At 39.1% G+C, this 72,089-nt stretch overlaps 1 protein-coding gene across 1 annotated transcript; it reads right to left on the bottom strand.

Moving 5' to 3' along the window:
• Positions 1-19,920: 19,920 nt before the first annotated feature.
• On the bottom strand, positions 19,921-52,107 carry TRHR (thyrotropin releasing hormone receptor; the record flags this gene model as incomplete). Its single annotated transcript, XM_080909300.1, has 2 exons — positions 51,313-52,107; positions 19,921-20,328 (listed from the first exon to the last, which is right to left on the bottom strand). Exons 1-2 carry the CDS (start codon positions 52,099-52,101, stop codon positions 19,921-19,923), a joined length of 1,197 nt encoding a protein of 398 aa, XP_080765426.1. The 5' UTR covers positions 52,102-52,107.
• Between the last annotated feature and the right edge of the window lie 19,982 nt (positions 52,108-72,089).

Here is a 72,089-nt window from a genome sequence, read left to right as displayed (position 1 = left end):
TCCTGACTGGAAATCAAAGAAAGCTACCCGATTCTGTCTTCTGAGACCTGGGATTAAAGTCACTTAAGAACCATGCCCTACTGTGTCTGGCCAAACATTTTTATTTTCTAAGAAATGTGTAGATTTTTTTTTTTTTTTGTTGCTAAAAATTAAGGTCCTTCCCCAATGGTTGAGAAGTGCTGCAAATAAAACTTCAGTTAAATAACTTATCACAATGATTAATAGTGTTAATTTACTTAATTATTTATACTCTGCAACATCTTCCTCCTAGATCTTGTCCTCAGACATAAATCTCCAGACAAAAAAATGCAGGTGAGTGTTTTTTTGGGGGTTCACATCTAATATTGAAAACATAAACACATCTGTGTAATATAAATGTGTGTGTGTGTTTTTTCCTTCTTATTTATACTGATATTACTGAGCTCATTAACTATTCTCTCTAAGCAAGGAAAAGAATATCTTGTGCATTCTGTTGATTTTTCTATTGTAGAGGGTACAATATTTTAAAGTTACGTTTATTTATTCTCTCTTTTACCTCTTCATGGCTTTCAGGGATCACACTTGATCCTCACCTTTGTTCATTATGTTTTTTTCCACTGAGCAATCATGGTGGCTTTCTAATCTCATCTTCAAATAAATGGAAGTTGCATTTTCTGTATTTGACATCTAACAGACTATTGATGTGTGTGTGTGTGTGTGTGTGTGTGTGTGTGTGTGTGTGTGTGTGTGTGTTTACGTGCATGTTCTTGTTATGATTGGTATAAGACATTACCAGTAGCATAAAGAGGATTATTTGTAATACTTACTCTATCTGACATCATTTAATTGGCTCTCCAGGTAATAATTGTCTGAAAGGTAAGTGTGTAATCAAACACAAATAAACAAATGTCTAGAGCCAAAACATTAAATAAAACAGAGGTATTTTCCCAACACAAAAAGAAACATTTTTAAAATAATATCCCAATTTCATAACTTTATATCAGTTCACTTAATTATTATACTGGCCAGCTTTATGTTAATTTAATGCAAGCTACCGTCCTCAGAGGGGAAGGATCGTTAGTTAAGGAAATGCCTCCATATGATTGTGCTATAAGGCATTTTATTAATTAGTGATTAATGGAAGAGGTCCTGGGATGATGGTTCTTGGTTCTGTAAGAAAGCAGGCTGAGCAAGCCATGAGGAGCAAGCCAGTAAACCCTCCATGGCCTCTGCATCAGCTCCTGCCCCAGGTTCCTGTTCTGCCTGAGTTCCTGTCCTCACTGCTTTTGATGATGAACAGCAACATGGAAGTATAACCTGATTAAATTCTTTCTGCCACAAGTTGCCTTTGTTTATGGTGTTTCATCACAGTGATAGTAACTCTATACAAGACTATTTTTTTTCATAAAGAAAAACAACCTTTTTCTTTTTTTAAAAGTCTCAGCACCAAAGAAGTTTTCTATTTTTGTTGGAGTTTATTTCATTGCAGTGAGATGAAAGATATTCCCCATTCATTCTTTTCCATTATTCAATTCTCTCTATCTTTGGTTTGATCTAGAAACCCATGGCTTTATCCAAATATCCAAGTTCACTTTCCAGCTGTTTATGAAGTATGTCCCAAACAGTAAAATGGCTTTTCAAGTGTTTCCAAATACCAGAAAATTATATAAAATGTGCTAACTATTCGACTGAACACAGGGACCACAATGAAGGAGCTAGAGAAGGAATTGAAGAAGATGAAAGGGTCTGCAATCCAACAGGAAGAACATTATTATCCAACCAAACCCTGCAGAGTTCCCATGGACAAAACACCAATCATTAGGCATACATGGAGAGACACATGACTTCAATTGCATATGTAGCAGAGGATAGCAGTCTCTGGCACCAATGGAAGGAGAGGCCTTTGGTCCAGTGAAGGCTCCTTTTCCAAGTGTAGGGGAACGCCAAGGCACTGAGGTGGGAGAGGATGGTTGGGGAACAGAGCACCTTCATGGAACCATGGGGAGGAGGAGGGGGATGGGAGTGGGGGGAAAGGGGATGACAATTGAAATGTAAATACAGAGAATATCTAATAAAAATGAGAGAGACAGAGAGAGACAGAGACAGAGAGAGACAGAGACAGAGAGAGAGACAGAGAGAGAGAGAGAGAGAGAGAGAGAGAGAGAAGGAGCAAGGAACTTCTTTCATTTACAAGTAACACATATAAATCCGTAGGGCTTTTAACGCTTTCTATGACATATACATGTTCCAACCATGGAAGAGACATGAATAAGCTCTATTTCCAGCAAGCTGAGTAGCTCAGAGATACACTTCCCAGCTTTATGGGTTGAAGGGCAACGGGTACAGTTTGTAACGAATAGGTGAGACTGGGAAGGAGCCTTGTTCTTGGCATCACTTCACTCTCTTCTCATTGTTCCTCCTCAAAGCTCTATCACTCTATTCAGGCCTTCAACTGGTCACCTACCACAGACTTCCACGCAGCTTCGTTCTACAACTCCATTACCCATTGCTTCTCTCTCTGGATGAGTACACAGAATACTAACTTTCTCAGGCTGATAATCTGAAGCGCCAAGATCACGTCTGCTCTTGGATACTTAGTCTGGAATGTCATGAAGAAATTTAATGAATGTCCATGAACCTAGTATTTCACATTCTATCCCCTTCTAAATAAACGAGAGTTACTCCCTATACCGTAGAGTCAAGCTTTCTGGTCATTGTTGATCTCCCAAGAGAATTCAACTACACCTCAGCACAAAGAAGTAATGGCTTAAATAATTAAGTGATCTCACTGATGTCCCATAAATAAAAAGCAGGGAACTACCTGCTTTTTCTTCTAATATGCCAAGTGCTGAATATAACCAGGAACATTTGTTTATACCATATAGAACTGTCATAGTTTTGAAACTGTCCTTATCTGGAATGGTGTACTTCAACATCCGTAAGATTGTATTTCTGGAGCTTTATATACATACATACATACATACATACATACATACATACACACACACATATATATTCATGCTTGTACATGTATATTTAATATTCAGTAGACTAGCCTGACAAAAAAAGAGGAAGGCTTAGATAAAAGAAAAGCTTTGTTCCTAATTCTTGAGAGACAGAGGTAGGAAGACTAAGAGGTAAAGGCTAGTCCTGGTTATGTAGCGAGTTGGATGATGCCATACTGAAATAAAAAGGATCTTGCCTCTAAAACATTAAAAAAATGCAAGATGAGTCTGGATAATGTAGACATAGATTTTAAACACTTTTATTTAATTTTAAATCTACTTTATTGAGATATGGAGGAAGACCAAAATCTATAGGTATTAACAAAACCAATTTTAAGTACCAAATGGCAATACCTAGGCATTAAAAAGAAACAGAAATGAATAAAAGATTAGGAATGATTATACCAGTAATACCATCACTTGCCAGGCCAAGGGAGAAAGGTCTCAAGTTCCAGATTATCTTAAATGGTAGACTAAAACACACTCTTAAAGGAAACTGTGTATCAGTTCATAAGACAGACATAATTGGAGTTATTTTATATGGAAGGCTATATTCATCCTAGAAGCTGTAAGTCACCAAATACAATTCCCAATGTTAAGTGTGTACTCTCTCCCCTCAAAGTTGTTGATCACAGGTGTCTCAGAGACTGCTCAAATAATACAGGCCATTGCAATTGTTCACGGTTGCCCCAGAACTTAATGGTACTTACTGGCAGGAACCAGATAGAGATGCCTCCTCAGGGACTATGTCAGAGTCAAGTAGATATAGCTAAAAATGCCTGCAGCTAACCATAGGACTAAACATGTCCTAAAAAAAAGACTGAAGGAGCTGAAAGGGGTTACAACCTCATGGGAAGAACAACATTATCAACTAACCAAACCCTCCAAAACTTTCATGGACAAAACCACCAACCTTTGAGCACACATTGAGAGACCTATTTATTTAGTTGCACATGTAGCTGATGATAGCATTGTCTGGCATCAATGTGAGCAGAGGTCTTTGGTCCAGTGAGGGCATGTTTTTCCAATGTAGGGGAATGACAAAACAATGGGGTGGAGAGGGTGATTAGGAAAGGGTGCACCTTTGTGAAGGCAAATAGACGGGGAGGGGAGAGGTATAACATCTCAAACGTAAATACAGAGTATCTAATAAAAAAAATAGTGAGAAAAAAAGTTGCCTTGGTCATGGTGTCTGTTCACAGCAGTAAAACCTTAACTAGGGCACCCTATAACCTGTAGTGAATGACTCTTGAGATAAGATATGCTAATGAGTGCAATAGTGGCATAAATAGTATGGGGACAACCAACCAACTCCTTTCTGTTTTTATTTAAAGCCTACCATACACAAGGAATTCCTGCTTTTACCGTAAATAGCTCATGGTTTGGAGCTCACTGGGCCTGGAGGTTATACCTATTACTATTGTTTTACCAAATGGACATGGTATCAAACTGCCCTCTAAACGTATGGCATTCTACCAATAGATTAGTGCAGTGCTTAGACCTCATTCAGAAAGTTCCACTGTACAATGCACAGTGACTAATCCACCTACTGTGAGAAACTCACAGCTGGTCAAAGCATAGAGATATGTATAGAGAGTAAGTGGAATGCTCAGCCTTAGATGGACAACTATATCACATTTCCACCTAAGGCACAGGGACCATTATAGAAGAGGCGGCATAAAGACAGAAAGAGCCAAGTGTCAAGGAAAGACCGCAGTAAACAGCATCTTCTGGACTTGATGGGACTGGTGCACTCTTGAACCTACTGCTGCTGTGGTTGCCTGAACAAAACCTGTATGAAATTAAGCAAACCAACATCCAAGCATACAATGACCTGTAGATCATGAGTCCTAAAACTCTAACTGAGGAGCTGTGGGAGTCTATAGCTCCACATCCAGGAGTATATTGACAGCACACACTTGAGCTGATGGATTATTAAAAGAAAAGAGAGGACATGAGGTAGGGGGTGGTAAATATATAGGAGCAGATTTGGGAGAAGGGAAGGAGGAGTTAGGGTAAATATGACCACAGTACCTTGTAAGAAATTCTCAAAATTATTTTAAAAAATGTAAAAACCTAGACTGCTTTTAGAGTAAATTTTGTTCAGGTGCTCCATTGTATTTCTTGCTGCTAAAACCTGATTATAGTAATCCCAGAAGTCTTCCTGTGGTGTCCTTAAATTCTAATTTCAGGAAATAGTGTAGAGCTTGGATTTCCTTGTATGCCAGAAATACTCTGGATTCCTGATACCGTCTGAGATCATGACTTAGTTACATCACAAATAGTTTTTGTGTTGTAACCTAGAAGTACTTATATTTCCACAGCAGAATAGTCTAAATGGCTCCTCAATTCATTGCTTAATGAAGATAAAGAATCTAAATTTGCATGTAAATTACTAAACGCATAAACAGATATACAATTACACATTGTACAAATTTTATCTGTTTATATTATATAAGACTATCACTATATGGGTTTTGTAATCAGATCTTGGTATTAGATCCATAAGTTTGTTGTAGTCACCTTTCCCATTTGAACTTTTAAGTTCTTTAAATGTTCTTAGTGGTATTTATGAAGACCTTCCCAAGCTGAGAGATTATACTCAAGAGACTTTGAGAGCATGAAGAAGGTGATTTGGGCATTGATTTCGAATACATCACTAAGTATCTCAGAGAACTAGAACTGGAGGCCTGTCCTTTTCAGTGCACTCGATATCCAAGCAATAGGCTCTTTTCTTCTTTTGCTGTTCATCTTGCTCCTGACATGTTAGCTGGCATTTACCACCTAAGTCTATCCATTGTGCCTAGCATTTCCCCATCGCTTTGTCAACGATGCCCACTGAAGAAGGCCTTTTTCTGTTTTTGACAAGTAGAACCTTCTGAAAGCCGTGCTTGGTGCATCTCTGCCTTGTTTATCGTTGTTCTAGAACCTGCATTCCACAACATCACCAGCTCTTTGGTAAAGCCCAGAGAGATGAGAACAAAAATGTCTCACAGTTCTCAGAGAATAGATACTGGGAAAGACGAAGCTCCTTGTTTCCCTAAGGAAACTGGCAACTTTCAAAATGTCATGCTGACAGCATAGTTCACACACTTCCCCAGCTACCTCGGACTGTAATATTCTGCCCTGTTTTCTCTCTTGACCCTGGATAACGTGTGAGCAGCTGCATCTGAGCTGCATGCATGGGTATCCTCTATTTTGCAAACAGCCAGGTCTCTCTCCTTCACTGAGAGAAATTGGTACCTGACCCCATTTCTCCCGCTAAGTCATCTTGCATCTTCTGAAGAACATAACACGGAAGATGCTTTTTCCTCCATCTGCCTGCTAAGTAATGAAGCGGCCACACCGCTGGGTCATTTATTTACTCATTAGGATTCATAGGGAATCATATAGATAATTTTCTTAATTACAATTCGTGATGCTGCCACGTACCTCCCAGATTCTTCTGTGCAGATTTTCTGTGTGTAGCAGGCCCTCTGTGTTCACTCAACACCTTTAGTTGCTGAGGAACTTTCTCTAGGAGAGATAATAAGCAAACACGCAAATGGGCTTCTAGGATTCTATTGAAAAAAAAATGCTTATTTGCCTATGGGTTTGGGGCATCAGACTGAGAAATGCTCTGTGATTTGCATTTATAAACCACCGTGAAGCTTCTTTGGGGCACTGATTATTCACTAAGAAAATTGCAGGAGGAGGTCTGGTTCTCATTCTTATAGTCCTGTGAAAGGACAGTCTCCAGAGCACAGAGAGAGCGAGAGAGTGACGCTGCAGCCTTTGACGGTGAGATCAAACTGCAGGAGCGCAGACTCCCTGGTCTCCTTCCAACTGACACAGTTCAGCAGTTGTAGGCTCTTTGGGCAGAATGTTGTATAATCTCAGCCTAGTCTCTACATACAAAATGGCTGAAAAGCAGGATAAATTCTTTAAAGAGTGAGCAGTTAACGATCTCCCCGGAATTCCACCTTAGCACTCTGACGTCGGTTAGTTACAATGCATGGATTTGTGTGTTCATTCATTTGTTTGGCTTCCCCCTCCCCTAGGCTTATGACAGTCAAATACGAATTGTTCTGAATTCTTCCTCCTCAACCCCCAACCCATACACACTAGTTGATGCTTTTGGTGGGCCTGTTTTCATAGACACGATTGTTCTACACAGAATATATTACAGGGCTGTCAACAGCTGAAGATACCTGCTGAGGTTTCCAGGTTTTTGTGACCCAGGACAAAGAATTGGTCGGGGACACTCAGTTACAACAAAAACAGAGTTTTTCAAGAAACAGGATACTTCTGGGAAGCAGACTAGAACAATGGGAAAGGTTAGGAACTTTAGAACAGTATTATAAAAAGGATGGAAGAACCTGTACTACATAGGATGGGCATTTTGAAATCATTTATATAGTGAAGGCTTTCTTACACGCGGTGTCTGTGACGTATAGTTCATAATGTCACAGGCCACTTTCTGGCTTCTAGGACCACCAAGACTGTCCTGGAACTCAGGGTCTACATTTTTACTCTTTTCTTTTCGCATCTGCTAATACCTTGCCTCATGTGTATACGAACAAGATCATGACACAAAATGTAGGTCTGTGACATAGAGGGCAGAGAAATGCATGCAATTCTTTTAGCAATGGGAAGCATGGTATCTTTTCAGGTCAGAAAAGATGGCTACCTGCTCAACAGAACAGTTAGCTGTCTGGGGATGGAACCTAAAGCCAGGCAGCTGGGAAGACCACTTATTGCTGATCAATTTTGAATAAGGTTTTGTTGTTGTTGTTGTTGTTTTGTTTTAGTTTTTCTCCTAGGTCATGGAAGGGACAGATGAAGGAGAAGTCAAAGCACCTTGGCTGGGAAGGTTATTGGCTTATTAGCATACCTATTCATTAATATTAATGTGACTTAATTAGTATCACTAGGCTGTTGAAGGGCAAAGGAAACCAAGGTATCTGCTTCTATCTCAGACAATTCAAATGCATAATTTAGACCTTAGGTTTCATTCAGTTGAAAACAAAAGCATCCCCCTGTTGGGATTCTGTAAACTCCACCCCTCAATTACCTAGCAACAGCCAGGTATACTCCACCCCTCAGTTACCTGGCAACAGCCAGGTATATCCCACCCCTCAATTACCTGGCAATATCCAGGTATGCTCCTCTCCCCTTTCCCTTCCTCCTATCTCTCCATGTGCTCATGGTCAGCCTTTATTCCTCTACCTCTCTATTTCTCTCTTCTCTTTCTCTCTTTGCCTCTACCTTCTTAACTCCCCCATGACCTGAATAAACTCTATTCTGTACCATGCTGTATTGTGGCTGGTCCCTTAGGGGGCTTCCAGGCCTAGCTGCACCTCCATGGGCCATATCCCTCCCCCCACACACTCTCTTCATCCTTTTCCTAACTTCCCTATTTTGTCTGAAGACCAGTGAGTTAATATTAACTTATTGACAAATAAGACCTTATTCCTTTCTACTATTTCGTATTTGCATCTGACAACTTTCCTAAAGGCTGTTGAAAAAACTGTTTTAGATTGTTTCAGGAATGAAAACTTCCAAAACAAATGTTTTCCCCTCCTGTCGGATAATAAGCTAAGGCGAAACCTAGTTCTTAGAAGGGCAGTACCCTGAAAAAACTGGTTTATGCAGAGAGAGGGGAGATGATAAAGGATGCTAGAAAGGGAACCATTGGTGACAGCAGCAGGAAGAAGTATTTCAGGAGTCACCCTACACACAATAATGGAACATGGTGATCAATTATGCAGATACTCACCTGATTGCTGTCTGTCTATCTGGTGCATTGTAACTCAATCGGAGGATGAAAACTGATTAAAGGATGCATTGTTTTCCATTACCAAGTGAGTATTTAAGATATACATCCTCACCTTTACTGGGAATTGCACATGTCAAGTACTAGGCATGAGGATGGGATTATGGTGTTCGGATGTGGAAGTTAAGGATGACAAGAACAAAGAGGCCAGGCACCAAGCACCATGGAGACAAAGCACAGGAACCAGGAGAGAAGGTAATACGCTACTCTCAGTTCAGTCAGTTGCTCCAAGCAAAGATAATGGTTCGCTCTTACAGAGATGATGTTGACTCTCAAAACAAGAAAATGTTGTTTTGTCAGGCAGTAGATGGTCTGGTAGCTGGACTTGAATGAGTGGCTTTATTACTCACATGATGAGGGAAATAAAAGAATAAGCAGAGACGTATGCACAGCAAAGCACCAGATAGATAATAGAATGTCATCAAATCAAGTGTTCATAACATCTCTTAGAGATTGATAAAGGTCAGCATTAGCAATCAAACATTCATCAGAAACTAGCTGGGAAAGCCCTGATGAAACAGCCGTGCTGGGGCTTTTAATCAAGAGATCCAGCCAGATGAGAGCATTCTTCCCACAGATGGGTTCCCACGCTGTTTTCCCCATTGTAGGCATTTTTCTATTATGAGACTAGAAATAGGAACTCTGGTTGGAAAATATACCTTTTTGGCTATTATGAACATAATTTTTACTCGACCTGTTTTTAATTTTTATTGTTATTCTGTGTGTTTACATGCCTGTAACATACATGCATGTTTATATGTATAGTACCCTTGAAGGGATCTGATCACCTGGAACTGAAATTACACACAGTTGGGACAGGCTGTGTGGTGCTGGGCCTCGAACCTTGGTCCTTTTAAAGAGCAGAAAGTGCTCTTACCTACTGAGCCATTCTTCTAGCCCCATCTTGTGCTATTTTTTTTTTTTTTGTCCTTCTTTCTCCCTGCTACAGTGCCAGGAGGCAGTCAATTTTCAGACAAGGGGAATTATAGAACACTTGAAACAAATGTTCTAGAGTCTGGAATAAGAGAACCTCCCTTACTCCCAACAGTTGCTTTCAACAAATGTAATAAACACAGACCCATTTGCCAATATAATGTACATAACAAAGCTTTGGCTTTTGCTGGATTTCCCATCAGCTTCGAAATGTAAGTGATTTCTCATCTCATCTTCCTTCACAGGACTTCTGCAGTGGCTCTCAATGTCTTCATTGCATTACTCCATTTGACTACGCAATGCCAATCTAAAGACACAGAAGTATTAACTTCTAAAAATCTTCCAAGCTTATGTAACTGATACAGCAAAATAAGGTACAGCGTTTCATCGTAAGCATCTTCATGGCTATGTCATGTCAGTAAATAGCAACAATTCTGAGCTATAGCCAGATAAGCAGTAGGTAAGAAAGCTTCTCAGCTTCCACATTGTAGCAAACCTTTTTCTTTACATCTTTACATAAAAAATGTATTTGGCATTCTAAATGAAGGTACTGATTTTTTTCAGTCATCTTAAATATTTCTGATGATTGGCCAATGAGTTTGTCCCGGAGAAAAGGATTGATCTTGAGTAACATGTTACTCATATAAAATAGTTTAATATTAAATATTAAAATGCCTTCTTTTTATTTAATAAATCCAGGACAGAATATGTGATTAGGAAGAATTTTATTGATCTTTGTTTTTAATATAATTGTATTATTGCCTTCATCTACCTGGTTAGGGATAACATTTTCTAGGTATTTCTATGCAGCTCTGTTCAATGATAGGAAAAAGACTTAAATATTGTGTTTTTTGCTATTGCCAACTGCTTTCAGTTTTTTTCTCAGTAGGTAGAGTTAGTGTTCCATAAAACTGGAAAAGTCCTACAATTAATCGACCTATGATCACCAGGGTGTAACTTACGGTCTGCGGTATGTGGTAAAAATTGAAACATTCTTTTCAGTCACCAGTGAGAAGTTTTCTACGGATAACATGACAAAATCAGAGCCTTTATAAACTCATTCTAGGTTATTCCCAGCTTCTGATAACATGGGATTTCAAAGGTCGTACAGAGAGGACACATTATGTATGCTGATTGATGAGTCGTAAATGAGTGGAGTAAAGAAAAAAAAACTAATTTCTTTTTACTTCATCTTGTTTTATACTTCTGCAAGTTCTTTGAGAGAAGAGGGCCATTTCTACTGTGGGCTCTTTGCTGGTTTCTGCTCTTATGCAAGAAAACCCAAAGCCAGCTGACGGAAGTGCAATTCATTCACCAAGATCCTACATTTCTGCATTTAAGTTGTGTTTGGCAGTTGGGAACATTGTTAGTCATTTTGAAAAGAAGGTTGACACAATTTTTCCATTTGGCTAATGTTTCTTAAAAAAATGTACCTAGATGGTAAAATAACTTTGGACTTTATAGAGGAAAGATTTCAGACAGAACCATATGTACACCATTACTAAAATTTCTGTTTTCTTGATTGTCATTTAGCAAGCATATTTTTGGATCATTTTCAATATACAGAATACAGAATAGTTCTCACTATTACCATTACTCCAAACCAGAAAATGTTTAAGTAAAATAATGTTCTTGTCATTTATTATTATTATTATTATTATTATTATTATTATTATTATTATTATTATTATTATTATTATTATTATTATTATTACCATGCTTTATATTTTCAAGAAAATTTTTTAGGAAGTGAGACACTGTCCAACTAAGTAACTCATTAATGAAAGTAGCCTGACTTTAGAGTGTTCCCTCATTCTTGACATTTCACTGAAACCAAACCAAACCATACATACTATGGCCAGGTGTCTTAAAACCACCTTTAAATGTGATTTAGCGTGTTTAGATATATAGATCCATAAACTATGTTTTTCTGTTTTCGTTTTCTGTGTAATAATTGTGGTCTCTGAGAGCCAAATATTCATAGGCTACATTATAGACAATGAAAACAGCAAAGTTACAGTTAACACTTAAATGTGTTATAACAGTGATGGTTGACTGTGCCATCAAGCGGACCATGAAAGGATTTGGAAACAGATGGTGAATGTTGGCAGTTCTTTAGAAAGAAGAGGAGCAGAGAGAACATCTTGTGTATTGTATGGATGCATCTCCAGTCAAGTAAAAAGCCTATGACCTATGGCTTAGGCAGGACATAGAGGTGGGATACCCAGGAATTATACTGGGAGAGAGAGGTCAGGGGTGTCGCTGAAAAGATGAGACCAGACAGACACATGGTACCCAAGCACAGGTAACCAGCCACATGGCAGGTCGTAGGCTAGAGTAAAGGGGATATTCTAACTCTTATGTAGTCAGAAAGCAGCCTAGCTACATGACCAAAGAATTGGTAAATATGTTTGAGTCTGAGTCTTATTTCTGGGAGCATAAGGCTGGGAGGAAGAACCAGAGTTTAACTTCTCCAAGGAAGTTAATGAGTTTGGGCAGTAAGATAAAGAAGAAGAGCAAGTGTTTGGAGGTTCTTCCCCATACGGACAGTGGAGGCTCAGCCATGCACAGACACCTCAGAAGCATTCCACCAGGAATTGGAAACAGTTTTACCACTGGGTAGAATTTGTCCCTGTATGATTGCTTTTCCCAAGTGTCTTAATTCCCTTGAAATTCTTGGTTATCTGTTCATTCAGAAGTCTTTCCATAGCTTGGCGAGATGTGCTGGACAAAGAGGTTGTGGCTTCACTTTTCAGGATAGGAAAGAAGTGTACCCTGTGGTCTTGTCTACCACAGCTGTGATGACATCACAAAGAATCATGACGTAGTTGGGAGCAAGGTGCCACAAGGTACTGCCACCACTGAAAGGCAAACGACTTTCATGTTGGAGGACATATTATTAAATTATGAAGCTTAAGTTATTTTAAGGTTATTATGAATAAGTGAATGTTTGAATCCTACGAGTCCTAAGATTTCTTGGCTTCTGTGGGGAGTCTGCATGCAGTTAGCATGTGTCACATGCACTGGGTCATCTTACTGTGTTTGTCTGACCTGTGTGAGGGAGCATGGGTGTTTATTACTTCATTGCCATTTCAGGAGATCTAAGAGAGAAAGATGCATAAGTTGGTAAAAATCCATTTTAGAGAATTGAGGACTTACTGAAAACCTAAAAAAAGTATTCTTTGGACGGTGAATAGTATTAAAGATTGATAATCTTGAGGCACTTAAATGAATCTGCTCTTGCCCTCAGAAAGTAATAGTACTTCAAGTACACACACATACACATACACACATACACACGGACACACACACACACATGCACACATACACACTATACACACACACTAAACCTCTGTGTTCAGGAACAATGAGGTCATTTAACAAATCTGAGATTTACTGAAGCATGAAGTTTCTTTCCTATGCCAATGCATTTAAATCTGTTTTCTGGCACTATGACCCAGACACTGGAAAAACCTGTCTCACCAGTTACAGACATGTCTCAGATTATTTTTAATTGAAGAAGTATCAGGGTCCTCTGCTTTCCACACAGATATTTGACTATACTTTGCTATTATTAAAAAAGTGACAATAAGAACTATTTGAAGCATTTACTCCTGATTCCTAAATTTCAACTATTTATTAATAACTGTGATTTTGGTCTCATCGTAATATTAGCATTAAACAAACTGATTAGTGTCAGTGTAGCCATGGGTAACATGACAAATTAGTAATTTTTGTACCAACACACATTAAATGTCTTATTAAAGATAAAAGATATTTAGTTGTGTATTTTTTGTGATTATCTGGGAATAGTATCAGTGGTATGTGCCTGGTAACAAGGTATCAAAATAAAATGTTTGCAGCATACGGTTTAGAGTCAAGGTATATCAAAGTAGGATAATTTCAAAGAAAAGAACCAAAGGAACTGAATCTTTCAGTTTGATACTTTATTGCACATACACACACATACAGAAATAGTTTTCCTCTGGGGAGAGAACACATAATACTGCACTTTCTTCAAGAAGATTCTTTGTCCACATGGGCACAATGGTTAGTCTCCGAGCAATGAGAAGAGTGAGTGTCCATCTCTCTACAACCGATAGAAGGAAACCAAGCATTGAGAGGCATGTTGTAAGAAACCAGTCATTCAGGAGCACGATACAAGCAACATGCAAGTCAATGGGTTGAGGGCGTTAGAAGCTAGTCACTGCTTATCACTTTCATATTGAATACGGATGCTTAGGCTTATGAAGAAACCATGAGCTAGCTTGAATCTCTACGGTTAGCATAACTGTATAGCTTCATGGCTCTTAAGGACCTCTGAATCATATATACATAGATAAATATACCCCATATCTGATGATGATGCAATATAGAAAGTATATACACAGATACAATGTAGTTTTTACTTGGAAAATTGTGACTTTAGGATACTTACAGAATTACAACACTTAGGAGACAAGTAGCATACTACATTTTTATAGACAATAAGTGAAATTCACAATGTTTAGAAACTACATGACAGCTACTAAGATACATATGTACCTTCTGTGTCTGGGTGAATATGTCCTCGTCAAATACAAGCATCCGGAAATACTTTATCTCCCTTCCTTTCCTTTCTACTAGTTGTTTGCCTTAATCAATTCATGATGACACACACTGGACACATCTGAAACACGCAGAGTTTGTTTTTTTTTCACCTTGCACTTACTTATCTCTTTTCTTACATCAATTGTCTTTTCCTATCTAAGCTAACTGGATCCTTAAAAGAAATCCAAGCTTCCCTACAAGGTTGTTCTAATTACTCAACCCCTGCCCCCCCCCAAATTCTTTTACCTATGAGAAATTCTAATGTCTGTAGTCTGAGATCATATGACTTCTTTTTCTACCATGTTCTCTGTACATTGTATGTTGTTAACATGTCAGTGATAATATGCTGTCATTCTCTGAATGTACATATAACAATCTTGATATTTAGTAAGTTAGGTGAGTTATTTGAGAGTACTATTGGACTTTGTACTCATAATACACACAGAGAGATGGTTCTGACCATGACCTCACATTATATAGTACATTCCAATGAGCCAAAAGAGTGGTTTAAAATGATGAAAACAAACAATAAACAAGTTTTATAATTGTAAAATAATCTATGGGAAAATCAGGCGTCATGAAAATTTTAGGTTATATTTCTTAGTTGGCGATTCATCAATTTACGTTTTCATTCATTCATTAATTCATTCATTCAAGAGAAAGTCAGTGTGCAGCTAACCGTCTTAGTTTAATTTGTGGGTTACAAACATAAAATGAACTTGTCCTCCATGGGGTTTTCTGTTTCTTTGGCTATTCAGAATTATTTGGTATTCAAGGGTCTTGAAGGATATATGTGGAGGTTCAGAGCAAATTAGTTTTAAGGATGTGGTCAGAGTCATCTGGCAAAAGACAATTTTTTTGAGACAGAGAGACAGATTAAGAAAAAAACATGCCAGTAATTTATATATATATATATATATATCAAAACAGGAGTGGCTTGTCCTCATGGCTAGGGCCTAAATGTTTGCTTCGTTGGCGTGCCGCTCTGTACCATTTCAGTATCGTGATGTTCCTTCTGACTTCTGAATAAAGACCTTTAGTCAGCTGGATCTTATTCTGAGTCATACTTAATTTTTTGAAGGGTTTTACTTTATTAACACCAGTCCAAGATGTTCTTGAGGAAGTTCATATTTGCTCCTGTTTGGCAGTCAAAGAATATCCATACACACACGAACTGGGTCCATTCTTCTGTAAAGAAAGAGAGAGTCACTCACAGGCTCGCAATAATGCTAGTTAACAGCACTGGTTAACCCATGCTCTTAGCATAACTTTAAACACACTTTTATTTCCATTATTCCAGTTGAGAGTTTACAGTGTGGGCCTCCATCAAGATGTGTAATCATTACACAACTGTGTGGTTCATTGGCCACTAAATTCTTTTATTCTCTTGTTCCATTCAGAATTGTTAGTTTAAGACAATGTACCATCTTAATTGGTATTACATGGTCCAACCTTTTTCACTTTTCTAGACATAATTCTTAAATTATGAACCAAACATATTCTATTTGGTTAGCATGAATTTGCTTGGTATAAAATAATGCTGTTTACATATTTTTTGACATGGCCTTGAATACAAACATTCATGATCACTCTTATCAAAGAAGATTATGTGAGTTTTGAATTAAGAATGCAATGGAGTAAACTTGTCACTTAATATAGTCTATTAGTAGCTGAAAATCTTAATAGTGAACTGATTCCAAGTGTGTATCTTTCCTGTTGACATCTGTTGCTGAATTATTGGAGATCATAATTATGAAATAAGCATACATGAAGACCAATACAGGGTCTTTTGTGGTCATTTTTAGTTCTGTGGTAAGTAAAAATAAGAATTGAAATAGTTATTTCTAATCATAGTCCATTAAAATAGACTATGTAAATAAGCCTTTTATTAAGTCATCTTAGATATTTTCAGGTAGACTGTTAAAAACTGCTTTATGCTCTATTTCTCTTAACGGTAACTTGTATTCTAAACATTGCCTAATAGTTCAAGAGTGTAACATCTTGAAGTAATATCATGTATGTTTGCTTTCTTTCATTTGGTTGAGTTTTATAAGAATAGAAAAAGACACATTTGTCTCATAACATTTTTGCAATAGTTTTATATGTATTTAATCTCCTCTTCTAGTTTCTGACTAGTTTGTGAAATGCCAAGCCTCTGTCCTGTGAGAAAATAGCCTTATTAAGCAACTCATCTCAGTATGATCCCTACTGCATAAATCATGACAAAACTAAGTACGAATTTTAGAAGCAACAGACCAATTTTTTTAAACAGGGACTTTTATAAAAATTAAATTTTGTGTAATAATTTTCTGTGCATAGTGCATTCAACAGAACATTTGACCTTTCACTTAAGATACTTCGGGTCCATATTTACTCTTTGGGGATGTTAGGAGAGTTTTCTTGCTCTGAGCAAAGTGATACTTGTGGAAGGGTAAGAATTTGAGAGGAGGGAAAGGTGAGACAACGTGGTCAATAGAGAGACAACATTATCTATAGAAAGTTCTACCAGATTCCTTTGTGCCTGCTAGGGCAACACTTTGTATTTGCTTAGTTCAATGTTTGTTCGTGGATACTCAGCAGAAGAAATTCAAAATGAATTGCTTCAGAGTCTCATTTTTGTGTCTTGGAGGCCAAAGAATGATCCCACAAATATTTGGGATGTGTTTCTACAACTTGGAGCTAATTAGAGTCTCCTGAACGTTTTCTCACTCACATATGGTTTTCTGATTTCATATAGAAAATCCATCTTGTCTAGGAGTTTAATTGATGTGAAAATAGTATGAAATATTTTATTTGTAAATTGTATAGAATTATGTGTTAATAATTTATTTTCCTCAAAAGCTAATTTTTCCCATCCTATAATTTTTACAGATGTAAAGTACTTCAGTAAAATATCACTAGGGGTTGACTTTTATGAAGAAGGGAGCAGGACAGGGTAGCTCTTGCTTTCCTAAGACATGTACTCTGTGTAAAGCAACTCCACTGTCTATTTAAAGTCTAGTTAGATTTTACTAGTCGTTTACATAGATTTACCAAACTTTTAGCACAAATTACCCATTACTTTTGGTAGATTGTAAAGGTATATGCAGATTCTGTGCATTTCATCTCCTTAGGAATGTTTATAGAATTTGGGTTTTTTTCTATTTATCTTCAGGATGTAGACTACTTGAGAGGTACGTCAAACTTTAAAAGCATATTACCCAGACTGAAGAAGAAACCCTAGGCAGGGATCTATGTTTGCATTTGTCATTCATTCTCTTCTGCCCACTTTCCTGCCTGAAGTCCTTCAGCAATAAATAGAATCAGCGGTAATATAACAATTCTAAGAGCATTATTAAGGGAGTTATTAATATTATTTCACTTTGCCAGCAAATTTTAATTGACTCTTTTAGTTTCCATTTGATGATATAGGGTTTTGATTATCAATGGAAATATTTTATGAGTTACTGTAGCATGTTATTGAATACATTTATACCTCCTTTGTGGAAATTCAGCTACCTGTTGGATAGTACATAGGGATATTTGATTTTTATAATGGCATTTTCTTTAAAGTTGAAACTTTTTGAACTGTATTCTTTTGAATTTAGCATGGGGTCAAAAAGCAAAACTAGCAAACAATGTTTTAAAAATCAAAAGGGGAAAACTGAAGCTATATTCTAAACTTCCAACGGTCAGAAAAGTGATTTTGTCTTGTGTATATTATGTAAAACATGCTGTTTTTGTTATCTGATTGTCATTCCTCTGTGTGTGTGTGTGTGTGTGTGTGTGTGTGTGTGTGTGTGTGTGTGTGTAGTCATTAGGTCATAAGAATTTAACTGTCAACTTTACAAAAGGAAAAAGAAACAAAGAAACATCTTTGTGGTCACCACACTGTTTAGGAAAATATCATGGGTACTTGTCAAGACAGGGTAGATCATGGTGATTCAGTATCCACCAGTATATTGACGACACAACAGATGTTCAGTGGTATCATTTCCTTTTCCTAATATAAGAGTTCTAGTATATTTCAATTCTCTTTGTATATAAATTTGTACACCTGTGGGTAAGTATTTGTATGTACCAAAACACACACTTATGCCATTTGAGGTTAGGTCTTACTGGTGCCCTATAATGGTGATAATAATGATAATGATAATAATAATAATAATAATAATAATAATAATAATAAATCTTATCTAGATTATAATAAGCTTATCTAGAGTGGGTCCAGTTTGACAGGTTTTCCTTGAAGAATATTCTTTATTGAGGAAGTGTGATGAATCAATTATCATTATCAACTGCATTTCAAAGAAAATCCATGAGCTAGAGATATAGGCTGGAAAGAAGAAAATGCCATCTTTGTGAGGTACTTTAAAATATGACATTTTGACCCAACAATTAAAATTAATGACAATGAAGCTATCACCGCAGCCAACTTCTATTCTTTAATATCTGATTTTCTGGATCCCGGTATGTGAGATATTTGAAGAGGACCTATAAGCCTTCTGGGTAGATACACATTCACACCTGTCTACTAATAACTGAGACACTAGGTCAAAGTTCAACCGGTGAAGATAAGGTAGTGATAATAGTATGAAATCAGTTTTAAAATAAAGTCAGCGGATTTGTAGTGCGATGCACTAGGACTCAATAAGCAAAATATTCTAAGTACTTGAAATAAAATGAATCTGAAAAATGACCAGGGGGAGCAACGAAAGATAAATGCAGACAAGTCCAAATTGGAGTCGAGCATCTTTGCCTTGAGGCAGAACATCCAGAATTTGGCTGATTTTAAGTAACAACAGTACCTCAGAAACTGTCTCATACTTTGAAGCTGGATTCCGCTGGAAGGATTTATTTGATTTGGCTCAGGAGTTAAGAACAAGAGTGTTCAAAGGGAATTTTAACCTTAAAGGTTTTGAGAAAAGGGTAAAACCACGTTGTAAACAATCGGTCCAGTACTTGTTATACATGTGAATATTCACTGTGTATTAGCTGGCATCTTCACTGCTATCTGAACTGGATACATCTCTACCCAATTCATTATTTAGGAAACATGAACAGGTGGTAAAATTTAGGTTGGCTTTGCAATCAAATCCACATGTCTCTAAAATTTGGGGGATATTTTGACTTTCTAGTGTGGTTTGTTTTTTTTCTTTTTTAATGTACTTCATTTAGTTATTCATGAAATAGCACTGTCCTTGGTTAAATGAAATATGAAAGCAAAACATTTAAAAGTTGCATGTTGCCAGGTTACAGGTATTTGGAATGAGTGTGTGAAATCACATTTGGTTAGGTTGTTAGCTATTTAAACTGATATCTAGTCTTCACGAAAATGTCTTTACCCCACAATAGAGAATGACTTCCCAAACGAAATGAAAGCTAACGGCCTTTTAGTTTCCATCATGTATCTCATGCGGAGTTAGATTCTCTTTTCTGATTCTGGTTTGGAAAGAAGGAAAGGGAAAAATCAGTGTCATGGATTAATAAAGTATGCAGGGCGCAGCTTTGTAAGAGCAAAGCCGAGCCTCCCTTGCAATGTCTCCAGTGCAAGTATTGTCTTGGACAACAACACAGATTCAACATTTGACCATGATTCATTTTGGTCTCATTCTTGAATCAGCTCTGACTAAAGGTTACCTCAGAAGCCAAGCAGGTGTCATCAAATGACACTTTTGTGGTTGACACATACGTGTCGGTGACGGTGATGTCATCTAGCTCTGTGCTGAAGCGGTCTGACTCCTTGATGACACTGTAATTTAGGGCCACACTGTAGTTAGCAGCTTTTTCCGTGGCCTTCTGCTTGCAGTTGCAGAGCTTCCTGAAGGCTGCACGAAATTTCTGAGACATGAGGTTGTAAATCACTGGGTTGATAGCACTATTGAGATAAATGCAAATTCTGCAAAAGAGCAAGAACCAATTTTCCTGGAAAGGGCTGGAGAGAAAGGAGTTGACGACCACAAGAGTCCTGTAGGGCATCCATAAAAGGGCAAACAGAATTACAACCACAGCGAGCATCTTGGTGACCTGTGGAGAAACAGAGAGGAATGAAGTGCAAACACCAAAGGAAGATAACCCTTCTGTTCCCTTTCACAGCCAAGTCTCTCTTTTCCAAGAAGTAGTCTGAGGCCACCTTTCATTTTAGTCAGGTTTTAATTTGGAAGTTGAAGCCAGAAAGTCGGATTGAAGGAGCTGAGGAAAATATGACACACAAAGAAAGAATAATTTGATTGAGATGACTTTTGCTTAAGCAACTGGACTCAAATTCTGTATTCTAGAAGTTTCTGCCCCAAAGGATATTTATCCATCACCTGCATACTTCTATTTGTTGAAGGGTGTCCTTAAGGATTTTGAGACCCTTATATTTCCAGGACACTACCTTAGGAACTCCTGGGGACTTTGTGAGAAAGTTCACCGGCAAAAGAGCACTGCCTTATAGGAACCACTGTGTACCCAGAATGGGATGTAGTCAGGAGCCCCCCACTATAATGGTGGCTGGAAACAGATCAGCTAATGATCTTATCACATGCTCCCAAAGGTCCTTTTGGGGAACACTAGGAAACAGTTCTAATTCCATCTCCTTGGCTGTAAGAAATTATCCTAGTCTTTCTCATAGACCATCTGTAAAATGGGACAATAGTACCTTGCAGCATCAACTGTGGTAGTGTGACTGTGTAAAAGATACAGCAAAGTTGCAGAAGCCATGCAAGATCTGCTCTATACCAGAGACCACACTAATGTTGCATATTTATATCACAATTGAAATGGTTAAGATTCTTCAGCATGACTTTATTCCGAGCACTCTAGAGGCAGTCACGGGTGGATTCTGTGAATTAGAGGCCAGCCTGGTCCAAAGAGTGAGTGCTGGAACATATATATGAGATAGATAGATAGATAGATAGATAGATAGATAGATAGATAGATAGATGGATGGATGGATGGATGGATGGATGGATGGATGGATGGATGGATGGATGGATGGATGGGTAGATGGGTAGATGGGTAGATAGATAGATAGATAGATAGATGGATGGATGGGTAGATAGATAGATAGATGATAGATAGATAGACAGATAGATAGAGATAGATAGGTAGGTAGGTAGGTAGGTAGATAGATAGATAAATAGATAGATAGATAGATAGATAGATAGATAGATAGATAGGTAGGTAGGTAGATAGATTGATGGAGGAGAGAAAGATCTTAGTATTTCAACAGCACAGATATGTATAAATTTAGCAGACATTATCTTTTCCTACAGTGTCAATAACTAACTGATTTTCTTTAAATGCAAAACTTTGCACATTTAACACATTCAGTCTCTAGTTGCATTTGAGAGGATTAACTTCCTTAGCCCATCTTTTGTTGACATCCCGAAAGTGAGCAATACCAAAGCAGAAGACGTGTATTTTTCTCTTTTAGATATTAAGGAGAAGTGGTTCGGAGAGAGTGGTCCTGCTGATATCCAGTGTATGACAAAGTGAGCAGACTACAAGTCCCACCTGCAGGCTGTTCGACAGAAGTGGGTTCACTTGTCCCCACCGAGCACTAGGAACTATTTCAAAAGCCATTGTTTGAGGACAAAGAGATGTCACACTCCATGGAGTGTGTGACCTCTGTTTCTAGGGCAGAAGGAGAGACACAGCTGCCAAAGGAGTTACAGCTGCAGGTAGAGTCAAACTCTGAAAGTGCCCACTCCATGGAGGCATTGTTGTCCACATTTAAGCAGCAGACTCTGAGTATATGAAAGATAAAAGGAGAAATTATACATGGCAGGGTTAGAGAGGGTTTAAAGAGAGAGAACGCTAGCAGAGATGATGAAAATGAGCAGGCAGGACCTAGATTTGCTAAGTCTGTCCTCCATCAAGGACTGTCGTTTTTGCAAAGATGTATGGACGTGTGTGTGTGTGTGTGTGTGTGTGTGTGTGTGTGTGTGTGTGTGTGTACATCAGAGACCAATGACAGGTACTTTAATCGCTTTCCACCTTATTTCTTTGAAAAGGTCTCATAATGAACCTGGACCTCATTGATTGGCTAGATAGATTGGCCAGTGAAAGCCAGGAATCCTCCTGTCTCTGCTTCCCAAGTATGGGATACAGCACCTAGCTCCTTAAGTCTATGCTGAGAATGTGAAATTAGATCTGCATATTCCCATAGCAAAAACCTCAGTGACTGAGCCATCTCTAGTTCTTTTAGTCTTAACTGTATTTAAACACATGGACGAAGTGTTAAGTAGTCCTCACGAGAGAGACATTTTTGAATTCATCTTTTAAAACATACTCTTAAGGTTCTTGTTTAAAGATCTGATCCAGGAACTTTCTATCATCTGAATGTAACATGCTGTATCTGAGCAGTAACTTTATAGCTACAGTTGTAGTTTCTGGAGGGGAAAGAAGTTCCTTTGGGGTGTGTGTGTGTGTGTGTGTGTGTGTGTGTGTGTGTGTGTGTGTGTGTAGAGAAATAAGGCTAATCAAGCTCCTGTAGCTTTTAGAAACATCTAATATTATAGGGCTTCAAACTATTAGCTAACATGTACATGCTACTTTCTTTTGGTTTTGGGGATACTGTTAATTTATTTAAAATTGCAGAGACAATGCAGAGTTGCTACATAGACTGCTAAAGTTCTAGACCTTAGGGTCAGGCCACAGGGCTGGAGAGATAGCTTAGCGGTTAAGAGCCCTGACTGCTCTTCCAGCGGTCCTGAGTTCAATTTCCATCAACCACATGGTGGCTCACAACCATCTGTAATGGGATCTGATGCCCTCTTCTGGTGTGTCTGGAGACACCTCAGTGTATTCATATAAAATAAAATAAATAATTATTAAAAAAAAAAGCAGGCCACAGACATGAAAGGTAATTCTTGATACAATGTGTACAAGATACATTCTTATCTAATTATATTATTGCATTTAGTTTTCCTTGAGCTACCTTACATATAATTAAATGCATATATATGATGTCAAATTTATGACAGTTTAGTGTTTTACGAGTTATGCAACAACACCATAATTCACTCAATTCATCTCAGCATCCCGACCCTTTAGTAGGTATGTCCCACCTTCCTTCCACGTAAGGCCTCAGCCAAGACTAATCTGCATGATGCTTCTATATAGTTACCCGTTTTGAATATTTTATATGAATGAAACACGCAGTCATTTGTGCACAACTTGAGACATTTAGATAACGGTCATGAGGTGAACAAACTGCAGATTGTATCAGTTTTTTATTATTTTTTACTGCTGAATAATATTTCATAATACATATATCACTTCAGATTTATCTATTTTTAAAATATTTAATTGTAATGACCAATACTTCTATAAGCATTGGAATATAAGTTTTATGTGAATGTTTGTTGGTATTTCTTTTATCTTTGATTTCTGTTTAATCTAAAGCAGTGAAACTACGTGTGTATACATTTTTAAAGTGAAATCTTATATAATAATATAAAATTCTTCTTTACCTTTGAAAAATTAGGATATAATTCTCATGATGATTCATACCAAAAGTACTAAGTGGCTTTACAGAGATATTAACATTCAAGGAAGGCATAGAGTAAACTAAAACTAGAATGATTGGGATGCAAATTTTTATGCTGTTCTCAAAAAAAAAAAAAAAATAACTGGGGCCCGGAAGGATGGCTCTGTGATTAAGAATGGTGGCTACTCTTCCAGAGTCTGGTCCCCAAGCACCCTCATCAAGTGACTCATAGTCCTCTGTAATGCTAGCTCCACAGAATCAGAAGCTTCCCTTTCTAGTTTGTGCAGACACAACACTGAGACACACACACACACAGACATTCACACACTTTTCAGCTGTTTTTCAGACAAGCCTTGTTTTCAATGTGTTCAAGGGAAAGAGAGAGAGGGGAGGGAGGGGGAAGAGAGAGAGGGGGGAGGGAGAGAGAAAGGGAAGGGAGAGGGAGAGGTAGGAAAGAGGAGGGAGGCAGAGGGAGAGAGAGAGAGAGAGAGAGAGAGAGAGAGAGAGAGAGAGAGAGAAGTGGGTGTAGTCATAGAGAGATTTGAGAATAGAGAAATCTTGGGCTCACCAGAAAGGAGCTTACCAGCTTTTGTTTTCTTTCTTTCTATCAAAGATAGACCATAGTATAGCATAAAAATATTTGTGGTCCAGGAGAGAATGAGGATAGTGTTGGCATTAGGACAGCTCCTACCCACAGCAATGTCACCACCCACAGGTGACAGGGACCTGACACATCCATTGCCACAGAAACAGCCAAGCGTTCCCAGAATACACTGGTTTAGAAACCCACCTCCACCTAGGAGCAAATGACATCCTTAACCCATAAAAGACTGAATCTCCTTCCCCTTCTCTCTCTCTTTCCTCTCTTCTCTAGACCTGAACTCCTGTCCCACCGTTCTGTGAAAACATCTCCATGTGGAATCATATTGGTTCGGTGTGGTTTGTCTGGGCGTGAGCTGAGAAATCTATTTAACAACAGATAGGATGCTTGAAGAAACAATGTTCAGGATGGAGAACACATCCAGTCCACCCTCAGTGGGCATATGATAAATCTCTTTTGCTCTTTCATCTACATTTAAGAGATCAACACACACACACACACACACACACACACACAATGCCAACCTAAACAACTTTTTACATATACAATTTCAGAATCCAAGATTGTTATAGAAATAGTCAATTGCTATTTTTATTTCCAGGTAATGATAAAATTAATGTATTTATTGAACTAAGATATTGTTTGTGGACTATTTGGAAAGGAGGATATGTAGCGATGTTAATCTGCTCTGAATTCCTAGTAGCTAATCACACTTTTAGCAGCTCACCAGAGTTCTCTGGATTTGAAGAGTGAAAGATGGGCACCTATGCACGCACCCACGCATGCGTGCAGCATTATTTTTAATATCCCTTACTAGCTCAATAGTTGGGCACTTCTTGAACCTCCCAGCATCTAACACACACTCTCCACCGGTATTCCTGAGTTAACACTTTGTAAATCTATATTTTATCCTTTCTATTCTAGAACCAATCAGACTAGTGGCCCCTGGGGCCACTTTCCCCGGATTATTTCTGTTTATTTGCCCTGCTTCCTCTAGCTTCATCCTTTGTCAGGGAAATCTAAAAGCCCCGCCTCTGTCTGGCTGCCAGGCCTTTAGCCCCACCTCTGTCTCGCTGTCCAGCCTTTAGCCATTGGCAACTTTATTTCCCAATCAGAACTGACTGGGGGCAGGCTGCCTTTAGCCTATGTATGAGACACTGCAAACGGGTTGTTTTTTATTTTTATTTTTATTTTTTGGTAACAGAATTGGCAAGAGAACATAAGCCTCTACGGTGACATTGTTGACAAACATCATGGGTAACCTTGGAATCCTCCCCACCATGTCTTCTGTCCCCAAATCGGAGTCTTACATTTAGAGTCCTGATTAGGGAAAATAGAGTTGTCACAAAGCAGACAGGAGTCCTTCACAAAAATCTACTTCCTAGGGAAATAAGCAAACACGAGAATTAAATTGCAAAAATAATCAGGTAAACTAATGGAAACTCACATTTCTTAGTGCACAGCTCAATTAGTTGCAAATAATTTATTAAGTTCTGGTTTCATGGGACCTGGGGTCATTTTAATGACTTGCCGGAGATCAGCTTGCTAGTCTGCCGAGGAAGTCAGAAGAGTTTGATTCACAGCTCTGCTCCCAAGGATATTTAGTTGAGAATCTTGTACTGATTCAGAAAAATATATCTGAACTTTTATTCTGTGAATGACTCTGAGAGAAAAAATATAGTTTCTCTGTGTGGTCGTGCTGCTTTCTGGAGACAAAAGGTGACACTGTTGTCATGTGTCCTAAAGAGTGACTTGAACCAGAGAAAAAGGTGAGCTGGCTGACAGTGTCAAACTCCCAGGAATGTGGAACAGAACACGTGAGCCACAGCTGGATTTCCCGCATTCTACCGAAAAAGCTCTGTTAATGCCGAAAAGTCTATGCTTGCCATTAAATTTCTATGACTCTTTGTTTAATGAGTGGTTTTCTATGCATCCTAGCAGGGAATCTTTATTGATGAGTAGGTCCTTTACCAAGTTCGGATTCCCTGTAGTAATAAACCACTGTTCTGCTTGTGGCCTCTGAAGAAATATAAATCAAGAGGACACTTACGCAGCACATCTGGAGCACGCACAGAAAGGTTGAAGGAGTCCTTAGTACAAACACCTAGCACATAACAAGTGCTCAATGCATGGTTGTATTATTGAGTAAGTGTTTATTCTTACTGAATGCATGTGACACAGGGGTCTTTTAAATTAGCAAAGTGCTGTAGTTCTTGCTTTTTGTTTTAATGGATCGGAGACTCTCAGTTTCAGAACACTTTATTCTGAAAACAGTTATTGGTTAATGAATAGAAAACAGCTGGCTTTTAATATTCTAATGCGTCTTTTAAAGGGCACCGATACATTCCACGTTTGGACTCTATCCATGTTCTCTTCCTTTCTGCATATTCACGAAATGTTCTGAAACTGGATATATTTTGCTTTTAGCCCTCAGCAAAATGATCAATGACCTTTAGCATCTTGTCTTATTAATTGAGCCAGCTGAAGGAAGGATAAACGAACTTAGTAATTAAATAAATCTGAATGGAGTCAAGCTTCCTGGGGGCTCTGGGCCGTCTCTTTGTGGAGTGTCCTTCCTGGTTTTAGTGTAAGTCTAGGCAGTTTTGGCAAGATATTTAAGATCGATGTGGGGCTCTGCATACCATAGTGTGAGGTCATTACTGGAGTTGGAATGTTTCGTGATGAAACTGGAAAGGGTTTTGGAATCAGCTCAAGATCAGGTAAAGTGCAATAAGACTGAGAAACTGCTGAGCAATGAGTCCTGGGGGAGGCTGTGGGCTGTCAGACTGCACTCTATTTCACTTATGGAGCTCTTGACAGGGAGCCATGCAGGAATGGGAATCGCGGGTCTCGCGAATGCCCCTGTCATCCTGTATTGGATGTTCTATTAAGAATCATCATATTGGAATGAAGTGGACAGAGTAAACTTGAGCTTTACTTTGATTAAAATGTCCATAAGAATGCTATAGAGATTCATAGATAATTGTAGAGAACTTTTAAAATTTTATTCAGTAATATAGTTTTCTTTTTTTTTTTTTCCTCAAGAGATCGGGCTTGAGGGAAAGGCCAAACTGATTGTTGGTTTAAAAGTATAGGTTTATGAGAACATATAAAAGTTTGTTTGTTTGTTTGTTTGTTTGTTTCCTCCATGACTGGAGAAGGAGTTGGAGACAAAACCTTCTTTAAAAGACACATACAAAGAGATGAAACTGGAATTTTCGTCTTGGGGGTCCACAGGTATAGAGGGGCCACAGATTTGCCACTGGGAAGACAAGAGTTGAAGTTATTTCCAATTGTGTTTTTGTGCAGCGTGCAGTGTGATGTCTTCCTCTGCTACACCAGCGGTTCCCCAGGAAAATACCAAATATAATACACGGAAGGTATGGAAGCGCCCAATGTGAGAAGTAGATAGAGCTTCACAAAGATGCCTGATAGAGGATAACAACACCTGAGGAAGAGGTGCTGGCAAGACTGGAACGGGGCAAAGTGAGATCCCATAATAGCTTAAACCAAAAGGTTTCAACAGTCAAGAAAGCTGAGTGCCTGTTGTATGGAGAAGGTAGTAGAGTCATTTCTTAACATGCTTTGCATAAAACGGCAACACAAGATGGATGCTGAGAATAACAATCCACAGATTAGAGCCATAAAATAATAAAGACCTATGACATAATTTGTGATGACCCATGGAACACGTATGCATATGTTTTCAAATGCATTTATACTGGGGAGGATACAGCTGTTGGCAGAAAATATGTTAACAATTGAAGGCTACTATGAAAAGGCATGCGTATTGGACACCACTGTCATTTTCTTGCCACTAAATGGCTAACATTTTAAGAAAAACCATTTTTCCCCTGTTGTTTTCAAAACAACAAACAAACAAAAGCCTGAGACTAAAGCTGGAACCGATGGGGGCTATGTGTAAGAAGAAAGCCAGCATAAAATGGCATCTCATTTCTGAACAGGGCCACATTTTTGAAGTACCTGACTTTCAATGGACACAAGTCAATTTTCACTGTGACACTAAATCCTGTTGGGACATGTTTTAGAATATTTCTTATTTCAGGGTTCTATTTTGTTATAAGAACAAGCAACTGCATTCCAGGTGACATCTGTAGCTAGGCTCAATGCAAAGCTTTTCATGACACTAGCAACTATTGTCTGGTGGCAGTTTCAGCATTGATTATTTAGTCTTGATAGCTCTGCATGATGAAAGGCTGGCTCTTCTCCTGGTGCTTGGATGTTTTCTTGTTCACAGGAGATGGATATTTGAAAACATGCTGGGAAAAGAAAATCCCAGCAAGCAGCACTGAGATTCAAATTACAATAACGTCTGAATTTAGAAAAAGAAATGTTATTCTGATTGTAGATTTTTATTATCCAGGCTACTGAAGCACCCCATTTCATCTGTGCTTTTTGTTTCCTCTTGAGCCTTTTGAGCAGGATACTGGCAAATGGCTAAGTGTAGAAAAACACTGCCCTGTACATCTTACTTCAGCTTTAGAGCATGGTTAGCAAACCTGGACATTTTTCTGCTTGGAACCAGCATAAGAGATTCTAAAGGGTCAGGCATCTGGTTTTTTTTTTTTGGCTGCTATCTGTTAACATGTCTCTTCAGATAATGATTCTTTCTGAAGATGATATTTTCCCAACCTCGTCTCTTTCCTATGTTTTAATGACTATGTGCTTATGGTCCAGCAAGGGGTACATTGTAGACTAAGATACATACCAGCAATTTTTTTTCATGTATTTATCCAATCTGAGCTGGGAAACCAGTCTTAAACTGTAAAATGTGAATGGCAGAGGCAAGGAGAGACGACTGATAAAGAGAAGTAAACCTCTCAAAGGAGCCAAGAGTTTTGTGGATCAAGAGTAGTCATTTAGGTTTTACTTTTGCTCTTAAAACTCTTGGGCAACACCCCTTATCAAAGGACCGACAGTGTCCTGGAAGCATCTAGCTCCTTCTGTATCCAAGGTAGACAGTCTGTACCTGTCATGATCTACAGAGCTACTATTCTGGCAGGCCTAGAAGAATACTAAGATACAAACTACAGTTGGTTGTTCCATGTCCTCACAAATCACAAATTGAACTGTTTTTCGTGATTGTAGCCTTATTTATTTATTTTCTAATTTTTAGATAGGGTCTCATGTAGCCCAGGTTGGCTTCTTTCTATCCTCTTGCCTTCACTTCCCAACTGATAGGATTTACAGACATGCACCACCCACACCAGCTCTGTCTTGGCTCTCCAATGTGCTACACACATTATGAGAAATTAAGACTTGACTAAGTTCAAGTTGCAACCCAGTGTTATTCAGAACTCTTTGGAGCTTTGATGTCTGCATTTCATATGTGGAGTTATATATGTAATAATTAATCATTAGGAAGATATGGAAACCCAAAGTATCATGTGTATCCATTTTCAATGTAAAAGATATTTATATTCCCCATCCTGCCATGGAATCTGCATCATTGGCAAGGGATGGTCGTCATATTGACTAAATATATTGAGTAAGCCTTTTTGCATCTGTCTTCTTATCTAGTTTACTAGAAACTCACTTGAGTCTCTAAACCCTACTTAGCAAAGCAGCGCTTGGGATGCCTAGGTATGTGGTCTAAGCTTTGACACAAATCTGTCCCCAACAACATGTTAATTAAATTTAATTTAATTGACATCCAATTAAAGGGACAGGGTGTGAAGACAGAGCTGGATTCCATTTCTAGTTCTACCCATATTAGTGTGACAGGGAACAAGCCAAGTTACTTCTCGTGGTACCAGCGCTCAACTGTGCAATATCAACAAACCAAACACCCGCATTCCCAGAAGCCTGAAAATAGAAGCAGGAACATATGGTCCAAGACAGCCTCTACTGCATAAAAGAACCCTTTTCAAAACCAATAAAATGTAATAATACATGAGCTAATGTATGCAAAGACCCATTACAAATAGCTTGCTCAATAAATAAACAGTAAAATTTACAATAGCTACTCTGTTAAATTATGTCTTAGAATAATTATGAGATAGGTGTTTTCTTTGTTTTATAGATAAAAAGAGACCTAAATAAGTTCATATTTCTAGAGGTGAGTCCTAATGTTTTCTCAGGTTGTACCCTGTCCGGTTCCACTGCCTTACTGTTTTGTTATAGGGGAAGAATTCTTTGATGCTCTGCTCGGCTGTATGGCCTTCTTGGAATCCCAGGCGATGGTTCATGCTTCTGTCTCATTCACACATCATCATTCTTCTCTGGCATAGAAATATTAATGACAGGAGCAGCATTTTAGACATATTTTTAGCTCTACCCTAAAGCATGTTTTGGCATTAAAATAACTGAAATTAAAAGTAAAAGTTAGAAAAAAAAAGAAAAAAAAGATTCCTTCTCCAAAGTAAGGTGATGGCTCAGGCAATTTATTTGTATCCCCCAAAAACTTTTGGAGGGGTAGTTGGTTATTGTATGAAAATGAAGAATTATTGAATATATTTGTTATAAAGAATTTAGGAAGATTAAAGAATCAAGGAGATTATAACATGATGTGATCCACGCTTAGATTATTTTCAATACTAAAAGTTTATTGATGCTATGTCATTACCAACCACAGTGAGATGGGATTTGTCACCAGATGTTACAAATATTCTGACAGCTGCTCTTTTCTGTCTCGTCTGTCTGCTGTCACTCTCTATCCTTTTTGTTTTCTGTTACTTAGACATTGAAGAAAGCTGTTTTTCCCAGGGGTACCCTGCATGTATAGATGATAACTTAGTCTTCTAGAGTTTATTGATGCAGAGTTCTTTACCACAATGGAAAAAGCATCTTTTTTAGGGAAATTCTGAGTTAAGCTTAAGGAAATCATGCACATGCTTATGGTACTGCGCCTTATGGCTAATTTTTGCAAGTCTTTTATCTAATAATTTCTGGACCTATGATATAGATTAGTAATTGCAGATTTGAGCTCTGGGGCCAAAGCTTGGACTTTATCTTTTAGCACTGATCTTCTAAATGTTGTCATGGCAACATTGTCTTTCTTAACAAAATGGAGTCTACTTTTCTAGAAGAGGAAGAATTCCAGGAATGATTGTATCCAAAGTTGTGAAGAAAGCACGTGAGGTCTTGGAAAGACACGTTTCTAATTGTTGCGGTGTGGAGCACATCTGATGTTAGCAAGCCAGGACTCAACCTTCCCAATAAGCTCTTTTAATTTACCAGCAGAAAAGTCTCAGGTAGCTTACAGCTGCCACCATGGGTTAGCATCCTGACCAGAACCCATGGGTACTGATGGTTTTCTTTTTCAGCTTTCTTCTCAGAAAATGGTGACAGAGGGCTTATGTCCCTCCTGGGGTATTGTGCAGAGAAGAGCAACAGTAAAAGTGTTCATGTCAGCCAGTTCAGGGTAAACACTGAAGAAGCCAAAAGAACCATTAGAAAACATCTTACTTACTGTGCTTCAAGCTCTGTTGGAAATGTTTCATATTTTGGTACCTTTAATTTCTGCAACAACACGTAGAGATCACTTTCATTAGAAAGTAAGGAAACTCTGGCTTCACTTACGGATAGCAGAACCAGTGTTGAAGCCAGGCAGAATGGACCTGTGTTGACATCTTCTTCCTTTTGTCAAGAGTTGTTAATGCAACGTTTAGTAAAAGAATCATTATCCAACCTCTCTTGGCCAACATTCTTTCAGCATCAGGGAGTGTGTCAGCTCTTAATTATAGTACAGAAGGCACTTCCTTTTAGAATGTATGTTAATCAGTTTTATAGAATAAACCTAAATTGTATTGCTAATGCCACACTCAAATGACCTCTGTCAGCCTGATGTCCTAATGGTGCATCAATAGGAAAGACTTGGTTGGGTTTCAAGCATTGATTTTATTTTTTCATGTGTGAATATGGAATCAACATTTTCAGATGCTTTACAAAAACTCATTTTTTTTTTAAAAAAAATGACAACTCTATTTTATTCTTTTCTTATTCCTCCTCTATTCACAAGTTTTCCCCAAAATCCTATGTCTTATATCTTGGCATAGTATGTTTACTTATTTATTTTCCAATTCCCTTTCCTAATAGAATGTGAGTTCTATGAGAAGAAACTTTGATCTCAGTTTTGAAATTAGTTGATAAAATATTTAAGGAGATATTCAACCTATTTTAGTAGAATGACTAAATTTTACCCCCATAAATATAAGGAGAAGTTTGATTTTTTTTTTTTTTTTTTTTTTTTGGACAAATACACCTTACTCCATCTCTGTCTCATCTTCAACACACTGTTAACATGGAAGAGAATGCGAGTTTGTGGATCAAAGGTTGAGAATACATACTGGAATTAGATTTTTTGCCCTTCTAGAGTTTTGAGGACTTTGAAACTGCTAATCCCCAGCTCTCTTTTCTTTAGTAGGGATAGGAGCAAATAGGAGCAAATGACATGGCATGTGAAAGCTCCTTAGCACCATACCTGGCTCACAGGAAGGACCCAGCAATGCTACCTACCATAAAGGTTAACATATGCCCAATACCAGTGCAAGTGCACAGACGGCTCTGCAAACGGTACTCTAAAGGCAAGTCGTGTGGAGCAAGCTAGTGAAGAAAGACAGTGAGGTCATTGCCTAACCTACAGAATTCAAACCAGCTACTAAATGAGCAGTTCTCGGTTTCCATGGTTTTTGGATTGCAATAAAAGTTGAAATCAAACACACTAAGACAGAATCGATTTGCATCCTTATGGAGAATGTAAACATGTCAAATACATCCATAGCTGGCTAGTTAGTTGGCTTTTTTATTTTACACAAGAAAATCAGCACTTGCTTCATAGGCTCTTACGCTATGGTCACTAGTATTTGCCTGTGTACCAGGCTGCTTTACTTCTCAGTGCTGACATTCAGTTTCTATTTAAGGAACGTTCTTTGTGAATTTTTTTTTTTTACTGCTTTTCATCATTCTTCAAGGTGCTTTTATGACAAATTATGGATGTTTCTGGAAGAATAAACTCCTCATTGTTCTCAAATATCGTGATTCTGTACTCTTAATTTAAAAGAACATGTTCTCAGCGATCAGTAAGATTTATTTCAGTTAAGTTAATGTCATCCTAATGCATGGTTTACTTTATGTGCTGAAGCATATAAAGAAAATATGTTTTCTTCTAGTACTTGATAATAATTACTTAATATATGGAGAATTTGTTCATTTAAAAACATGATTATGATGGGGGACCAAAAGCCCAGTGCAATTCAATATTATCTGGAGTATTATTCTGAGGAAGTGGATGCCAACAAGGAGCAGCCAGAAAAAGACACCGATACTCATCAGTTTAAAAGCCCTGGTGGACCACAGCACTTTCTAGCCCTTCCAAATTCGGGCCTGCCCTGGATTTTGAGCGACAGAAACAAAAGCATTTCCCATAGTAATAAACACACATCCTGGAGGTGCTGAAGTATGTGAATGATGAACAGGTAGAGAACTATTTCTGGCTCATTTCTCTAGTGCGCTCAGTGCTTGTTGTGAGGAAAACACACAGAGTGTGCTTGTCTGTGAACGAGGAGTGAAGCGCCCTCGAAGCCAACTCCCTTTATTAAGAGCATTGACGTATCATCTCACCGCACACCTTTGAGATGAAGTCATCAGCAAAGTCAAGAATTCTGGGCTTTTATTCCAAGCCTAACTTATTCTAAGTAGGTTTGCAGAATTCTTCAGAGGCAGGGAGAAAGATCCAAAACTTCTGTTCAAGACAGAACCAGCTCAAAACCAGATACATGGTACATCCCCTGGAGGAAGGAGAGCCCTCTCTTGAGACATGGGGGTGAGGGCATATTTCTTTCTGTGATAATGCATCCGATCTGATTCAGTCTGGTCCTCTCCCTTAAGATTGGAGAAGTGGGTAGAGTGATACGTGTGAAATTGTACTAACTGTGACATTTCCCTCCTGCAGGAGAGAGAAATCACCTCAAGGACAGCACCACCCAGCTTAGCTTGTGGGAACAAACTGGCTCCTCCAAACACGGTTGAGTGGGAATGAATTTCGGATAGATCCAAGGGAAAGGTAGCATTTACAAGTCACTGATAATTTCAGAGGTCCAGTAATTTGTGGACTTCCTAGCTCAGTTTTTATAAGCACGAATGGGATTTTACTCTGCTGTCACACCAGTCATTATTCCTGAAGTGCTGGGATTGCAGGTGGCAATCAGTGCTGGCGACCGAACTTAAGGTTTTCATGCCCTCTAGCCAGGCTCGCTATTGGCTGAGCCGCCTCCAACTCGCTCAGGGATCAGGATGCACACAGCCCTCTGACAGTTTTGTCTCTGAGGACTTCCTAGCAGGGAACTTGGGCATTCTCTGGCCAGAGACAGCGTTTTCCCTCCCCTGTTTTCAGCCATGACCAGATGTGTCGTGCTGTAACATCTACAGATAACCCCTTCTGTTCTATTGGCTCGTGCCCATCAAGATTTAAAAGGCTTGGATTCTTCTGTCTTCAGTGGTAGAGTGAAATAAAAACGACACACACACACACACACACACACACACACACACACACACACACACACACACACACACAGATGTCTTGCCTCACTTCTCCAAGTCCCCCCCATTCCTTCATCAAACATGCTTGTCCACGGCTTCTCTTTAATGCTCTTTCGCTTTCCGTCTGCAGTAGCATCCTTCATGTGCCTCGGTTCTTTACGAGTCTATGCTCGAAACATTTGGGTGTGTCTGAGTGCTCATCTTTATGGTGTCTGTGAATGACGGCTGAAACGGTCTCCTCAGTACATGCTTCTCTCTTCATGCTCTCTTCCTCCCGAGACTTCTGGCTTCTTTGAGGTTTCTTTTCTATACCCCAGCATTTCCACTGTTCTCGGGCCATCTTCCCACCTTCCTGCTCAGAACTCTGTCCCTACAGGACAACTGTTTCTTCTGAGCCCTAAATCTGAGCCCTAAATCTATTTTCCTGACTGTGCCTTTGTAGACTCTGAATACATAATATGTAAGGCAGTTTCACCCCATTGAGATCAGTTGTTTTTTCTTTTTTAATTTAATCTTTATTTACTAAAGCACACTTTCAAAGAAAGATAGTGATAATTAATGCCTATTGTTTCCATGCTCCAAACACTATGACTAGAGATTATGTGGGGTTTTGTACTTATTCTAATTACTTTTGAAGAAAGGGATTGCCATTATCATCCCTTGGGCAGATGTGCCAACTGAGTCTTAATCGGGTAGATCATATAACATTGAAGGGGATCTGGTACAAGGCTATAATATGGTAGAATTCATGCTTTATAGCTGCTATCCCTCATTTCCCAACAGTCTGATATCATCTTTGAGCTCTTTCATTTTCTGCCCATCTACTCACACTAAATTCACTAACCCTATTCCAAATGGACTAATGCCTTTTCATTTCCACCGCCTTTTGTTTTACTTGGATCCCCTCTTGCCTCATGCTTCCCCCTTGCTGTAAATATCTCCGAAATAATGCCGCTGACCCTGGCGCTCAATTGTTTTCCCATACCGAAGAAAGAATGATGCTTGTAGATCTTACCGCAACAATTTCTTTTAGCCTTGCAATCTGCGAGTCGTTTTTCCTAGCCTTTAAATTTTATTCAGCACCCCCAATAGACTGGATGAAGACTTTTCCCAGTCCCATTTTCCTTCATTGTTCTTAAGGAGCCACTGGCAGGCTGTTCCGGGACTTCTCGTTGTTACTGTATATTTTCCTATTCTGGAGCAATCATCTTTCCATTCCGTCCACAAATGTCTGTTAACTCGCATGGCTCAGCTTAGAAGTACTAGTCCCATCTATGTGAATGCTAAGTCATCAGGGAGGCACTGCTTAGAGGAATTAGGAGGTTGGACTTCTTAGTGGAAGTGGGTCATGAGGTTTCAAAGGACCAAGCAGGACCCAGTGACTTTGCTTCTGCTTTTGGATCCAGATGGAGAACACTCAGCTTCTCCGCCAGAACCATATCTTTCCGTGTGCTGCTGTGCACCCTACCATAATAAAAATGGACTAAATCTGTGAAGCCATGAGCAAGTCCCAACGAAGTGCTGTCTTTTATAAGAGCTGCGGTGTGTCTGCACAATAGAACACTGACCAAGACAGCTGTTCCTTAGCTTCCTTTCTTTTGATTAGATTGCAAACTTCCCGTGAGCAGAACTTTTCTTCATTCAGATTGGTAACATGATGCCTCACACAGTTTCTGGTATAGTAGGGCTTGTTTTATTAAATCATAGGTGAAAAGGGTGGATCTGTCCAGAATTTGTATATCTGCTTTTATTTCCCGTGCTTACTCTCTCCTATAACAATGTGCTGGGAGGGACTGTATGAACTTAACTAGACCATGTTTAGTCCAGAGTAGGACCTCCACATTCCAGTGATTTTTATAGAAGAACTCATTTAATTGTTCTTAAGGCAGAGATATCTAATAAAAAAATTCCTGGAGATTTGTCCTGGTGCTTTATGATCTCTAGCTAACTATTTCTCTTGCTATATGACTGTAACTCTGAGCTCATTTTCATCTTTTTTTGATAAAATATAAAATGTATCAGGGCACTCTTTTTTTTTTAACCCTGCCTTATTCAAATATTTGCAAAGAGAAGCACTCGGAGATGAATGCTATCAGAGGAAGTGTGATGATGTCATCAGCCCCTCGCCTTCTGTCATTTTGTGATGTTCAGAACTGCATGGGCACTCAGCATGGCTTCACTTTACTGTGCAGAGTCTCAGGATGACACCACATATCGTGCTGGGTCACTTACTTCCTGAGCTTACCAAGCCGCATGCAGAAACACATTGGTCTCTCACATACTCACAAATCTCCATAAAACTCAGGCAATAATGGCTGCAAATGGAAAGACATGAAACACTTAGATAGTCTGAGCTACTACATGACTATGCCCAGGGTAGTCCCTATAGGGTATACATCCAAAAGGGATTTGTGTTGTTTATAAAAGGCAGCATGCAACACTTTATTTCTTAAATTGCTATATTTTTTGTTCCAACTATATATGGCTATAATTCTTTTACATTATTCGTTCAATTTTCATGCCTTCTCCCTTTGAATTTATTTCAGTTCTTCCCATATACCACCACCAAACTCGACAGTTGTACTTGATTCAACTACCAGCCTGTGACTTTTGCTTTAGATAAGTCCAGTAACTCCGTTAATTATGTCCTTTAAATGCTCCCTAGCATGTTACTTTCACTATTTGTCTTAGGGCTTCTATTCCTGCACAAACATCATGACCAAAAAGCAAGTTGGGAAGGAAAGGGTTTATTCAGCTTACACTTCCATATCTCTGTTCATTACCAGAGGAAGTCAGGACTGGAACCCAAGCAGGTCAGGAAGCAGGAGTTGATGCAGAGGCCATGGAGGGATGTCACTTACTGGCTTGCTTCCCCTGGCTTGCTCAGCCTGCTTTCTTATAGAACCCAGATCTACCAGCCCAGGGATGGCACCACCCACAATGGGCTGGGCCAAGGATGGCACCACCCACAATGGGCTGGGTCAGGGATGGCTCCACCCACAATGGGCTGGGTCCTTCTCCCTTGATCACTAGTTGAGAAAATGCCTTACAGCTGGATCTCATGGAGGCATTTCCTCAACTGAGGCTCCTTTCTCTCTGATAACTCCAGGCTGTGCTATGGAGCACTTCACCAATAAAACAGAGTGGGGAACCTCAAGTTCTACCCAGGAAGACTGGGAAACCCCGAAACGAATAATGACCCACTACAGGAAGGACTGAGAATAACAGAGCCAGTAAGAGGCTGTAGAATGCTTAGGAATAAGGAATGACTTTACTGGCTTCAAGATATGGGAGAGTACATATGGTTGGGATGATATCATGATAGTAACTTGGGATTTCAACTTATAGCAAATGTAAACATGAGGTGACTTCAATCTGAAGAGTTATGACATCACTTGCATTTTAAGTTATTAAAGCAATATTCTGATTTGAGTTGGAACACGAAATTAAGAAGGAATGGAGGTTTCTTTGGGAGATAAGTCCCATCACCTGTGGTGCATAGAGGAAGCCATCACAAAGGAACCGAGGGAATGGCAAGAGAAAGGAGACTTTGGAAGTTGATGCATTCCAAAGCAAAGTGTGATTTCAAGAGAAGAGGCAGTTTTGAAAACAGCAATAAACAAAACACAACAGCAACAACAAAGAACTAATTATCTTCCTGAAAATACTGCCAGAGCACACTGGAGGCCCACTTAGCATGGAACTCCATAAGTTTGGTGGCCACAATTTGCAAAATGGTACTTTCTCTAGCATTGCTTGGTGCAATATGTTTGGTTTTTTGGGGCTCACTGTTCTAGCTTCAATCTCAGTGCCCCCTTACTTTATTTCCCATGTTTCCATAGAATGAATGTTTGACCTATATGTCAGCATTCCTCAGACAGAATATCTTCCATATTGGGCTCTCCTCTCTTCTTCTATTAATAATAACATGGTTCCACATTATTTATATTGTTTTCATTCTTTTAAGCTATTTTTCTTAAGCTTCTATGTGCCTTTCATACTTTCAGCTCCAAGACATTTATTAAACTTCTACAAAATTAATCATTGCCCTATATTTTGGCGCAGAAGCACTACGCTCAAACGCTGACTTTATTACTAGAGATGTGATCTGGGGCAGGTGACTGAGTTTTCCTATTTCCTAATTATTTCCCGCTTCTCAAGATTTTTGTGCAGATTTACTGAGTTAATATATTTGTTCAAAGGACTAGAATAGTATAAAACACACAATAAAAGTCAAAAAATGTTTATGTTCTGTTGAATTTTTTTTCTTCTGAGAGGTGTAGTTATCGTGTTTCTCTCTGAGCACATAACAGGAGCTCAGGAACAGCTTGCTGATTTTGCATTCTTCACATTCTGCTAGATGTATTGATTACCTACAGTATAAAATATCAATCTACAGTTTTAATATCTTGTGAATGAGTAAGTAAGTGATATTTTTAAAAATAAATGCCTGCACTAGACTCCACAGGCTAGTAAATAAAAAAAAAAATCCAGCACCTACAATAGGTTATATGTTTTCGAATTGTTGGCATTGTTATGAGATCTTATAGACCCATAAACAGTACAGCCTATACTTTTTTTTAACTCTCCACACTATGACAGTAAAGTCATGTGCTGAAGACATCACAAATTGGAATAGGATGGAGAAATCAAATTGGTACTGACTTGCAAGATTTTAAAATTTTGTCTTATTTTATTTTTACTTCATGAATGTCTCTGTGTACACAACACTAATGCTTGCTGTACATAAAGGCCAGAAGGAAGCCTAAGATGCCTTGTAACTGGAGTAGTTTTGATCTACCTTGTGGGTGCTGTGACTAGAATTGGGGTCCTCTGGTAGAACAGTTATTTTAACTGCTAATGCAACTCTTCAGTTCCTGACCTGGAAAATTTAGTTCCTACTGGATAACCTTCATACTACTAAAAGGTTTTGTGCTTACTACTAGAGAATAAAAATAATCAGGAATCTTACCTAGCTGTGAATCCAAGGAGCTTCAATAGTGACTGGCCTAGACATACCCAATATTGAAATGGAACTAACCAACCACTTTCTTCTGATTCGTTTTAAAACCCATGCCACAAGATGAAACCAATTCCGTGTATTTTATCAGCACCAAGAATCCGTTGCTAGGTAGAAAATAGGTTGTATGATACAGCCTACTACTATTATTATACTGATTAGAGGAACTTTTTTCTGTAGCAGATGATAATTAGCACAGAGAAAAACAGCTGGCTAGAGTGCAAATAAATAGGATGTTTATCTCAACTGCTATACCTCCCAAGGCTCAAGAACCATTGTAGAAGAGGGGACAGAAAGATTGTAGGAGCCAGAAGCGGTGGATGACTATGACAAAGATGCTCTCTGGCACACCAGGGAAGTTGTACATATGACCTCACAGTGGTTCTGATAGTATAAGCTTACAGCAGACAAGAAAACCCAACATTGCAGTGGGCATGGACTCTCACTCCCAGTGGGAAATCAATAACTGCTGGGAGGAGAGTAAATTTTCTTTAGGAGTATGGGTTGTGGGAGGTTGACTAGCCAGGTGGGTACACATCCGAGAGCATATGGGTTGCACAGATTGAACATAATAGAGTTTAAAAAATGAAAGATACAAAGATACAAAATTGGGTAGATGGGGAAAGAAATGGATCTGAAAGGAGTTGGGGGTGGGATGAATATAATTATAATACATTGTAAGAAATCTTTAAAGAAGTATAAAATTACATAATTCAGATATCATGTTGATTTTTGAGTACTTATGATCTACTACTTGTGGCATTACTTCAGAAAAACCTAATAAGTAATTCTTGTTAATATCTCATTATGTGCATGGATAGACTGAAGTGTCAAGAAGTACAATGAACTCAGCTGACTATATGCCTCAGTGGGTTAAGGAGCTTGTCAACCTGAGCACAGGAATCTTATACCCAGTATATATATATATATATATATATATATATATATATATATATATATATATATATATATATGGTGAAAAGAGTGAACCATATCATGTAAGATGTTCTCTGACTACCACACAAACCAACACCCACTCATCACATGAGCTCTCTCTCTCTCTCTCTCTGTCACACACACACACACACACACACACACACACACACACACACACACACACAGAGTGTGTGTCCCTGTCCCTGTCCCCCTCCCTCTCTGTCTCTGCACTGCTCTCTTACATCACTTACTTCTTTTTCCTTTTTACTCTTAAGAGTGGGGTGTGTCCTATCTCTCATTTATTCTGTCAAATCTTTCTCTGACTCATTAATCTTTTCTGCCCCTCAATTAGACATCATTTTCAAACACAGTTGCTTTCTTCTACAAACTAATTTTACCTCCATTGTTTGAGTTTACAGATGTGCACTAAGAGAGTTTCTGTTTTCTAGCCAGAGGAATTAAATGTATGTACTAAGGGGGTGTCTGTATTTTAGATAGAGGAATTAAAGGTGAGTCATTTCAGTGGGATCACAGAGACCTAGAAGGTCTTTAGATGTAATCCCTTGTCAGAGCAGCTTGATTAAAATTCATACACACACACACACAGACACACACACTCACACAATGTCATATAAAATTAAAGTTTAATAAGTTAAAAAAATTTATATAGTTACCTGAGACATGTCCTGTGCTTTTCAGGCTATAGAGAGCACATTTTTTCTATTTTCTCTTATATTTCTGGTACACGGGATCCTTTGATTTACCTGTAACATAAGCTGACAACCTGAGGGCAATATCATGGAAACATACCAAAGTGAACAAGTAGAGAAGGCTTACAAAGTGGGGAAGAGCTTAGAACACATAGGCACAGGGAAATATTTCCTGAACTGAACACCAATGGCTTATGCTCTAAGATCAAGAATCTACAAATAGGACCTCATGAAATTTCAAAGCTTGTGTAAGACAAAACAATGGCCAGTAGATTGGGAAAGAATCTTTACTAATTAGAAGGCCAATATCCAATATATACAAAGAATTCAAGAAATTAGACTCCAGAGAATCAAACAATCCTATTAAAAATGGGGTACAGAGCTAAACAAAGAATTCTTAACTGAGAAATACCAAATGGTTGAGAAGCACCTAAAAAAATGCTCAACATCCTTAGTCATCAGGGAAATGCAAATCAGAACAATCCTGAGATTCCACCTCACACCAGTCAGAATAGCTAAGATAAAAATCTCAGATGACAGTAGATGCTGGCGAGGATGTGAAGAAATTGGAACACTCCTTCACTGTTGATGGGATTGTAAGCTGGTACAACCACACTGGAAATCGGTCTGGCAGTTCCTCAGAAAATTGAACATAGTACTACCTTAAGACACAGCTATTTCACTCCTGGGCATATACCCCAAAGATGCTCCAACATATAAAAAGGACACATGCTCCACCATGTTCATAGCAGCCTTATTATAATTTATAATAGCCAGAAGCTGGAAAGAACCCAGATGTCCTTCAACAGAGAAATGGATACAGAAAGTGTGGTACATTTACACATTTCAGCTATTAGAAACAACAACTTCATGAAATTCATAGGCAAATGGATGGAACTAGAGAATATCATCCTGAGTGAGGTAACCCAGTCACAAAAGAACACACATGGTGTGCACATACTCACTGATAAGCAGATACTAGCTCCAGAGATCTCTGAATACCCAAGAAAGAATTCTCAATTATGAAGCTCAAAGAGAAGGAAGACCAAAATGTGGATGCCTCAGTCTTTCTTAGAAGGGAGAACAAAACATTCATGGGAGGAAATGCAAGGTAAAATCAAGAAACAGGGATTGAGGGAAAGATTGAAGAAAAGGTAGAGACTGTCTCTCCTGGGGATCCACCCCATATGCAGCTACCAAACCCAAGCACTGTTGCTGATGCCAAGAATTACTTACTGGCAGGAACCAGATAGAGCTGCTTCCTCAGGGGCTCTGCAGAGTCATACAGATTCAGCTGGGCATGCTTGCAGCTAACCACTGGACTGAACATGGGGACTCCAATGATGGTGCTAAAGAAAGGGCTGAAGGAGCTGAATGGGGTAGCAACATCATGGGAAGAACAACATCATCAATCAACCAAACCCTCCAGAACTCCCATGGAGTAAAACACCAACCATTGAGCACACATTGAGAGACTTATTGATCCAATTGCATATGTAGCAGAAGATAGCAGTGTCTGGCATCAATGTGAGAAGAAGCTTTTGGTCAAGAGGCAACTTGCTCTCCCAATGTAGGGGAATGCCAAGGTAATGGGGTGGAGACAGTGATTAGCATGAATGTAGCTCCTTGAAGACAAGTAGAGGGGGAGGAGGATGGGAGATGGGTGTGGGAAGGGGATAACATTTCAAATGTAAGTACAGAGAGTATCTAACTTAAAAAAGAAAAAAAGAAGCATAGTTGTGGAAAACACACAAGAAAAGAAAAAAAAGAAAAAGAAAAAGATCACAAGGAATAAATTAAGTTGATACTCTGTGTGAGCATGCGTGCATGTGTGTGTGTATCCTAGATAAATCTGTGGGAAAAAACACATGCAAATAAAAAATGTTCTCTCTTTTCACTCTGTGCTATATGTAATAATATCACTACACTCCAGCTAAGACTTTGTGTTTCTTAGCTGTCAAATTTCCTTGTTAAACTGCTGGTTTTGGCTTTACATGTCTCTAACCTGCAATCCTTCCTTCTCATCTCAATCATTGCTTCTTACCTCAAGCCTCACAAGCTTCTTGCTGGATTAAAAAGTACTCATTTCTGATTCCTTGATTCCTGCTGACTAGGACATATAATTTTATGAACCAAGTTGTAAAGGTCAAGGTTCATTTTCTACTGTCACTAGGAAAGGCGGTAGTGGTTCCTTAGTGCTTTATGACCAAGTTCAGATGCCTTCAGATGAAGCAAAATACCTGCCAACATCTTATTTTGGACACCTTGACTACACAGATAACCTGTGCCTCTCTGAAAGCCTTTGCTTTTTGTGTTTACTCGAGACACTGGCTTATTCTTTAAGAATAGGAGCAGGTTGTACTGTATCCCGGGATGCTCTCCATCCTTAAGTGCTACAACCACTCCTTCATTGTTGCTTCTTCGGTGCACTATAAACCTTAATATCCTACCTCCCCCTTGCTATTAGTGTCAATCTTTTACGTCTTACAGTAAGTTCTATACACACTGTTATGGCTTCTCTGAAATAGTGCCTGGCCCGAAATTGGTGCTCAACAAATGATTATTGGATTGAAGAAACAACAGGCAAGCAAAGCCATAAAGCATGATAAAGTTTTCAAAGACAGACAAGAGAGAAATCTATTTATCATCTATCTATCTATATATCTGTCTGTCTATCTATCTATCTATCTATCATCTATCTATCTATTTATCATCTATCTATCTATCTATCTATCTATCCAACTATCTATCTATCTATCTATCTATCTATGCAAGAAGTATTTTAGGAAAACTACTCACTGGTGGGCATTCTCATTTGCCTGGATGTATTGCTGTCTTTGCACTGATATTCACATAGTTTATCTTCCCTAGGTCGCCAATGCTTTACTTCTTTACACCTCTTGTCCAAGATTGTGTCTTCATTTTGTAGAGGAGTTTTAAAGAATTTTGTATTATACAGTAAATTGTCTGAGTATGTGGTGTTTCTCAATTGGCCTTGACAGCATTGTAGGAAAAAAAATCTTCCCAAAAAAAGGTCTTATCTACTAACTTAATCACTACTCAGTGATCAGTTTCACTTGTGTTATTTTGGAATTTAAAGAAGAATTTAATAGAAGAGATGCAAGTTTTTCTTTTAATTAGGGAAGATTTGGGCACACACGGGCAGTATTTTCTCATGGGACAAAATAGAGCCTTGGGCAGGACTGAGGCTGAAGCATCGAGTTCTTACACTCCTACTTATATTGCATGTGGAAAGTGTTGTCTTTAAGGTATACTCATCCAAACAGAAATATGTGGGAAAACAGGGAAAGACTTTGTATTCACTGATTCATGTGGTGAAGTTGCAATAAGGGAGGTCCACCATGTTGCGATGGTTATGACGTGGAGGTGGGAAGAGAGACTGACAACCTGCTCTTGCAAAGCCTGTACCCAGGCTACAGGATACCACCTTCTCCTTACTCTTCAGCAGCTACCATATTCCACCTTTTGTTCTGAACATAGTAGAAGGTTCTTACTATTATCGATATTAGAAGTTATAAAAGACAGACAAGATAATAATTCTGAGTGGCCAAAATTACTGAATCAAACATATCTGCAAAATACTGCAAAAGCATAGGGGGAAAATAAGCGCTTTTATGTATACTGTTAGTGGGGGAATCAGCTGGGTAGCACTGCCTGAGAATTTCAGGAAAAGCTCTGAGGGATGCAGGAGAGATGGAATTGAGATTTGAAAGACAACTGGGAAACTGCCAGAGGAAGGATGCTCTGGCTGAGAAGAGAGCATACTCAGAGAAGGGAAAATAATTCATTTCTGCTGGAGCATAACGTGGAAGTCAAGAGAGCCATGGGAGATGAAGATGAAAGCATGGAACGATGCCAGGATTTTATTTGTTATGCCAGGTAGTTTAAATGTTAAGCTTTAGGGAACCCTAAAATCTATGCTTGATAATGTAGTTCTGCATGGGAGAGATCGTTTAGGGAGTAATGTGGTTGGGTGGAGTAGAACAGGAGTTGGAAGGTCTAGAGACGTGTTTATTGAACCACCACAGTGAGAGGGCAGTTACTCTCCACAGTGCTGTTGCTGGGGGAGGAGTTACCAGTAGAACTCTACTGAGAGTTACCAGTAGACCCACTAGGTACTTACTGCTGCTTACGTTTAGGTTAGGGGATAACAGGAGTAAATGTGTTTAGACAGACTCCTGGGTTTCTATCGTGGAAACATAAACCAGAGAAGAGAGAGATACAGGTTTATAAAGTAGAGAAAGAGCTTAATTAGATTTTTTTGATATGACGTAAATGTATGATGTCCAAAATGCCATCATCAATATGGACCAGAAGATGATTTCTCGAAGCAAGGGAATAGAAGGAAGCGTATGGAAAGAATCAATGACCTCATAGAGGTTACTCGCTAAACCAGGTGATCCTTAAGAATCGCTTGTTTTAAGATCTGCAGCGGTAAAGGCATTCCTCTTTTGTAGAATCTACAGATCTTTGATGGTGAAATCTTGGCTAAAGGCTGCCAATCTCAAATTGCAAACAAACAGGGTGTTCTCATCCAGGATAAAGGACACAAAGCACACAGCTGCAGAGGTTATCATTTAGTATAATTATGGGAAATGTCCTTGAGGCAGCATATGAATTAGAAAATGATTTTTTTTTTCAGACAGTGTTCCTCTATGTAGCCTTTGCTGTCCTGGAAGTCACTCGATGGACCAAGGTGGCATTAAACTCAGAGATCCACCTACCTCTGCCTTCTCAACACTGGGATTAAAAGCATGTGCCACCACCCCCCAGACAGGAAGTTATTCTTTAATAATAAAATCCAAGTGGCTCACGTAGCTGTACATGTGTTGTGATGAGCTAAATTTTTTTTCTTACTTAGAGATTTGTTTTATATTAGTATGAACATAGTTGAATTCACATGACTAGAAGAAGTAAAACAAGAAGATGAAAGGTAAGCCTGTGGAAACAGCCCCAGTAAACCTGGGAAAACTTTAGTGAGGGATTGGGGCTGAAAAGCGCCACTATACTTTGTTTTGCAAGGCCAATCATTGGGTAAGTCCATGGCTGGGAGAGAAGATTCCACTATATTGAGATATTGCATTGGATTTGGAAGCAAGGGGAGGTGGGGTTGTTTTCTAAAATGTTCATACAGCTGCCAGTTGCGAGTCATGAAACCTAAAATCTTCTGTGTTCTCAACCCCTACATCCGGGCCATTCCACTCTTTTGCTTTTGTTTGTTTGCTTATGTATTTAAATAGAGTCTTCAGACCCATCCACTTGCCTAAGAATTTCGTAAAGTCATTATTTCTAATAGCTGTGTAGTACTCCATTGAGTAAATATACCACAATTTTTGTATCCACTCATAACCCAGTCACAAAAGAACAGACATAATGTACAGTCACTGATAAGTGGATACTATCCCCAGAAAGCTCTGAATACCTAAGAAGCAACTCACAGATTATATTAAGCTTAAAAAAAAAAGGAAAGGGCAAAAAGTGAAAGCTTAAGTCCTTCTTAGAAAAACAAAGTAAGTGTATAGCACTCTCTCAGAGTGCGGTACACCCAGACCTTAAATCATTAATAATCCAAGAGCTAAGAAGATAGCCTTGTTGCAATTCTTGGTATTTAAAAATTATTATGTTTAATCTGTTCATACCAAGAAAACTTGATTATTTCTATGCTAGGTTTTGTTTTACATGTACTTTGTGCTCATTGTAACTAGTAAGATTTCGATGCATACTATCAAACCTTTAAAAAAAAATCAGTTACTGACAAAAGTACATTCATAGAGTTTTATCCAAAAATGCTTTTTAAAAATGTGTACATTTATCTCTGTTTTCCTTAAAATAAAGTTGTTTAAAATAAATAAATTAATAGAGTCTCCATATGTAGGCTGCTGGGCTGTCCATTGGCCAACCTTGTACTAGTCTTCCTGCCTTGCCTTTCCAGGGCAGATATTACAGGCTTGTGCCACCACACTGGAGTTAATCTGTGCTCTGTTCAATATCACTTCTTTCTCTAAAAACTACACACACACACACACACACACACACACACACACAGTTGCACCACAAATATGGGTGGTTAATGTTAAACAGAGACTGGAGGAAGGCAGAAGAGAGGTGAGCAGGCACAACAGAAGCTTTACTTCCATGAAAAAAAACCCTAAATATCTAGGGCTGCTTCAGAGTGGAACAGAAGGACACAGGGAAGATTTAATTCCTGAAAAGAGCTGGCAGGCAGGGACAGAGCAAACACAAATTTTATCTGGTGCATCTCACTTGATTTCAGCAAGAACTCTACAAGTGAATTGTTTGGGCTTTGTTTGTTCTGTTCTGTTTTACCCATTTTACTGATGAGAAAACTGGGGCTTAAAAAAAACTGATTACTTTTACTATTTGCATGCTCTTTAAAAATTTTACTTTTAATATTTTGTGAGTAAAGGAGAGAAGCAAGCATAGATTCTATGGTGATTATAATAATTTAAACTGATCCAATTAAAGCAAAAGAAAAGAAATATAAGAAAATGGAAGTGGTGGTCTTTGACAGAGAGTTCTCCTTCCTTTATTCTTAATCCCTTAAGCGTCCCACAAGACACTGTTACTTCATAACCTACTAATCACTGCCACCATCATCAGTGCGGTCCCCAAATGGCATGTGTTACTTTAGAGAGGGAAGCTGGTTTTGTTTTGTTTTTGGGATTTCAAGAGGTTTTATTTTTCCCCCCAGTAAATCAGAGGTGTCTTAAACACTTTATAGATAAACAGCTGCAATGTTAAAGACTGAATTAATAAAAATACTGTAATAAAAAGGAATACAATCTCTGGGAGCTTCTATCAGGACCTGCTCACCGTACTTACACAGCTGGACTGAAAACAAAACCAGAAGCATGCCCTTTAAGATACATTGCATATCACTGCAGTCCACAGAAAGTCAATATTTGAGATGAGTTTGTCTATTGCTAGTACAGGATTTTACCGAGGGAGGCTTCTGTGCTTCCAAACATTTTAGATTCTATGAATGATGCAGACACACGGGATAGAGATGGCTTGTCTTCACAGTGCTGCTACCATCCTGATGGTCCAGATGTGAGTCTGATGCCATATTGGATGGTACAGCTTTCATCCCTATGTCTTGCATTTTATCCACATTGCTGTAAATTTTCCCATGGGTCAGTGGTCCTCAACCTTTGGTTCACAACCCTTTAGAAGGTCAAAAGAACCTTTCACAGGGGTGGCCTAACATTGTTGTTAGATACTTGCATTATGATTTAAAACAGTAGCAAAATTACAGTTATGAGAAAGCAGTAAAAATAATTTTAGGGTTGAAGTCCGTAAAACATGAGAAGCTGTATTAAAGGACCAAATCACCAGGAAGGATAAAAACCACTGCTGCAGAGAATCTTACTTTTGCTTATAACAACACCAGCTACTCTCAGGGTAGGTAACTTTCTGATTCCCTGCTCCATTTCTCGCCTTTCCGGTCTTCCTCATGTTGAGCTGTCAGTTTCTCATGTCTAAACACTACATTGCTCTCACGTTTACCATGCACACCCTTTGAAAAGATTGTGAACCTATTGCTGATGCCAAGAAGTGCTTGCTGACAGGAGCCTGGTACAGCTGTCTCCTGAGAGGCTCTGCCAGATCCTGACCAATACAGATGGGGCTGCTCTAAGTCAACCGTCAGACTGATCACATCACAGGGTCCCCAGTGGTGGAATTAGGGGAAGGACTGGGGGAGGTGAAGGGGCCTTATCTGGCATCAGTGGGAGGGAAGGCCCTTGGTCCTGTGAAGGCTTGATGCCCCAGTGTAGAGGAATGCTAAGGGCGGTGAGGTGGGAGTGGGGTGGTGGGTTGGGGAGCACCCTCACAGAAGCAGGGTAAGGGGGATGAGATAGGAGGTTTGCAGAGGGGAAACTGGGAAAGAGGACAACCTTTGAAAAGTAAATAAATAAAATAATCCAATTTTTTTAAAAAAAGAGAAGGGCAATATTTATTAATATATAGTAATCAAAATATTTCAAAAGCTTAGTAAAAAAAATGCTTTGTTGAAAAAAAAAATCCTCCAAATCCTTTAGCCTTACATTAAGAAAAGAGAAAAGATTGTGAGCATGTAACGTCATTAGCAATCTAAAGCACATTATTAGTGCTGATTGGTGCTAATGACTGTAATTGAAATAAAGGACATTAAGCCAGACAAACAAGCTTAAAAAAATTATAACCAGAATATAAATGTGAGTATTAAGAACACATTTTCTAACTGACCTACCTTGCTTCTAATATTAGCTTATGTTTGGTCCCTAATTAAGATGTGCATATTATATATTGTTATATTATAGTTGCTAACATTTGTCTTGACAGATGGTCAATGTAACTCTCACCGTTCCCATGAATCAAGCTTCAGTTAGTGGCCACTTATACCTTGTATTAGTACAGACACCGTAGCATTGCTGCCTGTGTTCAGAAGAAAAAACTTCGTAGTAGTTAGTCATGAGCTCCCTTCTCTCTTTGTACTATAGGTCAAGTGAACCAATGTCACATGTCATTTAAAATGCTGCATGCATTCCTTTTAACTACAGCTTTCCTCATTGCAAACATCCTCACTGGTATGTTTGCTCTACTATGCGAATGTATACACATGTCACAGTTTATCCAGCCACAATTCATAACATATTAGGTAACCCAGAGATTCAGAACTTACAAGCACATACATGCTTCTAAAAGCATACTCATTTTTCTACATGCATAAATAGAATTAACTGCAGAAAGAAAAAAAAAAACCCTCCAAGTGATTTGAAAAAAAAAAAAAACCCTATATTGTTGATTTGATGATTTTTCATTATGAGAATATTTACTTCATATTCATTACAAATAAAGAAAGAGAAAAAGTTTAGGGATCAGCTCCTAAGTATCTCAGGACAGTTGTGCAGACACAAACAGTATAGAGCCTTCTATTTTTACATCATCTTATAAGTGAGACACCAACTAATAAAACCATCAGTCCACTGCAGCCACAGGCACATTAGTTTATATTGAAGCACAAGAGTTCCAGTAATGCTAAGCCAGAAATCCTACATTCAAATTTGTTTATAACAGATCCAGTTTGATGTTGGCCATTCTTTTGAATCCAGCCCCCACCCCCCTTCCCAAGGAAGATGTTTTCCCAGCTCCTGTATGCCAAGACTGCTTGGAAAGATCTATAGAAAAGGATTAGAGAATCATCTCTCACCAAGACCCATCAGATAAGGCAAATTACTTGTCTTTTGTGGGAGTCAGTGGTAACTCTACAATGTAAGAAAAGTTCCATTATTTTGCTTCACTAATCAATTGTTAAATTCTCCTTGGTAAATGTATAGTACACTTCCTGAAAGGTAATTCTTTGTCATGCAACAGGATTTTTTCTCTACAGAGGCCAGAAGTAGTCTGAATGCTTTGATAATACTTTTTTTTTTTTTTTTTTTTTTTTTTAAGAAAGAAAGGAGTACTTTAAAATCAAGGTTGCTGGGGTTCTGTCTACAGTCTCCATATCTTAATATGAAACTGCTTCCTGCTGGAATGCTATCAGATCTCTCCACTTATTTTTAGATCTTCAGTTGATCCAGAGGTGCGCTTAATATGCAAAGCAGAAGCTTATGCCATGAGACATCTGCATGATTGTATTTTTGTTTCTGCCATCAGCTAAGTAGGGCAAAGTTTATCCCATCTCCCAAAGACTCAATTTCATATTTCCTCCCTTGACTTGGAAGCTCAGTTTGCTTACCTGCTTTCTGGAAGAAACGGTGCTGTTGAAACATCTGTTGGTGGTGTTTAAATTCAAATTCTTGTTCTGATGGATGGAGTCGTTTTTCCACGTCTTAGAGTTTTCTTTAGGGTCTGAAGGGATGGGGTTTAAGAAGAGGATTCTAGCTATAAATCCATAAAGTACAGTGGCTAGGATCATTGGCATGACATAAAAGACCCCAAAGTCCATTAGGTAAATAGGTGAGTAGTAATTCCTGGAGATCTTGTAGCCGCAGGATATCACAATGGCATCTTTGTAGGTGCTGATATTGAGATCCAGCAGGAAGAACCAGAGCATGCAGTAAATGGATGTGAAGGCCCAGACAAAGATAATGATTTTTTTGGCCCTGGAAAACGTGCAGAGAAACTGGGCTTTGATGGGGTGACAGATTGCGATGTACCTCTCAATGGTAAAGGCTGTTATTGAACACGAGGATGCGTTAATTCCTAAGTACTGGAGATAGGTAATGCAGAGGCAGCCAACATACCCATAGACCCAGGAACCACAGATGCTGTCGGTTATGTTGGGGAGGCCTGCAGCCACCAGGACCATGAGATCCGCTACAGCCAGACTCACCAGGTAGCAGTTGGTGGGGGTCCTCATGTGCTTTGTTCTCATGACCACGAGGACCACCATGACGTTGCCCACAATGCCCAGTCCACAAATAACCACCACAAGTAAGATGGTGACTACTTGGTACTCGAGGGCCACGGCTGCTCGTGTCTGGAGCTCGGTTTGGTTCAGGTCACTGATGGTGTCATTCTCCATTTTTGGTGGCTTGAGGCTTCTCTGTCACAGAGGCTCTTTAACACATATTTCCAGCCTTCGCCTTTTTGTTGCTCATTTGTTTGGGAAATAGTTCTCCCCCCCCTGCGAAAAGCCACACACATGTTCACTCAGAATCCCTCCATTTCCAATAAAGTCCCACTCACAGGCAACTCTTTTCCCCTCTTTACACCTCTAAGATCCGACACTAATGGGGTGCCAAAGCACTTCTGAAAACTCCCTTTCCTCCTGTGTTTGTATTTGGTCTTTTGCAATTCTAGGCAACATGGTTTGTTTTGACCACATCACATTAAAAGGGACAATTAAACAACCCTCTCTTCACAGAGAGAAAAAAAGAAATCTTAAGAAAAGAGAACCAGAAAAGTGTCCTGTTTTGAAACTGGGTCCAGTTGAAAAAACAAAAACAAATAAACAACTCCAGACTACCAAGACCCAAAAAATGTGCTAGTCGAAAATAAAGAGAAACCTCTCAGATGCTCTGGAAAAGTCCAGCGCAGAAGAAAATGTATCAGAGGAAAAAAGCCAAATTGTCCAGTGAACAAGCCTGGTAGGAATTTTGCTTCCAGCACTTACAGTGAAGTCTCACTGGTAAAAAAAATAACAGGTTAGGTTTGGCACTTAACTTCCCCATGCCCCAAGTCCCCAGCCTTAATAGAAGACAGATTCCTCTCTTACCTCCGTCACTCGATCACGCTGCCTGCTTCTCTGGGTAGATGACCTGCTAATAGGTCCAAGTTTCCAGTCGTGCAGAAGAAATCTTGTGCAGTCTGTCCGGCAGGAAGATCACTTAGCGTAGGCTCAGTCTTCCTGAGCAGCAGTTCCTCTAAACCAACTCCTGACAGACCACACAGCCGCAGTAACGGAAGCAGCAGGCTCGGCACAGAAGCTGTCAAACCATAGATCGTCCCTTAATGAGAGCTCTCTCTCTCTCTCTCTCTCTCTCTCTCTCTCTCTCTCTCTCTCTCTCTCTCACACACACACACACACACACACACACACACACTCACAAGTGCTAGCCAATCCTGACTGATTCAGAGTCTCCTGTTGAAGAATTTACTTTTAACCATGTGGCTGACACAATGCTTAGTGTGGAAAGCTAATCACAGATCAAAAGGCTCCAGAAGGAGCTGAGCTTGTAGGTAAAGATGCTCTGAGTTCCGCAGAAACTCTTGCGCCTGAGCTGCTCTGAAATGCCTTTTTACGTCTTGCTTGATGGGATTTTAGGAGGTTGCAAAAATCTTCTGGCCAAAGGCTCTTGAAGCAATAGAGTCGGCTTTGAAACTTCTGATATGGAAAAGCTTGTACTGTTTCTCCACGAAACCAGTAAACCTGCCCCCCCTCTTTCAATGAATGAAAAATGAGTTAAAATAGATTTTAAACCATTTTAATTGTGAGATTCTGAGGATCACATAAAAGTTTTATTTTTCTTTTTAAATGACCTGAAGACAATGTAGGGGTATATATTTGCAATCACTGTGGCTGGAAGTCCGGAGGGTTGAGAATTTGAAACCAGTTTGGGCTGTATATCTAGATCCTGAGTCATGAATAAACAAGCAAACATAGGAAACAGGTAAATAAGATCAACAAAATCCACCTGTGGAGACTTGTGCTCCAGGCCCCCTGTTTGCTGCAGGTACCTTTGTCCCTTACATTATCGCCTAAAATGTCAACCACGGAATCAATCCGTGAAAGCTTTATCTCAACTATGTTTCGACAACGGACAGTTATCCAGTGAAATTCTAGCCAAGAGTCACTGCCGTCCCCAGGGTTTGAGATGAAATGTGTTACAGAATCAGTGTCATTTTGGAAAAGCACAGCCAGCCTGATTGTTAGCTCTCAAAGCCACCTGTGGCAACTCTACAACGTGGCTCGTCTCTGGGCTGGATACATCAACTGCTAATGTCTGTGTGCTTTTACCTGAGCAGCGCGAAATGAAAAGGCACCTTTAGCTGGAATCCCAGCATGTGACACCAATTCTTTATTTGACAAGACCAGATCCTCCTCAGAAGAGTTTATTTTAAGTAGACAGGACCACTAGGGCATCAGAATTGTGTTCAAAGCCAGGTAGCAATGAGAGGCAACACTCAGAGCCATAGTGAATGACCCCTACCCTTTGACTCATGGAGGGAAACTTTAGCACCCATTTCTTTCCCAAAATTAGCTGTTGCTACAAATTAATGTCCCAGAGGCCACTGTCGGCATTCAGATGTAAAGTGCTTGGCCTGAACAGAAGCAGCTCAAGTGGGATTTAAAACACTTAGATTATTTTTACCTTTCAAAATCTAGAAATTGCATATTGAAATCAGAATTTTTTTTTTCTCCTGAAAATTCAAAGGGTTGTGGTGCTGATGGGCCAACTGTCCCACATGGAGGCTGACTGACAATGGACAACTGTGAGTGAAAGGTTGTCAGAATCCTTGATGTAAGATGCAATCTCTTCCATCCTCTACATGACCCACAGCCTTCTCCCTGTCGGCTATGCAAGTCACCTCCTTGTCGGTAATCACACGTGTACAATCTCTGTCAGTATTTGTGTTTTGGCGTCTGAATCATTTTCTAGTGTTTAGGGAGAAAGAGAGGACATCAGTCCAGTACGCATTCTTTTGTCCTGGACACATTTGTGCCCGCATACTAGTTTGTTCCTTCAACTGGTTTAACAGACTGACCCTTTCTCTCCGGCCTACAGAGCAGAAGAGACTCAGAATGTTTTCTTTCTTGTCTGTTAATCGGGATGCAACGCTCTGTACAAGGGAGGCGTTTTCTCCCTCCTTTATCCTGACTTCACTGCAAATAAAAATCCTTCGTCAGAAAGCATATCTTACCTTCTTATTCTCCCAGGGCCTTTATTCAGCCTTCAGGTTTCAGAGGTGGTGTGATGTCACTCTCTGCTGTGTATCATTGTCATAAAGTGAGCACTTGTTGGGGAGTCAGGGCTTTCAATTCTGCCTCCATGTCGAATCGTTTCTATTGGCATTCTTCAGCATCTACATTCTGAATAAACGATCAGCTCTGCTGTTTCTTCTCTTGACAGACAGATAACTGCCAAATCCCTATTATTCTCTGGGTGGTTGGGAGATAAACACCACAATTTATGTTCCAATAGTTCACAATTATTGGGACAAACAGACTTAGGAATAGTTACAGGAGGTGTACACTTGAAACAGACATTCAGTGGCTTGAGTTATGAAAGAAAGACACTTATGCATGGCTGTACAGTGGCCAGGAGGACCTGGGTGAACCCTTTCAGAGAAGGTAATATCTGAGGACACTCTTGAAGAAAAGCACAGCTTCCATTAACAGAGGGGATGAGAGACGACACTGTAGCTGATGAAAATGAGCTGTGTAAAAAACCTGTGTAAGCAGGCTGGTGATAATGAGCTAAGTAAACCTGTGTAAGCAGGCTGGTGATAATGAGCTATGTAGACCTGTGGAAAAGAGCAAGGATGACATGGAGTCGGGAAAGACTTCACTACCTCCTTGACTTAGAGTTGAGCTGTGATGAGACAGACTGAGTGACTGTCCACAGGGTGTTGAATGGGGGTACTTCCTGGGCTGTGTCTCACAGTATCCTTGAGTCTTTTTTTTTAACTTGTTCTTTAGACACCTGACCCTTACCCCCAACCTTGTCAGATCATGTTATATTTTCAATCAACTTCATGATCGTTACAACATCATGTTATTGAATTAGCTATGATTTTTTAAAGTAGGTTTTCTATTCAAAAGTCTTAATCAGCTAATCTATAATATGATTTTATTTGTAACAAAAACCACAAAAGTGGGGATAAAATGATTGCAAGGCTTACATTTGCATTGAGATTTCTTAATATCATAAATAATAGTATTTTAAAAATAGCATCTTTAAAAAAAAGACAAACTCATATTTTTGAGTACTTCTAACTAGAGAGAAATGAAGATATTTCTTTGAAAATAGTAGACAAAAACACAGGGCAGTACATAGATGATGGGCCCAAAATGACATGCACACATCTCAAGTCCACATTTTGCCTGTATTTCTGACCCTCTGTTGTTTAGACATGGCTTCTTAATCATATACCACAATCCTCACAAGAAAAATAGACATCAAATTTCACAGGGTACCTTGTAAGTTTATCCCGACTCCTAGCTTGAACTCATTCATTTATTTTCTGATCTTGTTTTAGACTTCCTCTTCAAACTTAAGAGCAAACACTTCTTTTGGACCCACCACATTCTCAGTGAGATGACTTCTTTGTGGTATTTGGCTTTACCTTTCCTAGTTGCCAGGAAAATGTTTCCATTTCTATGACCAAAATTTCTCCCGCAGCACATGCACAGGAGCATACTCTCCAAACCACAGGAGCTATCCACAAGAGTTGTCCCTATGACGAGGAGTGGGTGGGTAGCTTTTTAGTAGTCTTAACAATTCACTAATAGGCAACTATTTTTGCTGTCTACATTCGTTAATTTAGGTTACAAGAGGGTATGGGAGAGGCATCAAATTATCTCAGGTAACTTGATAAGATTTAGGGAGGCGAGAGGTTCAGAAAAGAGTGGAGAGAGTCTTATGGAGAAATAGCATGAAATGCAATTTTATGGGCTCTAAAAATAAGAAATATGAGATCGTCTTTCAAATTAGGATTCAGAGGCTGTACCAAGATTTTGGTCCCTGGATCTGGGATGGGAGACGTTGAGTTCTGGAGGTAGACTGCAAAGCCAGTATAACTCCAGGTTTATAACTTCCACATCATAGGAAGGAGCTTTAGACTTCCTCTATGTGCATCCAGGTTCCATCACTGTCCTTGGAGGAAAACAGAAGACATTTGACAACCTACGTATCAAAATACGTTTTTATTTTGTTGAATTTCTCTTATTGGCTAAAGACATTTTCTGTTTTTTTTTTTTTTTTTTTTTTTTTTTTTTTTTTTTTTTGGTTAACAAATGAAAATATGTACTAAAGTAAGAATGTATGTTTTGTTTAAGATAAAAGACATATCATCTTGTTTGTTCAGAACTGTAAGAGACACTGTGTATGTTATTTGAGCTGGGCATAAGCAAGATACTACTTTTCAAATTTATGAGCCTTGCATATTTTTATATTGCCTGATCCATGCTTGTGGAGAAGTTGAGATCTTTTATTTAAACACAAAAATTGATATGAACCAGCACACATGTATAGCTTCCCTTTCTTGTGGAGTATATGCACTGTTCTTATCTGGTTTAATGAACTACATGTTCAGGAAAGGTTAGCACTGTCTGAAGAAATTTCCCCAAGTGTTACTAAAGGATATGACCTAACAAAAGATTAAAAAATAGACTTTAATCAAACTGTCTGGATTGTGAGCTCACATTTAGTTTGATTTATTGCATGATTTATGAAACAATAAACTGATTTTCTAAAATGCTGGCAAACTTGAAGTTACTGTTAAGAACCCTAGTGTGAAATCTGAATATTTTAATGGATTGTATTTAGTCTTTCCTTTGCCTTCTAGAAACTTTAGGTAAAATTCCCCTCTATTTATGAAGAGTTATATAAATCTTTACCACTTAGATGGCATTTTCTTTCCCTCACTGGGACCTTCAATGTAAAACTTGACCTTTGGTTGCTTTCCTGGTCTTATATTTTTATTATGCTATTGACATATATGTTTATACAAGTGAACACATGTATATATTGTCTCCCAGAGCTCTTAGAAATTTATAAGGAAAAAACATGTGTATACATTACTAAGTAAAATCTCACTGGAATGAAAGTTCTATAGAACAAAAGGTCTATGTTTATAAATTTTTTGAGCTGTAACATCTATATAAGTTTCTTATAGCCACATTACAAGATAACTTCTATCATCCTAAAATGATCTGTATATACTGTTGCTGAACAAATCTCTCATGAGCTAGTCATAGCTCACCTTTCTAGCTCTAGGACATTTTTGTTGTACAGATTTCTCACATGAATGGAATTATGGTGTATATATCTGATTTTTAATTAGAATACTTTAAATATATTTAAGTAATACTTATTGTAAGAATTTGGGTTTTGTTTTTTTGCTACTGTATAATATTTCATAGTGTACACATCCCTTTTTTTTCCACAAACTTACTGGTTCAGTGATATTTTTCAACATAAATGCTATTCCCACAAATTTTCTTCTTTAACCTTAGTGAATTGCATTAACTTTGATATGTTATATCTTTATTCTCTTAAGTTCCCTATGTTTTCTTTGTGGTGTCTCTGTATGCGTGTCTTTGTGTGTGCTTGTGTGTGTGTCTGTGTCTGTATGATGTCTGTTTTGTGATATGTGATGAGTGTGTGTGTGTTCAGCTGCAAACACCTTGACAGGCCACAGAAGGTTTCTAGGAATCTCACGTTATGATATCTCATCTTCATCCCTTAGGACAGGATCTTTCAATGAACCTGGAGTGAAGCTTGTATCCAAAAAGTTCCACCAACTCCTCCCTCCTCCCAGTGTCTCTGTCCTCCACGATATGGGATTACAGGGGTTCACAGACATGTTTATACTAGGGTGCTGGAGGTTTGCACTGTGGTCTGCAAGCTTGCATGGCAAGCACTTACCCACTGAGCTATCTTCTAGAAGCCAGTGTGTGGCTTTCCTTTTGTAATATCTTTAAGGCCTTAAGAATGGGCTAATTACTTTCCAGACATGTGTAGATTTTCCAAACATGATTATTTTTGTTGTTATCTACTGACTTCATACTCCGTATTATTTCAATTCATTGTAATGTATTAAGATATACTCTTATGGCTTAGAACATCCTTTATCTTGATGGGAAATCCCATGGGCTCTGTTTTTGCTTGCCAGGGTGTTCTGTAAATATCGATTAGTTTGGAGTGGCTAATGGTGCTAAGTATTGCACATCTCTATTGATTTTTCTGCCCACTTTTTCTGTCAGGATCTGGGATCTGGTGTGGAAGTATACAGAGAAAATCATGTGTTTCCCATTCCTTTGTTGTTGTCATGCTGGCATTCATGTGTTTTGAGGCTGTGCTGTTTTGTCTCCTTGGTGACACAGGATCATGGTTTCTAGAGTAATGTGCCTTACCCAAGCCACTGAAAGCTCATTGGTTCCAGCAAGAGATATTTTTATAAGTTTCATATTATTTTGAAGGTGTTAAGTGGTGCTTTAGCATGTATAATGTTATTGGCTTTATTTTTCATATTCCCCTCATAGTATATAGAAGATTTCATTGAATACTGGTCACTGGGCGGAGTGTCCAGAGTGTATGGTATCATTAACCTGTTTTAGCTATAATTATTAAGTTTTAAGTTGATTACCTGAGGAACCAGGTAACTTATTTATAAAAATAATTTTGTATTATGACTCTACCTCCCCTCTGTTCTGTATTGGCTTAAGCATTCTTTTCAGACAGAAAGGACAGCACACAGTATTAAAGCCAGATATGTATTTCTTTCCTCAAAAACGCAAGGACGCCAGTAACTATAACTAAAACCCAGTCACGGATTCAGATTGTTAACATTAGCTAAATGTTTGGTGGTACTTTGAGGTCACCGTACCACTGATCATTTATATTGCTTCATGGGAATGTTGTCTGCCAGCCCTCTGGTAGCCCAATACTTATAGAAGATGGATTTGTCCAGAACATGTTGCAAGTGGGTTGTGATAGGCTTTTATTTGAAGGAGGTAAGCAAAACCAGTCACATTCAGAAGTATCACACTTCAGATAATCAAACACCACTTTAATAGTGGGGATATTAAAATACCAGTGGAACAGAAATAACAACGATACTTCTAAGATGCTGTGTCATATTTGCCTCTCAAACGTCCAGCCCACTAGGAAAACCTCTGTGACAAAGACTGGCAGGTAGAAAGTGTGGTGAATGAAGTAAGATCCACATTAAGGCGATTTCTCACCTGCAGGGTAAAGGTTTGCCTCTCCATCCATTCACAGTGGTTAAGAGCTCACTTTCCAAGTGCCAATTATTTTGCAGGCTATATGCCAGCCACTGCAATGGCAACCATAAATATAGCAAGCACAGAGGAGTTCCTAGGCTCGCATGGGTGACTTAATATGAACTTGAGATTATAATGCAACATGTCAGTCGCTGTCACTGGGGTATTGTCAAGGGAGTGCAGAGATAGAAATGAATGATACAGAGAAACATTGCAAGACAAGGGAGAAGCAAGTCTATAGAAGGGAGTGGGGAAAGGTTATAAAGAGCGGGAGTGTGAGGGAAATCCCACACAAAGCAAATTCTCAGTGAGAACAGTGAGAACCCAAGTCTTGTTCTCAGAAGGTCTATGAACTCTACTGCACAGATTCTCCTGGGGACTAAGGCTTGATTACAAAAACCTGTGCTCTCTGCATGACTCTTGACTTCTCACTACCCTTCATGACTGTGTGGCTGAAAGTCCTTTAACCTCCTTGTGCCTGGAATCCCTCAAACGCAAAGTAGGCTTAGTAAAAAAAAAAATACTCACCTCTTGAGTTCCTTTTTGTAAAATTTGAGTGAAATTATATGAACAGAAATTGCTAGAACCATTCCTTCAAAAATGTATATTAAGTTTTAGCCGTTGCAAGAATTCAAATAGAAGGAAAGAAAAATCTTTCTGATCTTGGAGATTTATGTTTCCGAAATTCTTACTTTCGTGCTATGTACAGGGATGGGCAGGAAGCTGACAGCTCATTTGTATTATAAAGAACAGAACTTTCAGAGTTATAATGTAGATCTTTTTATGATGAAAACATTCTTAAAAGTCTGGGCTGAGATCTTTCGAACTCAAATTGTGTAGTCTGCCTATTTTAAAAGAACGCAATTCCTTCTCACTTGAACTGGTATGTATGGATACATAAAAAGATACTCGCCTTGACTAGAAATGGCATCATGTGTTTGGCTGAGAAACCAAGTTAAAGTTTCTTGAGAAATTTTTTTATTAATGCAGATGATATGGTTAGGTGTTATTTTGCAAGTTTCCCATTTTGTTAATGCGTATAAATAATAGTAGATTAGTTCAATTGGTCATAACAGTTGACACTTCTAAGAACTTGACATACAAAACCTAAGACAGACGCAGTCCTGTTTATAGAATAAGAAATGGGTAAATGTGGAGAGCTTTTGGTGCCAAGTACTCTTCCCTGGGCTCAGAGGAGGAAGTAGAATTAGGTAAGAGTATTCACATCTGGGATAATGCAAGGACCAAAGTAAATGCAGCAGAGGAATGTGTGACTTCCCTTTTGTCTTGGTAATCCTGATAAGCCCCCAGACCCAGTGACTCTGGGACTTTGTTTATTGCTTTCTTTGATTGTTATCTTGTGTGGTCTCTTTGTTTATTACCTTGTTTGATTACTTGCCTTTGATCTAAGAACCAATGCCATTTTCTGAAAGTACCTAGAATGGTATAAAAGCAGACTGAAAATAAATAAATAAATAAATAAATAAATAAATAAATAAATAAATAAGTAAGTAAATAAATAAATAAATAAACCCTCCTCAGCCTCAGCACTGGCTGGAGTCATGTTATAATGTTGTCTAATTATCTTTTTTTTTTCAATCCTCACTCCCTCCCTTGAGACACTGTTCACTGACTGAACTGTCTTGGTCATAAAATAATTCAGTTAATCCTTATACTAACCCCAAGAGATAGATCTTGTTACACAAATTTGCAAATGAGGAAACCGAGAGGTTGAAAATCTCTTCCAAGGACAGAATCAATGCCAATTTGGATGTCTGGGTCTAGAAGCTGGGGATGAATTCCGCATGAGATTACGGAATGTTGCACATCTCATTGTAGGTCTGCAGAAAACAAACATTTTTGCTTGAATGATACTACAGGAAAACTAGGTAGGGCAAGTGAGCAGACCTTTCACCCCCAGCATTTCTAGGCAGGTGCACCACCTTTGTAGTCAGCCGTCTTGGCAAGAGCACCTAGTGTCAGTGTTCAGGTTACTTCTGGGTTTTAGCCAAAAGGTCTAATCAATTCAAGAATGAAAGAAAAGCGCACGCAAAAAGAGTAAACCATCAAAGTCTTGAAGGGCATGCTTTTAGGTACTGCTAGGGTGTGCCAACTCTAAACATTCAGTATCATTCACAAAACCTGATTTAGGCGATCAATAAATATTATATGCAGGTACATATTCCAGGGATGTAGGTAGGAAAGACAAACCAGACAAAGCCATCTATATGCAAGTCATTTATTGTCCTACGGGAGAAATAACCAAACACACAATACGAATGACAATTAAACCTTGTAAGTGGGATGACAAGATTATATCACTATGCAAGCTCCCCAATTATGCATCATAATGACTACTATTGTGACCTGCAAAGTCAGAAAACCTCGTGAGTGGTCTCAAAGCTTGACCCCAGCCTTGAGACTAAAAAGAGGAGAGATGTAGTCCATGCCAAGGGACACATGTGAACAGTAACAGAAGAAAGCAGAAGGCAGAGAATGGCTTACTCCCATCCACTCAGCAAGCAGCTTTTCAATGCTGAGATTGTCATTGGAAAATAATATTTGATATTGTCTGACGTATTTATAAAAAGATAACGAGGGGGGGGATACATCCTATGGGGGAAGGGGGTGCCTCTGCAGGCCCCTGCTGAGAGACCAGCCAAGGTATAGTATAGAATAGAGTTTATTCAGGGTATGGGGAGGGGAGTTGAGAAGGCAGTAGAGGCAGAGAAAGGCAGAGGGAGAGAGAGAGAGAGAGAGGAGAGAGAGAGAGAGAGAGAGAGAGAGAGAGAGAGAGAGAGAGAGAGAGAGAGAGAGAGAGGAGAATAAAGAAGTAGAGGCCAGCCATGAGCACGTGGAGAGAGATGGGCGAAAGGAATGGGTAGATAATCCGGTAAAGGGAAGGCAAGAGTGAGAGAGCAAGCGGGGGTAAAAGCAACCCCTTCTATACTGTCAGGCATACCTGGCTGTTGCCAGGAAACTGTGGGGCAGAGTATACCTGTTTTGGTTATGGACAGGTAACTGGGACAGAGCTCAGGCAGAATGCTAACATTTCCTATGTTTCAACGGAAAGTCTGAACCTTTCCAAAGTAGATTTTGCTTTCTCTTACATGATGCATAAGAGGGTGTTATTGAGGCAGGAAAAAAAGACAGTGTCCCCAATATTATACCTATTCTTAATAAATCCTCCCTGAAATGGCTTACCTAACGGGCCAGTGCACTTCAGCCTCTGAAGCATTTTCAGTTGATTGAGATGCCGTGGGCAGCAACTTTAAACTTGCCTCTCTTGGGCTTGTTTCAATTTGATTAAGTCAAGTGTTTACCGCTTCCTCCTGCTGGTGGATCAAGCCAGGAGAAGATTGTCACTTGCTCCTAGGCACAGATTTCTAACAGCATGTCACACACAGTAAGCAACAAAACTCTTGACAATATGTGCCTTGTAGTGATCCAGTATTTTTAAGACAAATGGCTCCAGCTCTGGTAAACAAGGGAGTTAGGTGGGCTTACAGGTTATGGAAACAACGAACTCAATTCCCGCCCCCCAAATCTTTGGGAGATAGCAAAGCCGCTCAGAGAGTAGAAATGATTGAGTGTAGCCCCCAAATGCAGAGTTTGATACCCAGATTCCCAAAAGTGATAAGAGAGAATACTAACACCCTAAAAATCTTCCTGTGACTTTTGTACTCACACAACTGCTCCCCTACACACACACAGACACACACACTCATAGACATGGAGACACACACAGAGACACATACACACACATAGACATGGAGACACACACACAGATACACACATAAGCATGGAGACACATACAGATAGACACATACACACTCAAACACACACACACAGACATGCACACACACACCACACGCACATATACACACACACATAGACACGGAGACACACACAGAGACACACACAAACATACACACACACACCACACACATACCACACACATCACACACACATCACACACACACACACACACACACACACACACACACTAAATTTAAAAACAAAATCTTTAGTAGCCCTGGGAAATTTTCTTCCATTCTCTGTGACTTTATTTCCTCATCTGTACCATGTTAGGCTTTTAATGCTGAATTTTGAAAATATCATTTCAACCTCTGCTGGAGAGTCACAGAACGTTCTGGTGGCTCAGCATCATGCATAGCGCCTCCCCTAGCTCATTATTTTGAGGAAACTGTGGCAAATGTTAGTTTCTTTCTTTGATAGACAAAGCTTTAGTTAGATCTTACACTGTGAAGTTGAACCTGCTGCTTGTGTACCTGGGTTTTCATCCTGTCTGTAAAACTCCACTGCTCATGTTTACTGGATGCCTGCAAGGGGGCTGTTTGTGACCTCTGATTGTGCCCCTTCATTTCCATGGTGTAAAATGCCCATCTTCCTGTGTATACAAGCCTTAATGCATGGCTTGTGTTTATAAAGACTAAAAGCTATATAAAGAAACACATAAAAATCGTACATTGATGTCAAAGGACCAGGCATGGGATTGTTCAATCTCTATAAATGCACAGACACATCTCTTGAGGCCGGAGTGGTGCCTTGTGTTTGGAGGGAATCAAGATATTTACCACCTTGTTTTCAGTGTTTATGTCGGAATATTAATCCAAGAGGAAATAGAACAGCACTACAGCCCAAAGATGTATATTTTATGTGTGCTTACATCTTTTATCCATTATCCAGTCAATTGTGGTTTAGGAAATGCTGAGATGTGTCCTGGCTGTTGCCATAGTGATTCCTGAGAGACAAAAGCCAGGCATGAAGTATTCAGGTGAAAATTTTCACCAAACTAATGTTTAAATTAAATGTGGCTTTTACTTTACTTATTAAAACGTTTGAAATCTGGTCATCTGAGAGGATGAAGTTCTACTTGCCCAATTACATTTCCTTCTCTCTGATTGCTTCTCTGAGGCGCACCTGTGCCTTTAGCAGCGGCCACACACCTGTGTGGTGTCATTCTTGGCTGTGGTTGACTGGGCCATAGAGAAGAGGACACTGGCTGATCTGTCCAAGACGATTCACTTCCTACGCAACTGCTTCACCATTGATTCTTTGATAGGAACAATATATCAAAAGAGATTTTCAAATAAAAATCCCACCTCTTTTCCTCCTAGAGCACTGGCAAAGAGAGTGTGTATGTTGTGTGCAACTGTGTGAGCCCTCTGCACACTTGTGCATAGACAAGGGAATCTCAGAAGACTTGGGTGACTTTCTCTATCATTATCTGACTTATTCCTTTGAGACAGGGTATCTTATTGAATCTGGGGCTTGTATAGCAGTGAGCAAGCCACATGTCTCCTATCTCTGCACTTCCTTTGCCATACAGAGTTTACAGGTCCATATCTGTCCATTTCTGGTGTTTTATATGGTTGTTGGGATCCAAACTTAGTTTTTTAGGCTTATATTACAAACTCTTTTACCCAATAAGCCATCTCTCCAGAATCTGTCTTCATCAACGTGACTACACTGACAGGAAATGGTTATTCAGTGTTGTTTAGAATGCCTACCCTTATTAGTGTTGGTGTTCTGGGCTCATATCTCAACTTACACACTTGGACACAAGCTAATCTCCTGGTGGCATGTAACAGATTTCATTCTGGGCTGCATTTTAGTTCAAGAGAAAGAGGTGAACTCAGAAGAGATGAAAATATGTGGGTCAAAGGGTTGGTTTGGACAGTGTAGATGACTAGATCAACATGTAGAGACAGGAACTTTGTTTTTATTTCTGTGCATGTGGCTTTGTATATGAATATGCATGTGCATTTGGGCTCAGAGGGGGCCAGAAAAGGGAACCAGACTTCTAGACCTAGAGTGACCAACAGTTGTAAGCCACTTTGTGTGTGGGCTGGAACCAAACCCAGGTCTTCTGAGAGAGCAATAGGCACACACGATCAGTAAGCTATATCCCCCCACCCCATTCTTAGTTCAAAAACAGTTGAGATAGAAGAGTTTCTTTGGCCATAAGGCAACAGTTTATAGCCTTGCACAGAATGCTCAAAAGAGAAATTTGGGTTCATAAAAGCTCTTTTTTTGTAGATATTTTTAAAAAAACCTTACAGTTAATTTCCATGTCATGGTTTCCTGGCATGTATAAGAAAGTTAAAAATAATGCAAATTCGAAGAAAAAAAAAAATCTGAACATTTTCAAGGGGATATGTAAATAAGGGAATATGTCCTGCTTAGAGTTGATCTTCACAAAATGTGCTAATCCAGAGGAGCAGTTATGAGTCACAGACAGGCCTCTCTGCACTATGGGAGATGTGTAACCATCATGACTAACTGAAGTAGGAGGACATGATGCCCTTGTTCCAAGGGCATCTAAGCTAGAGTACGGTTGTCCCCAGCCTGTCTTGTCTGAGGTAAAGAGCGCCACCTGTCCCTGCCCACCTGCTCCTGCCCACCTGCCCCTGCCCACCTGCCCCTGCCCACCTGCCCCTGCCCACCTGCCCCTGCCCACCTGCTCCTGGCCACCCTCTGCAGACCAATTACAATAAAAGATTCTCCAAGGGAACAGCTGCTGGTTCTCTCCATTCTGGCACCTTCTGTCCCCCAGAATTTAATCATTTATATTTGCTTTCTACTGCAGTTTCTAAGTGTTGACACGGTGCTTTCAGGACTGGCCTCATCATTTTTAGATCTACGATGGCCATGTTTTATACCTCATAAATCTGGATAGGCCGATCTTACTGAACATTATGCAGCTGTTGGGCAGTAGAGAAATGCCCCCTCAGAGTCACCAGTAAAAAACACAGTTGGATTTTTTTTTTTAATGATACTTATATTTTTTTGCGATTTAACAGCTTCCTGTTATTTCTCACCCCTGTTCCTTTAGGAGATGTTAAGGCTGCTACTTTGTATGTATGTATGTGTGTGTGTGTGTGTGTGTGTGTGTGTGTGTGTGTAGAACACTGTAGATGAGAGAGGATAGCATGCCCTATTTGGAAGAAATTTGCAAATACCTAGAAATTGTCCTATTGAGGGATTGCTTTCTCTTCGGTATACCATGGGATTTGCGAAAATCTCTAAACAGTTTTTCTGGGTCACAAACAAAACTTGATGTAATTTTCTTTAAAAGAGGATGGAAGTCACTGAAAGGAATATCGTACTAAAATATTTTCTTTATGTTAGGGGTGCCAGATATCGGTTTGTAGAATTTCAAGTTGGAGACTACTGCCACTATTTTTAATTACTTCTTAATGAATATGTCAGATGTTTTTTGAGAGTGGCCATTTTCATAGGTTAAGCTCATAAAAAAAAATTTAAATGTGTGTGCTTGAGGAGTGATCAGATAAAATATTCATTTATTCAAAGCATGAAAGCCCAGGTTCTGAAGTTAGTTCTAATTGTGGTCTGAGAATTACTAACTGGCATTGTGACTTTGGTTAGTTATGGAAGGTCTTTTGCTACATTAGTTTTCTCCTATCTCTTACCGGGTTTCCTCTGAGGTAAGAAGTAGACACATAATTATTGCATTCACAAGATAGGTTTGTAAAGAGTGAAAATAGTAGAATTTGCAGTAGTCTGAGTGAGAATGATGCCTGGCATGGAGCAGGAACTTAACGTATTTACTATTTAATAGCTTTTTCATTTGTATGTCCTCAAAATCCTCAGACTTTGGTTTTCCCCTTTGTAAGATGTGTGTAATCTTTTGAAAGTTGCTTTTTGACCTGAGATATGGTTTTCCATCCATAATACCTGGATAACAATGTATTTAAATCACATTATTCAGTAACTTCTCATTTTCAATGTTTATATCACTATATTTGTTATTTTCCAAGGGTAAGCTCCACATATTTTGAGATTATTTCTACTCACAAACTGGTAAAACCTCAGTATTTTGATAAATGTACGCAGTGCTTAATTTGATGTAAATAACCATAGCCCGCCTTGTTCCTTAAAGCCAGCATCATCAGGATTCATTTAGGTTGTATGTATTCTTACCAAAAACAGAAGGCAAGCAATACTCATTGCAGAAGGGGGCTGAGGGGTCCAGATTAAAGTGGGTGCAGAAAGACAAACATGGCTTTGGTTCTCTGCCATTTACTAATGAAGATCTTGTTATGGCTTGACTATGGAACGCCTGAAAAATATTGTGTTTTTGAACATTTTGTCCCCAGCTGGTGATTGTTTTGTGTGGTTCTAACAACTGGGTGGTGAGAGCTATCTATGGGCGGGTAGGTGAGGTGAGGGTTCCTTTTCCCTATTCCTGCTTTGTTTCCATTTATTAGCTCTGTGATTAGATTCCGTGGTGTGAGCCGTTTTGCTCTGTCATGCCATCTGTCTTTTGGTACTTCTGAAATCAGGAACCAAGTGCATCCTTCCTCCCGTAAGTTGTTGATAATGTATTCTGCCCCCCCCCCCAGTGAGAACATAACACAGGTTCTCCACGTCTCTGAAACACCACTGCTTCTTGTAAAGTGAGTGTCCTACATAACTTAATAGCTGTTGGGAGAAAGTATTCAATTCATACTCAGGACATGGGACTAGGGCTGGAAGAATCGATGTCACTGCCAGGTATATAAGAATATAAAACCTATCATTTTTCTGATTTAAATAAGGTCTAATGACCTGGCCTTTATGGACAAAAGAATTATTATTACCAGTCAAAATTTAATATTATAAATAATAAGCATGACTTTTGAGGACATACAATAATAGTTTTGGTTCCCAGAAAAAAAGTCATTGAAACTGTCAGCAGGGTTACATTTTTGAAATATAGCTCACGAAACAAATGATGCTGGAATAATCGGATAGTCACACGTAGAGCCCAAACTGCTTAGAACATAGCATGGAAAAGTATTTCAAACCAAGGAAACACAGGTGACAATAACAATGGGATGCCACCTATTAGAATGACCCAAACGCATTATGCCAATGTCAAATGGTAGGGAAGCTTTTGAACAGCAAGAATGTCCAAGAAATACAGAATGGCAGACACACATTGGGGTGACTGTAATTTCTGATGAAAGTAAATGAACTGTTATAGATTAAATCCCTGTTGTCCTTGATACTTGCTTAAAGGAACTGGACTTTGTCTGTCTACCTACATCACTATTCCAGAAACAAAATTATGAAGGCAGCGAGGTAAGCAGCGTTTGCTCAGGTTGTGGTATTGAGATGGAGAAGAGAGGAATGAGGAGCAGTAAACCGTTATGAATGACACTACCGTGGCAGACACATGCCATCATTTCTTTGTCTTGGGTCAAGGAATGTGCAATACCACGTGCACACTGCCCTGAGAACAGTGAAGTCTGGAAGGTGACACTGTGTTTACCTGTTCCAATGAAGACACTTTTCTGGCCTGGGCAGGGTGCAGATGAAGGGGAAGCCATACAGGTGTGTTTCTGAGCCATGCAGGAAGCCCCAGTACCTTTCTCTTAGTTTTTATATGAAACCAAAATTTGATAAAAATTGTATTTGGAAAGACGCCAAAATCCCGAAAAACACAGAATTAATGAGTTTCTCAAGTCTTCATATAAATACTTTCTGTGTACGATTGAGTCAAATTCCACACCATGTTTTAGTGACAGTTAAACTAGGTGTAAGAATTCTGTGGTTCCCTCAAATTGGGAAAAACTCTGTTTTAGGCAAGGTTAGTGTCGGGATAACATTTCATACCTGTTTATGACATGTTGATAAAATTCATAATCACCTCAGCAAAAGGATAAAATGTGTAGGGTGTCTGCATGTGTTTGGGGAAAGAACTCATTGGTGTGTGTGTTCGGTGTTATTCTACTAGAAGTCAGACTGGACACAATACACTGGTATTTCTAGAACACTCCCATAAGTCGAACATCCTTTCGGGGATTCTGAAGGTCAAAACATAATGCTATACCAGACACAGCCCTGTTTTCTCTTCTCCTGGACCTGAAAGGACTCAGAGATATTTTTCCCTTTGAACTATCTCCAATGAGTTCATAATAAACATCTTAAATTAATAAAAAAAACTTTCTCAAAGCATCAGATTAATACTTTGAAATAGGAAAAAAAAATGTTACAAGTACTGGGAACAGCAAGCAGCGAAAGTTGGAATCCATTGTGAATATTTATCCCTCAGACTTTCATCTTGGATTTGAGAGGCTTTTGTTTGTGCATTAATAAAAGCTTCCTCTCTGTGCTCTCCAAGCTTTGGTAGAAATTACTTTTAAGTACTGATTGTAAGATGCTTGAAACTTGGAAGAGGGGTTACACATATTGTACAACCAAGGGTGTGCTGCCTGCTGGGAATGAATTGTTTGAGGAAGAAGAAAGTGAAGAGAAATGGCCATGGTCAGCTGTCAGGGCATTTTATCCTCAGGTATGAGTTGGAAAGTATTTAAGCAGATTGTGAAAGGCCCATGAATTTTTACTTTGTGGACATATTTGCTTTTTGAGACAGGGCTTTACTACATAGCCCTGGGTGGCATAGAACTCTCTGTCTAGAACAGGCTGGTCATGAACTCAGAGGAACACCTTCCTCTACATCCTGAGTGCTGAGATTAAAACCACTCCCAGAGCCCTATGAAGATTTTTCTGTAGATCTACCTTGGGTTTTAAAATGTACACTTTGTGTTAATACTTTCTATCTGTACCTATCCAAGAGTATGGATTTATGTATCCATGCCAAGACCTCAAGCAATGTAGCAACTTTTCCAGAGTTTGTGAAGAGGGTCCTTGAGAGACTCATTCAGAGCTGACAGGCAGGGATCTTAGCCGTGGAGTCAAGAGGTTCATCGGTACCTGGGTTAAGTCAGATGTCAGTCCTCTTCTCTTTAGCATGATGGCTTGACCCATCCAGCAGGTCAGGTTATTCAGTCCCGAAGAGGCTTCTTCCTAAAAGTCATGGGGGTGAGAGAGAAAGGAAGCCAAGCACCTAAAGAATGGCACAGAGTCAGTCTGGATGGTGTCAAGGCTTCATTGAGGATAGAATGCTTACAACTTATATAGGCTTAAGCATGGGTAAGGCAGGATGCAGTGGAATTTTACAAAATCTTCAGAACACGGAAGAGGTTGGTGCTGTGGTCTAGCACTGAAAGTCTCGTGTTTTTTCTGGAACATCCTGTTTTGTCACCTGGTAGTTATTCTTGGCAGGGCCCATTGTGGTGCTTCCCTGAAGGCTCAGGTGAAAGGTCAGGTTCCCACAGGCGGGGTGCAGCTGCTTACAGGCTGCTGTGTCAAGATGGCTGTAGTTGGACTATTTTCTTAGCCATGGATCCCCACAATGGCTTAGCATTAACTACTCAGGCCTTGATGTGGAATAAAGATTGATTTAATAAATTTAGTCCAGCCAACAATTCCATGATATGGAAATCTTTTAAAATGCCTAATAATTTTTTAAAAATAATTTCATTGCATCATACGAAATGGGCCAGCCAGGCTCACATAGCTCCAAATATAGTAGAATATTGAACATCAACAGTTACAAACTAGAGGGTAGATTTTTGGATCACACAGTCCTAGTTGGAATCTAAAGGAAGAATTAGAAGTGCTCTTTGATTTCTCGGTTATTTTTTAATTTGTTACCAAAACAGAATGTTGACTTAGGAACATGTGTTCAGCTCTTGCTTTACATTATTGAGAGCTTGTGCTTTTAAAGGATTTAAGGCATTAATTATAAAGGCCACTTGTTATTTTAAAAGCAAGTACTTGGGTGTTAAGATTTAGCCTAATTGCTTATAAATATTTTGGGAGACAACATTAGACCCCTCACATTCAGACTTGTCTGTTAATACCACACCCCCCTTTAGTTATTGCCCGAGCTCTATTACCTATAACCTACTTGAAGAAAAAGCCCAAACTGAGAACCTGCTGTATAAAACTATGCTAACTAGCCTAGCTTTTTAAGTGGGAAAACTTAGAGAAGCAAGATAGGAAATTCTGCTGATTACCTAGAGCCAAGGCTGGTCCTAGGCCCATCCTGAGCTCTGGTTGATTGTGTTTTGGGCCTGTCCAGTGCCTAAACTGTAGACTTTTGTTTGCATGTACGTATGTAAATTATTTCACTGTGACCACATACCATATCTAGTAATTCTTATAGCCAAAGGACAGCTAACGTG

The sequence above is a fragment of the Micromys minutus genome (assembly GCF_963924665.1).
Source record: "Micromys minutus genome assembly, chromosome: 33".
Taxonomy (NCBI): Eukaryota; Metazoa; Chordata; class Mammalia; order Rodentia; family Muridae; genus Micromys; species Micromys minutus.
The sequence above is the reverse complement of the archived record's forward strand: the minus strand, read 5'-3'. Positions and strand labels throughout refer to the sequence as shown.